This window comes from Pristiophorus japonicus, chromosome 20 (genome assembly GCF_044704955.1).
Source record: "Pristiophorus japonicus isolate sPriJap1 chromosome 20, sPriJap1.hap1, whole genome shotgun sequence".
In the NCBI taxonomy this organism is placed as follows: domain Eukaryota; kingdom Metazoa; phylum Chordata; class Chondrichthyes; family Pristiophoridae; genus Pristiophorus; species Pristiophorus japonicus.
The window spans coordinates 71,294,651-71,366,739 of NC_091996.1; positions in this window are offsets into that span (position 1 = coordinate 71,294,651).

The following is a 72,089-nucleotide window of genomic DNA, read 5'->3' on the forward strand; positions in this document are numbered from 1 at the left end:
CATTGTTTGCTGAAAAGAAGACAGCAGTCTGTTTGTGTTAATGTCTGGAGCAGACCGAGGTCTCTGGGCAACAATGGCCAGGAGAGAAAACTCATCCCAGGAGATTGGCAGGATTGTTCAGTAATGGGAAACCACTTAGCCCAAGATCGGGTGTGAAGCAGAAACCCATCAACGGCCATTTACACCATTACCTGGATGAGATAGCCCCGAAAGGCGGGAAACCAAGCAAAGAACTGCCAGGAAGTCCCAGATACATCAGGAGCCATCAACAGAGTACACAAACGCAAGATCTGGGATAATGGGCCATTCAGACAATCCACTTTCGACTGAAGAAAGATAGATCAGAGTATTTTCTAAATGTTTCCAAACATATTGAGACACCATGGATGAATAAAGCCATAAAGGAACAATTGAGTTACTCTTAGAAAGAGGCATACATGGACATTGGATGATGAAATTAATAATGAGATAAGTGCATTTAAAGTAAAAAGAGGGGATATAATAAATAAATAAACTAATCAAACTCAAAGAAGATAAAAATCCACGCATTTTAAAACACTCTTGGGAAGAGATAGCAGAGGCATTACTATACATATTTAATAATTTGTTAGAAAAAGGTGTAGTGCCAGAGGACTGGTGGATAGCTAATGTAATACCTATATTTAAGAAGAGGGATAGAACAGGGAATTATAGACCAGTCAGAGTAACAGCAGTTGTAGGAAAAATAAGGAATCCCTACTAAAGGAGAAAGTAAAAGAACATCTAGAAATCAAAAATATAGTCATGAATAGTCAGCATGGATTTCAAACAGGAAAGTCTTGCTTGATCAACCTTGTTGAATTTTTTGAAGAGGTAACAGAGAGAGTAGACAATGGTAATGCAGTCGCTATAATTTATCTAGATTTTCAAAAAGCCTCCGATAAGGTGCCCCATAATAGACCGATGAACAAGGTCAGAGAATGCGGAGTTAGGGGACAAGTAGCAGAATGGATAACTAGCTGGCTTCAAGACAGAACGCAGAGAGTAGGGGCAGAAGGTGGGTAGTGTTGTTCCACAAGGATCAGTGCTGGGACCACTGTTGTTCACAATTTATACCAACAATTTAGACTTTGGAATCAAGAACACAATTTCTAAATTTGCAGATGACACCAAATTGGGAGCGATAGTCAACACTGAGGAGGAATGCAACAAATTACAGGAGGACATTAATAAACCTGCAGAATGGGCATATAATTGGCAAATGAAGTTCAACACAGATAAATGTGAGGTATTACATTTTGGTAGGAGGAATAGGGAGGTCACTTATTACTTGGAGGATGCGAGTCTGGGTGGGATAGAGGAACAAAGGGATCTCAGAGTACAAATACACAAATCACTAAAAGTTGTGACACAGGTTAACAAGGCCATAAAAAAGCAAACCAAGCACTAGGGTTTATTTCTAGAGGTATAGAATTGAAGTGAAGTTATGCTGAACCTGCATCAAACCTTGGTTAGACCACACTTGGAGTACTGCATATAGTTCTGGTCGCCCTATTATAAAAAGGATATAGAGGCACTGGAGAAGGTGCCGAGCAGATTTGCAAGGATGATACCAGAAATGCGAGGGTCATCATCATCATAGGCAGTCCCTCGTAATCGAGGAAGACTAGTTTCCACTCCTGGAGTGAATTCTTTGGTGGCTGAACAGTGTAGAATTTACCAATATCTCGCAAAGATTCCAGGCACCTTTCCCCTGCAGAGGAGAAGAATCTCTTTCTGGGCTTTTAAAATGAGTTTAAAGGGGCAGACGAAACCTGCGGGGATAAAAGGGAATGCATTCATGGAGACCCCCCCCCCCCCCAGTGTTTGGACTCATAGGAAAGGGAATTCAAAATGGACCTAAATTACAGAAGCTTAAGATCCCCTAAACATCTATGGGAAGGAGCATATCAATTTTAAGATTCTACAACATTTTGGCTGCGAAAAAGAGTTACCAAATACAGGAGGTGGAGCCAACGTCTGAAGCAAATTCATGTATTAAAGACCCCAGGCTATTCACCCCCTAAGAGATAATCGAATTACCCAAACAAGCACAATGGAAATCATGGTCAAGAAACTGGACAATCCTAAAACAATACAAACCCAGTGATAGCACATTTTCACACCCTAATCGAGTTACTGCTGACAAAGGAGACATTTGAAAATCAATGGACAGAACAGTTTAAACAGATCCCAAGAGATTTGATGGGAGATAACAGAGCCTTTTTTTGGGGATACATCTATCCCCTAGTTTTACAAGGAAGGATTAGCAGAACACAGAAACTAGCAGAACACAGAACGAAGCAGAACACAGACTGGAACTCGCACAGACTGGAACACAGACACAGACAAGCAGCCTGCTTGCTCTACAGTGAAGAAATGGAATAGTGAAGGAAACTACCAGAACTCATCAGGAACTGACCGAGCACGAGGCCCACGAAACAGAAAGTTGTCAGCCACCAAATTGACAACCACTCTACAATCTACTTCTGAACGACCCAACGGGGGAGAAATTACCAAAAGGGACTAACCAAAACTATTCCTAACCAAAGAAAGTGGGTACTTACCCCATACTTAGCGCATCAACGGACGCACCCCAACTGTGGCGGATGGCGTAGTTGTATGCAGACAACATGAGCGCCTAACTCTAGATGCGGGCTGATGCGTCGGTATTTAGCCCTTTATTCTCAGAAAACAGGGATATAAGTGGCTTATGGTCAGTTTCCAATTCGAATTTTAGCCCAAACAGGTATTGATGCATTTTCTTTACCCCATAGACACACGCTAACGCTTCTTTCTCAATCATGCTGTAGGCGCTCTCAGCCTTAGACAGACTCCTGGATGCATAAGCAACCGGTTGCAGTTTCCCAAAATCATTCGCTTGTTGCAATAGACACCCGACGCCATATAACGACGCATCACATGCTAGTACCAAACGTTTACATGGATCATACAACACAAGCAATTTGTTTGAGCATAACAATTTTCTCGCTTTTACAAAGGCATTTTCTTGGCTTTTGCCCCAAACCCATTCGCCCCCTTTTCGTAGGAAGACATGCAGTGGTTCTAGCAGGGTGCTGAGACCTGGTAAGAAGTTACCAAAGTAGTTCAAGAGTCCCAGAAACGACCGCAGCTCCGTCACGTTCTGTGGCCTCGGTGCGTTCACGATTGCCTCCGTCTTCGCGTTGGTGGGCCTGATGTTGTCCGCCGCAATCCTCCTTCCCAAGAACTCCACTTCAGGCACCACGAAAATGCACTTTGAGCATTTTAACCTGAGCCCCACGTGGTTGAGTCGACTAAGAACCTCCTCCAGGTTCTGCAGATGCTCGACTGTGTTCCGACCTGTGACCAAGATGTCGTCCTGGAAGACCACGGTGTGCGGGACCGACTTCAGTAAACTTTCCATGTTTCTCTGGAATATCGCCGCTGCTGATCGGATTCCAAATGCGCATCTGTTATAAACAAAAAGACCTTTGTGCGTGTTAATGCAGTTGAGGGCCTTCGATGATTCCTCCAGTTCCTGCATTATGTAGGCTGAAGTTAGATCCAGCTTCGTGAACATCTTTCCTCTCGCCAGCGTTGCAAAGGGGTCATTGGCCTTTGGTAGTGGGTATTGGTCCTGCAGGGAGAAATGATTGATAGTTACTTTATAATCGCCACAGATTCTGACGGTGCCATCTCCCTTGAGGACTGGGACAATAGGACTGGCCCACTCACTGAACTCAATCGATGAAATGATGTCCTCTCTTTGCAGCCGGTCTAGCTCGATCTCTACTCTTTCTCTCATCATGTACGGTACTGCTCTCGCCTTGTGATGGATCGGTCGTGCCCCCGGAATTAGGTGGATCTGCACTTTTTCGCCTTGGAATTTCCCGATGCCTGGTTTGAACAGCGAAGGAAATTTGTTTAAGACCTGGGCACGCGAAGTGTCGTCAGTGGGCGATAGCGCTCGGACGTCGCCCCAGTTCCAGCGTATTTTTCCCAGCCAGCTCCTGCCGATCAGCGTGGGACCCATCGCCCGGTACCACCCAGAGTGGTAGCTTGTGCACTGCTCCATCGTAAGAGACCATTACGGTAGCACTGCCGATTACAGGAATCAGTTCTTTTGTGTAAGTTCTTTGTTTCGTGCGAACTGGAGTTAAGACTGGCCTTGAGGCTTTGTTGCACCACAACCTTTCAAAAGTCTTTTTGCCCATGATGGACTGGCTCGCGCCCGTGTCCAGCTCCATTGACACTGGGAGTTCATTTAGTTCAACATTCAGCATTATCGGGGGACAATTCATGGTGAATGTGTGCACCCCATGTACCTCTGCCTCCTCGATCCGAGGCTCTGATTCATTGTGATCCTCCGTGGCTCTGTCCTCCTCTGCAACATGGTGGTTTGCAGGTTTAACAGGCTTTCCAGCTCGCCTGCACACTCGTTGAGTCCCATTGTTCCACAGCCCTTGCAAACATACTCTTTGAATCGGCATGAATGGAAACGATGATCACCCCTGCAGCGCCAACAAGGTGTTAATGGCTTTGCATTCATCACCCTTGATGGTGGATTCTGAGTCATCTGCGGGCGTGCAGCTGCAGGTATGTGTGACCTGCCCTGTACGTTACGATTCGAAAACAACATCACTTTGTTCACAGTACTTGTAGCAGCACCTGTGTGCTGAGAGATTTGCTTCGTATTGTCACTGGTGGCAATGAGTGCCTGGGCTATCGGTATGGCCTTACTCAAGGTTGGGGTCTCTACAGTCAAAAGTTTGCGAAGTATGGTTTCATGGCCCATGCCAAGTACGAAAAAGTCTCTGAGCATGTGCTCCAAATGGCCTCCAAATTCGCAATGTCCTGCAAGGCATCTTAGCTCAGCGACATAACTCGCCACTTCCTGGCCTTCAGACCTTTTGTAGGTGTAGAACCGGTACCTCGCCATCAGAACGCTTTCCTTCGGGTTCAAATGCTCTCGTACCAGTGTGCACAAATCGTCATACGACTTCTCCTTGGGTTTCGCTGGAGTGAGCAGATTCTTCATGAGGCCATACGTTGGTGCCCCACAGACGGTGAGGAGGATCGCCCTTCATTTGGCAGCGGTCTCTTACCCATCTAGCTCATTGGCCACGAAGTATTGGTCGAGTCGCTCCACAAACGTTTCCCAATCATCTCCCTCCGAAAATTTATCCAGGATGCCCACTGTTCTCTGCATCTTTGGGTTCGCTATCTGTATCTCGTCGTCAGTTGTTGTGTATGGAGAAAGAGTCAGACTGAACACTGTGAGCTCAAAGTAAAGTGTGGCCGTAGTCTTTTATTGCAGGTCTCCAGAGTGCCTCGCCAACCTGTGAAGCCTCCTTAAATACCTGTGCTCCCAAGAGATTATGAGATCCCTTGGGACTCCAGGGGATGAGCCCTCTGGTGGCTGTACAGAGTAAATACAAGTCCACATATATAACAGAATTGAAGTGAAGTTATGCTGAACCTGTATCAAACCTTGGTTAGACCACACTTGGGGTACTGCGTACAGTTCTGATCGCCATATTATAAAAAGGATATAGAGGCACTGGAGAGGGCGCAGAGCAGATTTAGAAGAATGGTACCAGAAATGTGAGGGTATACATATCAGGAAAGGATGAGCAGGCTGGGTCTCTTTTCTCTCGAAAAAAGAGGGGTGACCTAATAAAGGTCTTTAAAATTATGAAAGATTTCAATAGAATGGATACAGAGAGAATGTTTCCACTTGTGGGGAAGAGCATAACTAGAGGCCATCAATATAAAATAGTCACCAAGAAATCCAATCGGGAATTCAGAAGAAAGTTCTTTACCCGAAGAGTGGTGAGAATGTGGAACTCGCTACCACAGGGGGCGGTTGAAGCGAATAGTATAGATACATTTAAGGGGAGGTTAGACAAGTATATGAGGGAGAAGGGAATAGAGGGTTATGCTGATAGATTTAGATGAGGAAAGACGGGAGGAGATTCGAGTGGAGCATAAACACTGACATGGACTGGTTGGGCCGAATGGCCTGTTTCTGTGCCGTATATCCGATGTAATCCGATGTAATCACCCCAGACAAAGGAACTACTCTATTTTTGCAGGAAAAAGCATGGACTGCAACGTATAAGAGAAGGCAGTTTGCTGCCATTTCTTTCACTTCTCTCTTCGTTTCAAGAACTGTGCACTCCATCCGGGCTGGAGAGGAAACCCATCAATGAGGGACCAAGATCCTCGCTACTCTACCTTCGGACGGACCCTCGAGACCAGGGCCTGAATGCTGCAATGGCGGCATGGAATCGGAAGAGAAAGATTTCCCCAAGGAAGAAGCAGCGAGTAAGCCAATAACTTGGGTGAGTATTATCCAAGCCCACGCACCATTAAGACAACCGAATCGAGTGTGAGGGGGTGTCGTGTGTCCCAAACCAAGCCTTAGGGGTTTAGTGGGGAGGTGCTGCGTATGTAAGGTGGGATTTGTTGGACAAATCCAGTTATACCCTGTATATTACCATCGTGTGTTGTTTTCTTAGTTGTCTCAATTTACGACAGAGGCCTGTTAGGATGGGCCAGTTTTTGTACTGTTGTACTGTTTCCTTTACGCCACCAGGTGTTACTTTTACTGGTGCGTGTGTGTGTGTGCATGTGTGTGTGCGTGTGTGTGTGTGTATGTGGAACCAAATAAAGTATTGTACAGTTGAGTTTGAAAGACCTGTCTCTGGTTCAGTTTTCTGTTCCCCCAAATAATTTTCATGTCTAGAACCGTAGGCTGGGCTGATTCGAAATCACCAAGGCAAACCACCTACAGAAGAGAGGGAATGAGGGAAAGAGGGAGGGAGGGAGGAAGGGAGGGAAGGGAGGGAGGGTGGATGGGAGAGAGGGAGGGAGGGCGGATGGGAGAGAGGGAGGGAGAGAGGGGAGGGAGGGGGGGAGGAAGGAAGGGAGGGAGGAAGGAAGGAAGGGAGGAAGGAAGGAAGGAAGAAAATGAGGGGGGAAGAATGAAGGGAGGGAGGAAGGAAGGAAGGAAGGAAGAAAAGGAGGGGGAGGAAGGGAGGGAGGAAGGGATAGAGGGAGGAAGGAAGGGAGAGAGGGAGGAAGGGAGGGAGGAAGGAAGTGAGGGAGAGAGGAAGGGAGGAAGGGAGGGAGGAAGGGAGGGAGGGAGGAAGGGAGGAAGGGAGGGAGGACGGGAGGGAGGAAGGGAGGGAGGAAGGAAGGGAGGAAGGAAGTGAGGGAGGGAGGGAGGAAGGGAGGGAGGAAGGAAGTGAGGGAGGGAGGGAGGAAGGGAGGGAGGGAGGAAGGGAGGAAGGGAGGGAGGAAGGGAGGGAGGGAGGAAGGAAGTGAGGGAGGGAGGGAGGAAGGGAGGCAGGGAGGAAGGGAAAAAGGAAGGGAGGGAGGAAGGGAGGGAGGAAGGGAGGGAGGAAGGAAGGGAGGGAGGGAGGAAGGCAGGGAGGGAGGAAGGAAGTGAGGGAGGGAGGAAGGGAGGAAGGGAGGGAGGAAGGGAGGCAGGAAGGGAAAAAGGAAGGGAGGGAGGGAGGGAGGGAGGGAGGGAGGAAGAAATATAGATTTGCATTTCTATAGCACCTTTCACAACCTCAGGATTTTCCAAAGCGCTTTATAGCCAATGAAGTACTTTTCTGAAGTGTAGTCATGGTTGTAATGTAGGAAATGGAACAACCAATTTTCACTCAACTAGATCCTACAAAGATAACTGACCAGATAATCTGTTTTAGTCATGTTGGTTGAGCAATAAATATTGTCCAGGACACCCAGGAGAACTCCCTGCTCTTATTCGAATTGTGCTGTGGGATATTTTGTGCCCACCTGGACTTTGTACACATTTTCCGCAAGGATCCTTTTCCCACTGGGTGTGATTATGTTGTCCATCATCTGTAGACGGAGTGACCAATTGCAGCAAAGCCCTTTGTTCCCAGGGTAAGGAGTGTGATATGTGCTGTCAGTGAGAGCCAGGCTCCATTTTCATACATCAGTCCCCTTCCACTTGGGACATCCCCAGACCTGTCAGTCCATGCTAGACTCTGATGGGCTTGTATCACACACTTACAGTGCTGAGGAAGGATAGCAGGGAATTAATATTTGATAGCACTTAGCAGAGAAAGTGCTGCCGAATGCCTTGTGCTCATAGTCCCAAGGAAGGAAGGGGAGAAATAAGAGTTAAGAGTTGGCACTGGCCAATGTACCCTAGTGTTTGGCTCACTCTGTAGGGCAGATGGTAGATTTAGTATACAATTATAGATGGCAGACTGTCAGAAAGCGTTGCAATTATATAGCACCTTTGACAACCTCAGGATGTCCCAAAGTGCTTTAAAGCCAATGAAGTGTAATCGTTGTTGTAAGTTAGCAGAGTTGGCTAAAGTGGACTGGCAAAATAGATTAAAGTATGGGACGGTTGATGAGCAGTGGCAGACATTTAAGAGATATTTAGAACTCGCAACAAAAATATATCCCAAGAGAAGGAAAGACTGTAAGAGAAGGGATATCCATCCGTGGCTAATTAAGGAAATAAGGGATGGTATCAAGTTGAAAATAAGGGCATACAATGTGGTCAAGACTAGTAGGAGGCCAGAAGGTTGGGAAACTTTTAAAAGCCAACAATGAATGACTAAAACAATGATAAAGAGAGGGAAGATAGATTATGAAAGTAAACTAGCGCGAAATATAAAAACAGATAGTAAGAGTTTCTACAGGTACATAAAAAGGAAAAGAGTGGCTAAAGTAAATGTTGGTCCCCTGGAGGATGAGACTGGGGAATTAATAATGGAGAACGGGGAAATGGCAGAGATGTTGAACAAATATTTTGTATCGGTCTTCACGGTAGAAGACACTAAAAACATTCCATTAGTGAATAAACAAGGGGCTGTAGGGAAGGAGGAACTTAATACAATCACTATCACTAATGAAGTAGTACTCGGTAAAATAATGGGACTAAAGGCGGACAAGTCCCCTGGACCTGATGGCTTACATGGAAACATAGAAACTTAGAAAATAGGTGCAGGAATAGGCCATTCGGCCCTTCGAGCCTGCACCACCATTCAATAAGATCATGGTTGATCATTCCCTCAGTACACCTTTCCTGATTTCTCTCCATACCACTTGATCCCTTTAGCCGTAAGGGCCATATCTAACTCCCTCTTGAATATATCCAATGAACTGGCATCAACAACTCACTGCAGCAGGGAATTCCACAGGTTAACAACTCTCTGAGTGAAGAAGTTTCTCCTCATCTCAGTCCTAAATGGCCTACCCCATATCCTAAGACTGTGTCCCCTGGTTCTGGACTTTCCCAACATCGGGAACATTCTTCCCGCATCTAACCTGTCCAGTCCCGTCCCGTCACAATCTTATACGTTTCTATGAGATCCCCTCTCATCCATCTAAACTCCATTGTATAAAGGCTCAGTTGATCCAGTCTCTCCTCATATGTCAGTCCAGCCATCCCTGGAATCAGTCTGGTGAACCTTCGCTGCACTCCCTCAATAGCAAGAACGTCCTTCCTCAGATTAGGAGACCAAAACTGAGCACAATATTCCAGGTGAGGCCTCACTAAGGCCCTGTACAACTGCAGTAAGACCTCCCTGCTCCTATACTCAAATCCCCTAGCGATGAAGACCAACATACCATTTGCCTTCTTCACTGCCTGCTGTGCCTGCATGCCAACTTTCAATGTCTGATGAACCATGACACCCTCGTCTTGTTGCACCATCCCTTTTCCTAATCTGCCGCCATTCAAATAATATTCTGCCTTCGTGGTTTTGCCTCCAAAGTGGATAACCCCACATTTATCCACATTATACTGCATCTGCCATGCATTTGCCCACTCACCTAACCTGTCCAAGTCACCCTGCCGCCTCTTAGCATCCTCCTCACAGCTCGCACTGCCACCCAGCTTAGTGTCATCTGCAAACTTGGAGATATTACACTCAATTCTTTCATCTCAATCATTAATGTATATTGTAAAGAACTGGAGTCCCAGTACTGAGCCCTACGGCACTCCACTAGTCACTGCCTGCCATTCTGAAAAGGACCCGTTTATCCCGACTGTCTGTTTCCTGTCTGCCAACCAGTTCTCTATCCACATCAGTACATTACCCCAATATCATGCGCTTTGATTTTGCACATCAATCTCTTGTGTGGGACCTTGTCAAAATCCTTTTGAAAGTCCAAATACACCACATCCACTGGTTCCCCCTTGTCCACTCTGCTAGTTATATCCTCAAAAAATTCCAGAAGATTCGTCAAGCATGATTTCCCTTTCATAAATCCATGCTGACTTGGTCCAATCCTGTCACTGCTTTCCAAATGCACTGCTATTTCATCCTTAATAATTGATTCCAACATTTTCCCCACTACTGATGTCAGGCTAACCGGTCTATAATTACTTGTTTTCCCTCTCCCTCCTCTTTTAAAAAGTGGTGTTACATTAGCTACCCTCCAGCCCATAGGAACTGATCCAGAGTTGATAGACTGTTGGAAAATGATCACCAATGCATCCACTATTTCTAGGGCCACTTCCTTAAGGACTCTGGGATGCAGACTATCAGGCCCCGGGGGATTTATTGGCCTTCAATCCCATCAATTTCCCCAACACAATTTTCCACCTAATAAGGATATCCTTCAGTTCCTCCTTCTCACTAGACCCTCGGTCCGCTAGTACATCCGGAAGGTTATTTGTGTCTTCCTTCGTGAAGATAGAACCAAAGCATTTGTTCAATTGGTCTGCCATTTCTTTGTTCCCCATTATAAATTCACCTGAATCCGACTGCAAGGGACCTACATTTGTCTTTACTAATCTTTTTCTCTTCACATATCTATAGAAGCTTTTGCAGTCAGTTTTTATGTGCCCGGCAAGCTTCCTCTCATACTCTATTTTCCCCCTCTTAATTAAACCCTTAGTCCTCCTCTGCTGAATTCTAAATTTCTTCCAGTCCTCAGGTTTGCTGTTTTTTCTGGCCAATTTATATGCCTCTTCCTTGGATTTAACACTATCCTTTATTTCCCTTGTTAGCCATGGTTGAACCACCTTCCATGTTTTATTTTTACTCCAGACAGGGATGTACAATTGTTGAAGTTCATCCATGTGATCTTTAAATGTTTGCCATTGCTTATCCACCGTCAACCCTTTAAGTATCATTTGCCAGTCTATTCTACCCAATTCACACCTCATACCATCGAAGTTACCTTTCCTTAAGTTCAGGACCCTAGTTTCTAAATTAACTGTGTCACTCTCCATCTTAATAAAGAATTCTACCATATTATGGTCACTCTTCCCCAAGGGGCCTCGCACAACAAGATTGCCAATTAGTCCCTTCTCATTACACATTACCCAGTCTAGGATGGCCAGCTCTCTAGTTGGTTCCTCGACATATTGGTCTAGAAAACCATCCCTAATACACTCCAGGAAATCCTCCTCCACCGCATTGCTACCAGTTTGGTTAGCCCAATCAATATGTAGATTAAAGTCGCCTATGATAACTGCTGCACCTTGATTGCACACATCCATTACTTCTTGTTTGATGCTGTCCCCAACCTAACTACTACTGTTTTGTGGTCTGTACACAACTCCCACTAGTGTTCCTAGGATCTTAAAAGAAATGGCTGCAGAGATAGTGGATGTATTGGTTATAATCTACCAATGTTCCCTGGATTCTGGGGAGGTCCCAGCAGATTGGAAAACTGCAAATGTAATGCCCCTATTTAAAAAAGGAGGCAGACAAAAAGCAGCAAACTATAGACCAGTTGACCTAATATTTGTCATTGGGAAAATGTTGCAGTCCATTATTAAGGCAGCAGTAGCGGGACATTTGGAAAAGCATAATTCAATCAAGCAGAGTCAGCATGGTTTTATGAAAGGGAAATCATGTTTGACAAATTTGCTGGATTTCTTTGAGGATGTAACGAACAGGGTGGATAAGGGGGAACTAGTGGATGTTGTGGAATTGGACGTCCAGAAGGCATTCGATAAGGTGCCACATAAAAGGTTACTGCACAAGATCAAAGTTCACAGGGTTGGGGGTAATATATTAGCATGGATAGAGGATTGGCTAACTAACAGAAAACAGAGAATGGAGATAAATGGGTCATTTTCCAGTTGGCAAACAGTAATTAGTGGGGTGCTGCAGGGATCAGTGCTGGGTCCTCAATTATTTACAATCTGTATTATTGACTTGGATGAAGGGACTGAGTGTAATGTAGCCAAGTTTGCTGATGATACAAATATGGGTGGGAAAGCAAATTGTGAGGAGGATACAAAAAATCTGCAAAGGGATATAGACAGGCTCAGTGAGTGGGCAAAAATTTGGCAGATGGGGTATAATGTGGGAAAATGTGAGGTTATCCATTTGACACAAAAAATAGAAAACCAAATTATAATTTAAATGGAGAAAAATTGCAAATTGCTGCAGTACCCAAGGACCTGGGGGTCCTTGTGTATGAAACACAAAAAGTTAGTATGCAGGTACAGCAAGTAATCAGGAAGGCAAATGGAATATTGGCCTTTATTGCAAGGGGGATAAAGTATAAAAGCAGAGAAGTCCTGCTGCAACAGTTCTTTTGTGTAAGTTCTTTGTTTCGTGCGAACTGGAGTTAAGACTGGCCTTGAGGCTTTGTTGCACCACAACCTTTCAAAAGTCTTTTTGCCCATGATGGACTGGCTCACGCCCATGTCCAGCTCCATTGACACTGGGAGTTCATTTAGTTCAACATTCAGCATTATCGGGGGACAATTCATGGTGAATGTGTGCACCCCATGTACCTCTGCCTCCTCGATCCGAGGCTCTGATTCATTGTGATCCTCCGTGGCTCTGTCCTCCTCTGCAACATGGTGGTTTGCAGGTTTAACAGGCTTTCCAGCTCGCCTGCACACTCGTTGAGTCCCATTGTTCCACAGCCCTTGCAAACATACTCTTTGAATCGGCATGAATGGAAACGATGATCACCCCCGCAGCGCCAACAAGGTATTAATGGCTTTGCATTCATCACCCTTGATGGTGGACTCTGAGTCATCTGTGGGCGTGCAGCTGCAGGTATGTGTGACCTGCCCTGTACGTTACGATTCGAAAACAACATCACTTTGTTCACAGTACTTGTAGCAGCACCTGTGTGCTGAGAGATTTGCTTCGTATTGTCATTGGTGGCAATGAATGCCTGGGCTATCGCTATGGCCTTACTCAAGGTTGGGGTCTCTACAGTCAAAAGTTTGCGAAGTATGGTTTCATGGCCCATGCCAAGTACGAAAAAGTCTCTGAGCATGTGCTCCAAATGGCCTTCAAATTCGCCATGTCCTGCAAGGCATCTTAGTTCGGCGACATAACTCGCCACTTCCTGGCCTTCAGACCTTTTGTAGGTGTAGAACCGGTGCCTTGCCATCAGAACGCTTTCCTTCGGGTTCAAATGCTCTTGGACCAATGTGCACAAATTGTCATACGATTTCTCCTTGGGTTTCGCTGGAGTGAGCAGATTCTTCATGAGGCCATACGTTGATGCCCCACAGACGGTGAGGAGGATCGCCCTTCGTTTGGCAGCGGTCTCTTACCCATCTAGCTCATTGGCCACGAATTATTGGTCGAGTCGCTCCACAAACGTTTCCCAATCATCTCCCTCCGAAAATTTATCCAGGATGTCCACTGTTCTCTGCATCTTTGGGTTCGCTATCTGTATCTCGTCACCAGTTGTTGTGTATGGAGAAAGAGTCAGACTGAACACTGTGAGCTCAAAGTAAAGTGTGACCGTAGTCTTTTATTGCAGGTCTCCAGAGTGCCTCGCCAACCTGTGAAGCCTCCTTAAATACCTGTGCTCCCAAGAGATTATGAGATCCCTTGGGACTCCAGGGGATGAGCCCTCTGGTGGCTGTACAGAGTAAATGCAAGTCCACATATATAACAGAATTGAAGTGAAGTTATGCTGAACCTGTATCAAACCTTGGTTAGACCACACTTGGGGTACTGCGTACAGTTCTGATCGCCATATTATAAAAAAGATATAGAGGCACTGGAGAGGGCGCAGAGCAGATTTAGAAGAATGGTACCAGAAATGTGAGGGTATACATATCAGGAAAGGATGAGCAGGCTGGGTCTCTTTTCTCTCGAAAAAAGAGGGGTGACCTAATAAAGGTCTTTAAAATTATGAAAGATTTCAATAGAATGGATACAGAGAGAATGTTTCCACTTGTGGGGAAGAGCATAACTAGAGGCCATCAATATAAAATAGTCACCAAGAAATCCAATCGGGAATTCAGAAGAAAGTTCTTTACCCGAAGAGTGGTGAGAATGTGGAACTCGCTACCACAGGGGGCGGTTGAAGCGAATAGTATAGATACATTTAAGGGGAGGTTAGACAAGTATATGAGGGAGAAGGGAATAGAGGGTTATGCTGATAGATTTAGATGAGGAAAGACGGGAGGAGATTCGAGTGGAGCATAAACACTGACATGGACTGGTTGGGCCGAATGGCCTGTTTCTGTGCCGTATATCCGATGTAATCCGATGTAATCACCCCAGACAAAGGAACTACTCTATTTTTGCAGGAAAAAGCATGGACTGCAACGTATAAGAGAAGGCAGTTTGCTGCCATTTCTTTCACTTCTCTCTTCGTTTCAAGAACTGTGCACTCCATCCGGGCTGGAGAGGAAACCCATCAATGAGGGACCAAGATCCTCGCTATTCTACCTTCGGACGGACCCTCGAGACCAGGGCCTGAATGCTGCAATGGCGGCACGGAATCGGAAGAGACAGATTTCCCCAAGGAAGAAGCAGCGAGTAAGCCAATAACTTGGGTGAGTATTATCCAAGCCCACGCACCATTAAGACGACTAAATCGAGAGTGAGGGGGTGTCGTGTGTCCCAAACCAAGCCTTAGGGGTTTAGTGGGGAGGTGCTGCGTAAGTAAGGTGGGATTTGTTGGACAAATCCAGTTATACCCTGTATATTACCATCGTGTGTTGTTTTCTTAGTTGTCTCAATTTACGACAGGGGCCTGTTAGGATGGGCCAGTTTTTGTACTGTTGTACTGTTTCCTTTACGCCACCAGGTGTTACTTTTACTGGTGCGTGTGTGTGTGTGTGTGCGTGTGTGTGTGCGTGTGTGTGTGTGTGTGTTTGTGTATGTGGAACCGAATAAAGTATTGTACAGTTGAGTTTGAAAGACCTGTCTCTGGTTCAGTTTTCTGTTCCCCCAAATAATTTTCATGTCTAGAACCGTAGGCTGGGCTGATTCGAAACCACCAAGGCAAACCACCTACAGAAGAGAGGGAAAGATGGAAAGAGGGAAAGAGGGAGGGAGGGAGGAAGGGAGGGAGGAAGGCAAGCAAAGGGAGGGAGGGAGGGCGGATGGGAGAGAGGGAGGGAGGGCGGATGGGAGAGAGGGAGGGAGAGAGGGAAGGAGGGAGGGAGGGGGGGAGGAAGGAAGGGAGGGAGGAAGGAAGGAAGGAAGAAAGGAAGGAAGAAAATGAGGGGGGAGGAAGGAAGGGAGGGAGGAAGGAAGGAAGGAAGAAAAGGAGGGGGAGGAAGGGAGGGAGGAAGGGAGAGAGGGAGGAAGGAAGGGAGAGAGGGAGGAAGGGAGGGAGGAAGGGAGGGAGGAAGGGAGGGAGGAAGGAAGTGAGGGAGGAAGGGAGTGAGGGAGTGAGGAAGGGAGGCAGGGAGGAAGGGAGGAAGGGAAAAAGGAAGGGAGGGAGGGAGGACGGGAGGGAGGAAGGGAGGGAGGGAGGAAGGAAGGGAGGGAGGAAGAAATATAGATTTGCATTTCTATAGCACCTTTCACAACCTCAGGATTTTCCAAAGCGCTTTATAGCCAATGAAGTACTTTTCTGAAGTGTAGTCATGGTTGTAATGTAGGAAATGGAACAACCAATTTTTACTCAACTAGATCCTACAAAGATAACTGACCAGATAATCTGTTTTAGTCATGTTGGTTGAGCAATAAATATTGTCCAGGACACCCAGGAGAACTCCCTGCTCTTATTCGAATTGTGCTGTGGGATATTTTGTGCCCACCTGGACTTTGTACACATTTTCCGCAAGGATCCTTTTCCCACTGGGTGTGATTATGTTGTCCATCATCTGTAGACGGAGTGACCAATTGCAGCAAAGCCCTTTGTTCCCAGGGTAAGGAGTGTGATATGTGCTGTCAGTGAGAGCCAGGCTCCATTTCCATACATCAGTCCCCTTCCACTTGGGACATCCCCAGACCTGTCAGTCCATGCTAGACTCTGATGGGCTTGTATCACACACTTACAGTGCTGAGGAAGGATAGCAGGGAATTAATATTTGATAGCACTTAGCAGAGAAAGTGCTGCCGAATGCCTTGTGCTCATAGTCCCAAGGAAGGAAGGGGAGAAATAAGAGTTAAGAGTTGGCACTGGCCAATGTACCCTAGTGTTTGGCTCACTCTGTAGGGCAGATGGTAGATTTAGTATACAATTATAGATGGCAGACTGTCAGAAAGCGTTGCAATTATATAGCACCTTTGACAACCTCAGGATGTCCCAAAGTGCTTTAAAGCCAATGAAGTGTAATCGTTGTTGTAAGTTAGCAGAGTTGGCTAAAGTGGACTGGCAAAATAGATTAAAGTATGGGACGGTTGATGAGCAGTGGCAGACATTTAAGAGATATTTAGAACTCGCAACAAAAATATATCCCAATGAGAAGGAAAGACTGTAAGAGAAGGGATATCCATCCGTGGCTAATTAAGGAAATAAGGGATGGTATCAAGTTGAAAATAAGGGCATACAATGTGGTCAAGACTAGTAGGAGGCCAGAAGGTTGGGAAACTTTTAAAATCCAACAATGAATGACTAAAACAATGATAAAGAGAGGGAAGATAGATTATGAAAGTAAACTAGCGCGAAATATAAAAACAGATAGTAAGAGTTTCTACAGGTACATAAAAAGGAAAAGAGTGGCTAAAGTAAATGTTGGTCCCCTGGAGGATGAGACTGGGGAATTAATAATGGAGAACGGGGAAATGGCAGAGATGTTGAACAAATATTTTGTATCGGTCTTCACGGTAGAAGACACTAAAAACATTCCATTAGTGAATAAACAAGGGGCTGTAGGGAAGGAGGAACTTAATACAATCACTATCACTAATGAAGTAGTACTCGGTAAAATAATGGGACTAAAGGCGGACAAGTCCCCTGGACCTGATGGCTTACATGGAAACATAGAAACTTAGAAAATAGGTGCAGGAATAGGCCATTCGGCCCTTCGAGCCTGCACCACCATTCAATAAGATCATGGTTGATCATTCCCTCAGTACACCTTTCCTGATTTCTCTCCATACCACTTGATCCCTTTAGCCGTAAGGGCCATATCTAACTCCCTCTTGAATATATCCAATGAACTGGCATCAACAACTCACTGCAGCAGGGAATTCCACAGGTTAACAACTCTCTGAGTGAAGAAGTTTCTCCTCATCTCAGTCCTAAATGGCCTACGTAATATCTTAAGACTGTGTCCCCTGGTTCTGGACTTTCTCAACATCGGGAACATTCTTCCCGCATCTAACCTGTCCAGTCCCATCCCGTCACAATCTTATACGTTTCTATGAGATCCCCTCTCATCCTTCTAAACTCCAATGTATAAAGGCCCAGTTGATCCAGTCTCTCCTCATATGTTAGTCCAGCCATCCCTGGAATCAGTCTGGTGAACCTTCGCTGCACTCCCTCAATAGCAAGAACTTCCTTCCTCAGATTAGGAGACCAAAACTGAGCACAATATTCCAGGTGAGACCTCACTAAGGCCCTGTACAACTGCAGTAAGACCCCCCTGCTCCTATACTCAAATCCCCTAGCGATGAAGACCAACATACCATTTGCCTTCTTCACTGCCTGCTGTACCTGCATGCCAACTTTCAATGTCTGATGAACCATGACACCCTCGTCTTGTTGCACCATCCCTTTTCCTAATCTGCCGCCATTCAAATAATATTCTGCCTTCGTGGTTTTGCCCCCAAAGTGGATAACCCCACATTTATCCACATTATACTGCATCTGCCATGCATTTGCCCACTCACCTAACCTGTCCAAGTCACCCTGCCGCCTCTTAGCATCCTCCTCACAGCTCGCACTGCCACCCAGCTTAGTGTCATCTGCAAACTTGGAGATATTACACTCAATTCCTTCATCTAAATCATTAATGAATGTTGTAAAGAGCTGGAGTCCCAGTACTGAGCCCTACGGCACTCCACTAGTCACTGCCTGCCATTCTGAAAAGGACCCGTTTATCCCGACTGTCTGCTTCCTGTCTGCCAACCAGTTCTCTATGCACATCAGTACATTACCCCAATATCATGCGTTTTGATTTTGCACATCAATCTCTTGTGTGGGACCTTGTCAAAATCCTTTTGAAAGTCCACATACACCACATCCACTGGTTCCCCCTTGTCCACTCTGCTAGTTACATCCTCAAAAAATTCCAGAAGATTCGTCAAGCATGATTTACCTTTCATAAATCAATGCTGACTTGGTCCAATCCTGTCACTACTTTCCAAATGCACTGCTATTTCATCCTTAATGATTCATTCCAACATTTTCCCACTACTGATGTCAGGCTAACTGTTCTATAATTACCTGTTTTCCCTCTCCCTCCTCTTTTAAAAAGTGGTGTTACATTAGCTACCCTCCAGTCCATAGGAACTGATCCAGAGTTGATAGACTGTTGGAAAATGATCACCAATGCATCCACTATTTCTAAGGCCACTTCCTTAAGGACTATGGGATGCAGACTATCAGGCCCCAGGGGATTTATTGGCCTTCAATCCCATCAATTTCCCCAACACAATTTCCCACCTAATAAGGATATCCTTCAGTTCCTCCTTCTCACTGGACCCTCGGTCCCCTAGTACATCTGGAAGGTTATTTGTGTCTTCCTTCGTGAAGATAGAACCAAAGCATTTGTTCAATTGGTCTTCCATTTCTTTATTCCCCATTATAAATTCACCTGACTCCGACTGCAAGGGACCTACATCTGTCTTCACTAATCTTTTTCTCTTCACATATCTATAGAAGCTTTTGCAGTCAGTTTTTATGTGCCCGGCAAGCTTCCTCTCATACTCTATTTTCCCCCTCTTAATTAAACCCTTAGTCCTCCTCTGCTGAATTCTAAATTTCTTCCAGTCCTCAGGTTTGCTGTTTTTTCTGGCCAATTTATATGCCTCTTCCTTGGATTTAACACTATCCTTTATTTCCCTTGTTAGCCATGGTTGAACCACCTTCCATGTTTTATTTTTACTCCAGACAGGGATGTACAATTGTTGAAGTTCATCCATGTGATCTTTAAATGTTTGCCATTGCTTATCCACCGTCAACCCTTTAAGTATCATTTGCCAGTCTATTCTACCCAATTCACACCTCATACCATCGAAGTTACCTTTCCTTAAGTTCAGGACCCTAGTTTCTAAATTAACTGTGTCACTCTCCATCTTAATAAAGAATTCTACCATATTATGGTCACTCTTCCCCAAGGGGCCTCGCACAACAACATTGCCAATTAGTCCCTTCTCATTACACATTACCCAGTCTAGGATGGCCAGCTCTCTAGTTGGTTCCTCGACATATTGGTCTAGAAAACCATCCCTAATACACTCCAGGAAATCCTCCTCCACCGCATTGCTACCAGTTTGGTTAGCCCAATCAATATGTAGATTAAAGTCGCCTATGATAACTGCTGCACCTTGATTGCACACATCCATTACTTCTTGTTTGATGCTGTCCCCAACCTAACTACTACTGTTTTGTGGTCTGTACACAACTCCCACTAGTGTTCCTAGGATCTTAAAAGAAATGGCTGCAGAGATAGTGGATGTATTGGTTATAATCTACCAATGTTCCCTGGATTCTGGGGAGGTCCCAGCAGATTGGAAAACTGCAAATGTAATGCCCCTATTTAAAAAAGGAGGCAGACAAAAAGCAGCAAACTATAGACCAGTTGACCTAATATCTGTCATTGGGAAAATGTTGCAGTCCATTATTAAGGCAGCAGTAGTGGGACATTTGGAAAAGCATAATTCAATCAAGCAGAGTCAGCATGGTTTTATGAAAGGGAAATCATGTTTGACAAATTTGCTGGATTTCTTTGAGGATGTAACGAACAGGGTGGATAAGGGGGAACCAGTGGATGTTGTGGAATTGGACGTCCAGAAGGCATTCGATAAGGTGCCACATAAAAGGTTACTGCACAAGATCAAAGTTCACAGGGTTGGGGGTAATATATTAGCATGGATAGAGGATTGGCTAACTAACAGAAAACAGAGAATGGGGATAAATGGGTCATTTTCCAGTTGGCAAACAGTAATTAGTGGGGTGCTGCAGGGATCAGTGCTGGGTCCTCAATTATTTACAATCTGTATTATTGACTTGGATGAAGGGACTGAGTGTAATGTAGCCAAGTTTGCTGATGATACAAATATGGGTGGGAAAGCAAATTGTGAGGAGGATACAAAAAATCTGCAAAGGGATATAGACAGGCTCAGTGAGTGGGCAAAAATTTGGCAGATGGAGTATAATGTGGGAAAATGTGAGGTTATCCATTTGACATAAAAAATAGAAAACCAAATTATAATTTAAATGGAGAAAAATTGCAAATTGCTGCAGTACCCAAGGACCTGGGGGTCCTTGTGTATGAAACACAAAAAGTTAGTATGCAGGTACAGCAAGTAATCAGGAAGGCAAATGGAATATTGGCCTTTATTGCAAGGGGGATAGAGTATAAAAGCAGAGAAGTCCTGCTGCAACTATACAGGGTATTGGTGAGGCCAAACCTAGAGTACTGCATGCAGTTTTGGTCTCCGTATTTACTTGCATTGGAGGCTGTTCAGAGAAGTTTCATTCGGTTGATTGCGAAAATGAGGGGATTGACTTATGAAGATAGGTTGAGTAGGTTGGGCGTATTCTCATTGGAGTTCAGAAGAATGAGAGGTGATCTTATCGAAACATATAAGATAATGAGGGGGTTCGATAAGTTGGATGCAGAGAGGATAGTTCCACTCATAGGGGAAACTAAAACTCAGGGACATAGTCTCAGAATAAGGGGCCGCCTATTTAAAACTGAGATGAGGAGGAATTTCTTCTCTCAGAGGGTTGTAAATCTATGGAATTCTCCGTCCCAGATAGCTGTGGAGGCTAGGTCACTGAATATATTTAAGGCGGAGATAGACAGATTTTTGATCGATAAGGGAATAAAGGGTTATGGGGAGCGGGCAGGGAAGTGGAGCTGAGCCCAAGATCAGATCAGCCAAGATCTTATTGAATGGTGGAGCAAGCTCGAGGGGCCAGGTGACCTACTCCTGCTCCTTTTCCTTATGTTCTGATGTAATGTAGGAAGCGTGATAGCCATTTTATGCACAGCAAGATCCCGCAAACAGCAATTAAATAAATGACCAGATTATCTCTTTTTAGGTGTTGTTTGAGGGATAAACACTGTTCTTCAAGTATTGCTGTGGGTTCTTCTGCATTCCGCTGAGAGAGCTGACGGGCTTCTCATCCGAAAGATGGCTCCTCCGACAATGCAGCACTACCTCAGTGCTGCATTAGAGTGTCAGCCTGGATTACATAGTCAAACCTCTGGAGTAGGACTTGGACCCACGACCTTCTGACCCCGAGGTGACGGTGTCAACCATTGAGCCACGGCTGGCACAGCTGATGTTAGCAATGCTCCTGTGGGCAGCTGAAAGGATCCTGATGTGTAGAAATTGGGGGCATTGGTGGCATCCAGTGGTGACATCCAGTGGTGACATTCTGTGTTCACATCCAGTATTGACATCCAGTGGTGCCATCCAGAGGAGACATCCAGTGATGACATCTAGTGGTGACATCCAGTGGTGACATCCAGTGTCGACAGCCAGCGATGACATCCAGTGGTGACATCCAGTGGTGACATCCAGAGGTGATATCCAGTGATGGCATCTAGTGGTGACATCCAGTGGTGACAGCAAGTGGTGACATCTAGTGGTAACATCCAGTGGTGCCATCCAGAGGAGACATCCAGTGATGACATCTAGTGGTGACATCCAGTGGTGACATCCAGTGTTGACAGCCAGTGATGACATCCAGTGGTGACATCCAGATGTGACATCCAGAGGTGATATCCAGTGATGACATCTAGTGGCGGCATCCAGTGCTGTCATCCAGTGGTGACAGCAAGTGGTGACATCTAGTGGTGACATCCAGTGGTGCCATCCAGTGGTGACATTCTCGGCCATTGGCAGTGCTCTACCTGAGTCAGGGTGGGCTGTCCATCTGCTTGAGGCCTGCGACATAACTTGCTCGCATACACTTTACTGAAGGGTTGCCTCCTGACCCTCGAACCACTCAAGGTGAATCTCCACTATCCACACACGGAGCCTGAGGGGTAGGTGTTGGTCCAGCCAACTGGCCAGTGGTGAAATCCTCGCTCCTTCACTCCTCCTCCTCAGCCTCCAGGTTAACTAGAATCATACAATTGGACAGCATAGGAGGAGAAGAGCTATCCAATTAGTCCCACTCCTCCTCTCTTTCCTCATAGCCCTGGATCCCCCTGGGACCCCGATGTTGACAATTTATGTAAAGGATTTATGATACAGATTCTGCAACTCAGCAAGGTTTTACTAAGCAAACTTGGAACATACCTTCTAGAGTAAAGCAGTTCCCCACTGCACAAGTCAGGGCTGGCAAAGAATCCCAGTCTAAGACAACATAGCACTTAAGTTAGGAAGTTATGATGAACTTTTATAAAACACTGGTTAAGCCCCAGCTGGAGTATTGTGTCCAATTCTGGGCATCACATTTTAGGAAGAATGTCAAAGCCTTGGAGAGGGTGCAGAGGAGATTTACCAGAATGCTACCAGGGATGAGGGACTTCAGTTATGTGGAGAGACTGGAGAAGCTGGGGTTGTTCTCCTTGGAGCAGAGATGGTTAAGAGGAGATTTGACAGAGGCGGTCAAGATTACGATGGATTTTGATAGAGTAAATAAGGGGAAATTGTTTCTACTGGCTGAAGGATCGGTGACCAGAGAACGCAGATTTAAGATGATTGACAAAACAACCAGAGGGGAGATGAGGAGAACTTTTTCACGTTGCGAGTTACTATGATCTAGAATGCACTGCCTGAAAGGGAGGATTGGTGGGGAACTGTGTCAAAGGCTGCAGACAAGTCGAGAAGGACGGGAAGGAATAACTTTCCTTTCCTGTCACATTCAATTAGGATGTCAATTGTGACCTTGGTAAGAGACGTTTTGGTACAGTGGCAGTGACGGAAAACTGATTGGAGGGATTCAAACAAGGAGTTCTGGAAAAGATGCGTATGGATTTGGGAGGCGACAACACATTCAAGGACTTTGGAGAGGAAAGGGAGGTTGGAGATGGGGCGGTAGTTTGCAAGGATGGAGGGGTCAAGGGTTGTTTTTTTGAGGGGCGATGATGGAAGATTTGAAATAGATGGGGACAGTACCTGAGAAGGGAGAACCGTTTACAATATCCATTAACATGGGAGCCAAAAAAGGAAGTTGTGTGGTCAGCAGTTTGGTAATAATAGGGTCGCAAGAGCAGGAGGTCGGTCTCATGGACAAGATGAGCTTAGAGAGGCCAAGAGTGGAGATAGGAGGGAAAGTAGCAAAATAAGCAAATTCAGGGCTAGGGCTAGGGCAGGGCGGGAAACTGAGAGGAAATTCGGCCCGGTGGGTTCGGGGGAGGGAGGGAACTGAAAGCAGAGGCAGCTGAACGGATGTTCTCGATCTCACTTGCTGTTGGAGGTGAGGGAGGAGGAGGCAGGGGAGGGTGGTTTGAGGAGACAGTTTGTGGTGGAGTATAGAAGCCTGGTGTTATCTTTGACAACCTGGATGATCTTAGAATAGTGGATGGTTTTAGTGATGGAGAGCAGGACCCGGTAATGCTTTATATGATCGAGCCAAATCTGGTGATGGATGATTAGACCAGTTGTCCACCAAAGACGTTCAAGTCTGCGTCCCTTGGACTTAAGGGAGTGGAAGTGAGGGGTACACCGGGGGGAATGACTAGGGTAAGATCGTGTAATGATTTTAGTGGTGACAAGGGCATCAAAGGTGGTGGGGAGGGTGTGATTTAGTAAGTCAGTAACTGCAGAGATGCCATGGAGAATTGTAAGCCAAAGGCTAGATAGTTAGGAATGAGAAAGTGCAGTTGTAAGGGACTTGCGGGAGAGTCTTTTTCCAAGGGCAGATACAGAAAGAAGTGGGGTTGGTAGGGGGAAGGGGAATATGGGTAGGGAGAAATATAAGGATATGGTCGGAGATTGCCTTATCAGTGATGGTTACGGAGGGGATCGCGAGGCTACGCGAGAGATGATAAGATCGATGGGGGGTTGGGAGGGGGGGGATGAAGAGATGTGTATATGGGTGGGGGAGTTAACAAGAAGGGAGAGATTAAAGGAGGAAAGGAGGGCAGGGAACTCAGGAGAGGGAGCAAGATGAGGCGAGGTGGAGGTTGAAATCACTGAGGATGAGAAGTTGCTCGGTGTAGAAAGGCAGAGGGAGGAAAGCAGAGAAGGTATCGCTTAGAAAATTGGAGTGGTATTTGGGTGGGTGATACAGAATAATTATTTTAAGAGAGAGATGTGAGGGGTGGAACAAGGCGAATGCTCAAAGGAGGAGATGTTGCTGGAGGAGTAGGGAGACAGACCAAGGTGAGCCAGAGCAAGAGCTTCTCCACCACCACGGTGGTTTGGGCGGGGCAAATGGTGGAAAGGATAGCCGGCGGGGAAACTTCATTTAGGGGAACGGTGTCATCACCTCTCTCAACCATGGCTCCGTCAAAGCCACGATGTCAATGTGATCATCCACAATAAGTTCATGGATGACAAAGGGAATTTGAAGGGAAATGCGGAGAGGGGCGATGATATCCAATTTACTGGCATAGTCCAGAGGGGCAGAGCAAGGAGGGACAGGGAGGAGGTCAGCGAGATTAGCTCACAGCAGGCACTTGAGGCAGGGAGGGCAGAGAGAGAGTAAGGTCATGCAATTTGGGTTGTTGCTAGCTAGGAGGCAGCAATGAGTGCCTTGAGGGCCTTTCAGAGGATGCCAAGAGAGGCACCGAGGGAAACTGGAATTATTTAAGAGGGAATCAAGTCCGGGACTGGCACAAGTAGAAGACTCGGAAAGACGATGAGTACTGAAGAAATGTGATTTGTGAGGGTAGAGTACGCAAGGGTAGAGAAAAGAAAGGAGGCATGATGTCGAGAGGGATAAAGAAAAAAAGACAAAAGAAAGGGAGAGAAAAGAGGAAATGGAAATGAGGGGCTTGGTTCCACAACGGCACACAAATGGACACTGGGAAACACAGTTACACAGACCTGCCGGCATGCTAATTCGTCAGCACAGGGAGTAGAGAGGAGACAACCAACACGTTAGAAAAACTAGATTTAAAGTCAGAGGTCTGATAAAGCTGATGGTGGGATGAACCAGCGATGAATTTCTGTCTAGATGCCGAGACAGGCGAGTGAGATATTGGACGAGCAGAGCATCGAGGTTTGAGTTTCCAGTAGTTTAAAAGTTTCTTGTGGTAATATTAAAACCATTTAGAACCGCACTTTTCCCCAGGGAGATCAGTCAGTCTCTGGTGCCTGTGCTTGGATTTCCCAGCAATCGCCGATTGGTGAATCTAAACATCACAGCAATGAAACAACTGACCAACTGAGAATCAGGATCGATTCAATTGAAACAAAATTGATAGACTTTTAAATAATTTTAGATAAATGATAAATTGATTTAAAGCTCAGAGGTTGAATGAAGGAAATCAATATCTCCAGCTGTCAATGCCGGCCGATCGCAAGGTGCAATGAGAAGCCCCCATTCCAAAGACTGTTGATCCAAACACTTGTAAAAAAAATAAGCAAATTTAATAATAACTTTCAAAAGAGAATTTGGAGAAAGAACGGAGAAGTGGATCTAATTGGACAAAATCTTTCAAAGAGCTAGCACAGGCACGATGGGCCAAGTGGCCTCCTTCTGTGCCATATCAATGTCTGATCTCCACTGTACACGTTCTCACAGGGATTGGGGTACAGGCCTAGTTCTGGAGTAAAGTTTGTTTTAGAAACCACACTTAAACAACTCGTTCCAGCCCAACCCATCCCATCTCATTCTAGCCCAACCCATCCCATCCCACTCCATCCCACCCGACACCACCCCACCCCACCCCATCCCATCTCATTCCATCCCATCTCATTCCATCCCACTCCATCCCACCACACACCAACCACCCATCTCATCCCAGCCCACCTCACACCACCCCATCCCACCCCATCCCATCTCATTCCATCCCATCTCATTCCATTCCACGCCATCCCACCACACACCAACCACCCATCTCATCCCAGCCCACCTCACACCACCCCATCCCACCCCATCCCATCTCATTCCATCCCAGCCCACTCCACACCACCCCATCCCATTCCATCCCACCCCACCCCACCCCATCCCAGCCCACCTCACATCACCCCACCCCACCCCATCCCATCTCATTACAGCCCATGCCAACTCATCGCATCCCATCTCATCCCACCCTATCTCACCCCATCCCACCCCATCCCACCCCACCCCACCCAGCCCACCCCATTCTTCAATCCTCAATCCTGCTCCTAACCAGCTCTCCCGCCCAATCCATTTGACGAGCTCAATCGCCACAGTTTATGCTCTGTGGCAGGGGGCTTGTTCCACACACGTGACTGATTGACACGAAGTTGCGGAGATATCTACAGATTGAGGAAAAGTACCAGATCAGAGGATGTGATGGGTTAATGTGTGGGACTGAGAGTTGGAGATAGATTCAATTAACCAGAAACACCAGAAGCAGCCTGTTCCTCTGATGTGTGGGCACGTGTACACGAATGATTCCGGAACAATCTATATCAGTTACTGGATTATTCAGATACATTGCATTGAAGTGATTCTCTGCTATAATCAGCAGACTCAGGGTTGCCTTGGAAACAAGCTATTAATAAATTAGTAGCAATGCACAGTAAGTGCCTGGTGTGTACTGGAATTTGGCAGAAAAAATACATTTAGAATCATTATCAGTGATTCGGTGCAGTATTAGCGATTGCTACACTGTCGGAGGGGCAGTACTGAGGGAGTGCCGCACTGTGGGAGGGGCAGTACTGAGGGAGTGCCGCACTGTGGGAGGGTCAGTACTGAGGGAGTGCTGCACTGTCGGAGGGGCAGTACTGATGGAGTGCTGCACTGTCGGAGGGGCAGTACTGAGGGTGTGCTGCACTGTCGGAGGGGCAGTACTGAGGGAGTGCTGCACTGTCGGAGGGGCAGTACTGAGGGAGCGCTGCACTGTCAGAGGGGCAGTACTGAGGGAGTGACGCACTGTCGGAGGGGCAGTACTGAGAGAGTGCTGCACTGTGGGAGGGGCTGTACTGAGGGAGTGCTGCACTGTCGGGGGGGCAGTACTGAGGGAGTGCAGCATTGTGGGAGGGGCAGTACTGAGGGAGTGCTGCACTGTCGGAGGGGCAGTACTGAGGGAGTGCAGCACTGTGGGAGGGGCAGTACTGAGGGTGTGCTACACTGTCGGAGCGGCAGTACTGAGGGTGTGCTGCACTGTGGGAGGGGCAGTACTGAGGGAGTGCCGCACTGTCAGAGGGGCAGTACTGAGGGAGTGCTGCACTGTCGGTGGGGCAGTACTGAGGGAGTGCTGTACTGTTGGAGCGGCAGTATTGAGGGAGTGCTGCACTATCAGAGGGGCAATACTGAAAGAGCACTGCACTGTCGGAGGGGCAGTACTGAAGGAGTGCCTTACTCTCAGAGGGGCATTACTGAGGTAGCACTGCACTGTCAGAAGGGTAGTACTGAGGAAGCGCTGCACTGTTGGAGGGGCAGTACTGCGGGAACGCTGCACTGTCGGAGGGGCAGTACTGAAGGATTACTGCACTGTCGGAGGGGCAGTACTGTGGGAGTGCTGCACTGTCGGAGGGGCAGTACTGAGGGAGTGCGCACTGTCGGAGGGAGCAGTACTGAGGGAGTGCCGTACTGTCGGAGGAGCAGTACTGAAGGAGTGCCGCACTGTTGGAGTGGCAGTACTGAGGGAGTGCCGCATTGTCAGAGGGGCAGTACTGAGGGAGTGCTGCACTGTCGGAGGGCAGTACTGAGGGGGTGCTGTAATGTTGGAGGGGCAGTACTGAGGGAGTGCCGTACTGTCGGAGGGGCAGTACGGAAGGAGTGCCGCACTGTTGGAGTGGCAGTACTGAGGGAGTGCCGCACTGTCAGAGGGGCAGTATTGAGGGAGTGCTGTAACGTTGGAGGGGCAGTACTGAGGGAGTGCTGCACTATCAGAGGGGCAGTACTGAGAGAGTGCTGCTCTGTCAGAGGGGCAGTACTGAGGGCGTCTTTTTCTTAGGTGGTCCCCCACATCGAGGATGACCTACTTCCACACCAAAAAGGAATGATTCGCAGGTGTTTCAATGAAGGACCTAATATTCCAGATCCCAAACTACATGTGGAAGATGCCTGTGCATGGATTATTTTAATGTGTGGTGGCCGTTGCACACCAGCCACCACACAGGCGTGACAGAGCTAGGTCTTGGTCCAGTGGCAAGGGTTAACCAGGACGACTGGAGACCAGCTCTACTGTACGGACCTAGTGCGCACACATATCGCAGTGTGAGCTGGCCTGTGCTGCCCCTGGGCCCTCGCCTCTTCTGGGCGCTGAACTCACGTCTCTCCTGGGCCCCGATCACATCACCATAAGCTCACTTCCAAGTCACACACCATCCTGACTTTAAAATATATCGTCGTTCCTTCATCATTGCTTGGTCAAAATCCTGGAACTCCCACCCGAACAGCACTGTGGGAGTATCTTCACCACATGGACTGCAGCAGTTCAAGAAGGCAGCTCACCACCGCAAGGGCAATACTGAGGTAGTGCTGCATTGTCAGAGGGGCAGTACTGAAAGAGCGCTGCACTGTCGGAGGGGCAGTACTGAAGGAGTGCCTTACTCTCAGAGGGGCATTACTGAGGTAGCACTGCACTGTCAGAAGGGTAGTACTGAGGGAGCGCTGCACTGTTGGAGGGGCAGTACTGCGGGAATGCTGCACTGTCAGAGGAGCAGTACCGAGGGAGCGCTGCACTGTCGGAGGGGTAGTACTGAAGGATTACTGCACTGTCGGAGGGGCAGTACTGAAGGATTACTGCACTGTCGGGTGGGCAGTACTGAGGAAGCGCTGCACTGTCGGAGGGGCAGTACTGAGGAAGCGCTGCACTGTCGGAGGGGCAGTACTGTGGGAGCGCTGCTCTGTCGGAGGGGCAGTACTGAGGGAGTGCTGACTGTCGGAGGGGCAGTACTGAGGGAGTGCTGCACTGTCGGAGGGGCAGTACTGAGGGAGTGCTGCACTTTCGGAGGGGCAGTACTGAGGGAGCGCTGCACTGTCGGAGGTGGCATCTTTCTTGTTATGTCTGTAATGTACTTATGAATGACTTCACGAGGCAATGTGTTGTACTCAAACTGTAATGACCTTGATCCTTTATTCGTGACTCCAGAGTGAAGCAGCTGCATGGTGGCTACCCTTTTATAGAGCCCCTGCCACTAGGGCAGGAAACCCCAGTCTCCACCAGTTGCACCCTCTAGTGGTGCCAGCATAGTGTATACACAGTGTAAACCTTATTGACAGTACATCATTAAGCCAGTCTCCATCTTACTCAACTATACAGTGACTACACAGAGAGTATATCTATAGTATGCATATACATGTTACAGGACAGAGAGTGGTGAGCACCAGTTCTAACTGTCACAGGACGGGAGAGAGTGGAGAGCACCAGTTCCAACTGTCACAGGAGAGAGAATGGAGAGCACCAATTCCAACTGTCACAGGATGGGAGAGTGGAGAGCACCAATTCCAACTGTCACAGGATGGGAGAGTGGAGAGCACCAGTTCCAACTGTCACAGGATGGGAGAGTGGAGAGCACCAGTTCAAACTGTCACAGGACGGGAGAGTGGAGAGCACCAGTTCTAACTGTCACAGGATGTGAGAGTGGAGAGCACCAGTTCTAACTGTCACAGGACGGGAGAGTGGAGAGCACCAGTTCTAACTGTCACAGGATGTGAGAGTGGAGAGCACCAGTTCAAACTGTCACAGGACGGGAGAGTGGAGAGCACCAGTTCTAACTGTCACAGGATGTGAGAGTGGAGAGCACCAGTTCCAACTGTCACAGGATGTGAGAGTGGAGAGCACCAGCTCTAACTGTCACAGGACGGGAGAGTGGAGAGCACCAGTTCCAACTGTCACAGGACGGGAGAGTGGAGAGCACCAGTTTCAACTGTCACAGGAGAGAGAGTGGAGAGCACCAGTTCCAACTGTCACAGGAGAGAGAGTGGAGAGCACCAGTTCCAACTGTCACAGGACAGAGAGTGGAGAGCACCAGTTCCAACTGTCACAGGAGAGAGAGTGGAGAGCACCAGTTCTAACTGTCACAGGACGGGAGAGTGGAGAGCACCAGTTCCAACTGTCACAGGACAGAGTGGAGAGCACCAGTTTCAACTGTCACAGGAGAGAGAGTGGAGAGCACCAGTTTCAACTGTCACAGGAGAGAGAGTGGAGAGCACCAGTTCCAACTGTCACAGGACGGGAGAGTGGAGAGCACCAGTTCCAACTGTCACAGGATAGAGAGTGGAGAGCACCAGTTTCAACTGTCACAGGAGAGAGAGTGGAGAGCACCAGTTCCAACTGTCACAGGACAGAGAGTGGAGAGCACCAGTTCAAACTGTCACAGGAGAGAGAGTGGAGAGCACCAGTTTCAACTGTCACAGGAGAGAGAGTGGAGAGCACCAGTTCCAACTGTCACAGGATGGGAGAGTGGAGAGCACCAGTTCCAACTGTCACAGGAGAGAGAGTGGAGAGCACCAGTTCCAACTGTCACAGGATGGGAGAGTGGAGAGCACCAGTTCAAACTGTCACAGGAGCATCCAGTCGTGCCCCGGTAACTGCCCCCAAAGGAAGTGGAGTGTGGGAAATTGCACTCTGCTTCCATTGAGGAGCAGGACTTCCTCGCTGGGGGCTAAAATTCCCTGCCCCAGAAGGTTACCGCCCCCAAGATGGGAGCCTGTGCGGGGAGGCAGAGGGAAGTTGAGGGGAGACGGGGGTGGGGGATGGAGGGGAGACTGGTGGAGGTGGGGGGGAGCGGAGAAACCCAGGGCGGGGGACAGGAGGGGCCACATTGCAGCGGAGGTCTGGGGGGGAGAAGTGTGTTGGAGGGGCGGGCCTGGGGGCTCTGTGCCTCGGTGCGGGGAGTGTTCAGAGTGTTCAGAGTGGGGTGGACGGGTTGACTGTGCAGATGGCGGTTGGTGGATGTGGTGTGGTTGGTGTCGCAGGGGGTGTGGCTCCGGGGTGGCAGGGGCTGGGGGCTCGACATCTGGGGGTGTTCGGCATTTGGGAAGGATTCTGATGGGACGGGGTGGGTTGGGTGTGGGGGGAGTGTTCCTGGTGTTGGGTGGGTCCGGAGCCGGGGAGAGGTTGCATGAACCTGACTTGTATTCCCTTGAGTATAGGGGATCGAGGATAATCTAATCGGGGTGTTTAAAATATTCCAATGATTCAATAGAGTACACACTGAGAGACTATTTCCTCTGGTGGGGGAATTAAGAATGAGGAGACTTTGTCTTATAATTAGAGCTAAACTATTCAGGAGTGAAATCAGGAAGCACTTGTCACACAAAGGGTGGTGGAAATGTGGAACTTGCTCGATCGAAAGGCTGGGGGTGCTGAGGGATGCTGACAATTGCAGCTTTCAAGACTAAGATTGATATATTTTTGTTGGGTACGGGTATAAAAGGTGGGTAGATAGAGTTGAGATACAGATCAAGCATGTTCTCATTGAATGGCGGAGCAGGCTGAAGGGGCTGAATGGCCTCCTCCTGTTCCTATAATCCTGTGATATGGTGAGAAAGTGGGTATGTGGGGTTCAGGGATATGATTATCAGGAACACAAAATAAAAGAACACATTAATAACCTTGCAGAATGGGCATGCAAATGGCAAATGAATTTCAATACAGGTAATTGTGAGGTGGTGCATTTTAGTAGGAGGAATAAAGAGACAACCTACTCCTTCAAAGAAACGTCTAATTGGGTAGAGGTGCAAAGGGATCTCGGAGTTCAGATTCACAAGTCATTAAAAGTAGCGACACAGGGCATAAAAAAAGCAAACCAAGCTCTGGGTGTCCCACATTACAACAGTGACGACATTTCAAAAGTACTTCATTGGCTGTAAAGCGCTTTGGGATGCCCGGTGGTCGTGAAAGGCGCTATATAAATGCAAGGCTTTCCTTTTTTCTTCTTTCATAAGAACATAAGAAGAAGGAGCAGGAATAGGCCATTTGGCCCCTCGAGCCTGCTCCGCCATTTAATATCATAGCTGATCTGATCTTGACCTCAACTCCACTTCCCTGCCCGCTCCCCATAATCCTTGACTCCCTAATCACTCAAAAATCTGTCTATCTCCACCTTAAATACATTCAATGATCCAGTCTCCACAGCTCTCCGGGGTAGAGAATTCCAAAGATTCACAACCCTCTGAGAGAAGAAATTCCTCCTCGTTTCCATTTTAAATGGGCGACCCCTTATTCTGAAACAATGACCCCTAGTTTTAGAATCCCCCAGGAGGGGAAACTTCCTCGCTGCATCTACCCTGTCAAGCCCCTCAGAATCTTGTACGTTTCAATAAGATCACCTCTCATTCTTCTGAACTTCAATGTGTACAAGCCCAACCTGCTCAACCTTTCTTCATAAGACAACCCCTTCATCTCAGGAAACAACCTCGTGAACCTTCTCTGAACTGCATCTAATGCAAGTATATCCTTCCTTAAATAAGGAGACCAAAACTGCACGCAGTAATCCAGACGTGGTCTCACCAACACCCTGTACAGTTGTAGTAGGACTTCCCTACTTTTATACTCTATCCCCCTTACACTAAAGGCCAACATTCCATTTGCCTTCCTGATTACTTCTTGTACCTGCATGCTAACATTTTGTATTTCATGTACAAGGCCCCACCCCCAGATCCCTCTGTACCGCAGCATTTTGTAGTCTCTCCCCATTTAAATAATAATTTGCTTTTTTAGTTTTTCTACCAAAGTGGATAACCTCACATTTTCCCACATTATATTCCATTTGCCAAATTTTTGCCCACTCACTGAGCCTATCTATATCCCTTTGCAGATTCTTTGCGTCCTCCTCACAACTTGCTTTCCCACCTATCTTTGTATCATTAGCAAATTTGTCTACATTACACTCGGTTCCTTCTTCCAAGTCATTAATATAAATTGAAAGTAGTTGAGGCCCCAGCACTGATCCCTGTGGCACCCCACTACTTATAGTTTGCCAAACTGAAAATGACCCATTTATCCCGACTCTCTGTTCTCTGTCAGTTAGCCAATCCTCTATCCATGCTAATATATTACCCTCAACCCTGTGAACTCTTATCTTGTGCAGTAAACTTTTATGTGGCATCTTATGAAATGCCTTCTGGAAATGCAAATACACAACATCTACTGATAGTGGATGCATTGGTTGTAATCTACCAAAATTCCCTGGATTCTGGAGAGGTCCCAGCAGATTGGAAAATGCAAATATGACGCCCTATTTAAGAAAGGAGGGAGACAGAAAGCAGGAAACTATAGACCAGTTAGCTTAACATCTGTCATTGGGAAAATGCTGGAGTCCATTATTAAGGAAGTAGTAACGAGACATTTAGAAAATCATAATACAGTCAAGCCTTTGTGAAAGGGAAATCATGTTTGACAAATTTGTAGGAGTTCTTTGAGGATGTAATGACCAGGGTGGATAAAGGGGAACCAGTAGATATATTTTAAGACCCTAGGATGCAGGCCATCAGAGCCAGGGTTCTTGTCCACCTTTAGTCCCATTAGTTTGCCTAGTACTTTTTCTCTAGTGATAGTGATTGTTTTAAGTTCCTCCTCCCAATAGCCCCTCAATTATCAATTATTGGGATGCTTTTAGTATCTTCTACCATGAAGACCGATACAAAATATTTGTTCAAAGTCTCTGCCATTTCCCTGTTTCCCATTATTAATTCCGTAGTCTCATCCTCTAAGGGACCAACGTTTACTTTAACCATTCTTTTTCTTTCTATAGAAGCTCTTACTGTCTGTTTTTATATTTCTTGCGAGTTTTCTCTCATAATCTATCTTCTCTATCTTTATTTTTTTTAGTCGTCCTTTGCTGGTTTCTAAACATTTCCCAATTATCTGGCCTTCCACTATTCTTTGCAACATTGTATGTCTTTGTTTTCAATTTGATACCATCTTTTACTTCCTTACTTAGCCATGGATGGTTCATCCTTCTCTTGGAGTCTTTCTTTTTCACTGGAATATATCTTTGCTGAGAGCGATGAAATATCTCCTTCAATGTTTGCCACTGCTCATCTACCGTCTTACCCTTTAATATACTTTCCCTGTCCACTTTAGCCAGCTTTAGCCAAGACAATCACCCTCCCCCAAGGTCTTATTGTCTTTATAGGTTCAGTCTCTCAGGTGGTCTACGCTCTCGCGTGGAGCGTCTGAGTTGTGGTTCAGTTGTTTGCCTTGGTGTCTGTTTTTCTTTGGGTGTGGTTGCTGGTATCTCGCCTGGGCTGTCTGTTTCGAGTGGTGTGATTGTTGTTGACTCGCCTGGGCTGTCTGTTGGGATTGCCCTTTCCTCAGGTTGTTCCCTCTGTCAGTCCACTAGGTGTGGTGCGAGTTCCACATTGTAGTCTGCCTCTGGTTCCGCAGTGTTGTTGGTAAATCTGCTTTTAACTTGGTCTACATTCCTTTGGCAGGTTTTGCCATTGTCCATTTGTACTCCAGTAGCCTGTTTCCTTCCTTGCCCGTTACTGTCCCTACAAGCCATTTGGGACCCCTACCATAGTTTAGTACAAACACTTTGTCCCCTATCTCATTCCATCTCCCCCTCGAATTTCTGTCATGGTACTCAGTCAGCTTACGGCGCTTTGCCTCAACGATTTTGTGCATGTCTGAGAGGATTAATGAGAACCTTGTTTTAAAGTCCTTTTCATCAACAGTTGCGCGCGGGGGGGGGGTCCCAGTCAGTGAGTGCAGACGAGATCTGTATGCCAGCAGCAGTCGCGACAGGCGACCCTACAGCGTGGGACCTTGGATTTTAAGCATGCCTTGTTTAATGATTTGCACTGCTCTCTCCACCTGGCCGTTGGAAGTGGCTTGAACGGTGCCGTCTTGACGTGATTTATGCCATGGTCAATTATAAAGTCTTGGAATTCTGCGCTGGTGAAGCACGGACCATTGTCACTGACCAATATGTCAGGGATTCCGTGCGTTGCAAACATGGTTGTGAGGCTCTCCACAGTGGTGGAGGTTGTGCTCGAGTTTAAAATGGTGCATTCGATCCACTTTGAAAATGCATCTACAGCTACGAGGAACATTTTGCCCATGAATGGGCCAGCATAGTCTACATGCACCCGCGACCACGGTTTGGTAGGCCAGGGCCAGGGGCTCAGTGGAGCCTCCCTGGGGGCATTGCTGAGTTGGGCACAAATGGTGCACCTTCGGACACAGAGCTCCAAGTCCGCCTCAATACCAGGCCACCAGATGTGGGATCTGGCTATGGCCTTCATGAGAACGATCCCCGCGGTGGAGCTCCAGGACAAATGCCTCTCTGCCTCGCAGAGGCATGACTACTCGGCTGCCCCACATCAGGCAGTCTGCTTGTAGTGATAGCTCATGCATGCGCCTGTGAAAGGGTTTTAATTCCTCAGGGCAGGCATCGCGAGCCTCTGCCCATTCACCGGTTAGGACACATCTTTTTACTAAGGATAACGTGGGGTCGCTGGCCATCCAGGCTCTGATTTGGTGAGCCATCATGGGTGAACCTGTGGACTCAAAGGCATTGATTACCATGACTAACTCACAGTTCTGTTCGTTCGACCCTTCCGTGGTCGCCAGGGGTAGCCTGCTGAGCGCGTCGGCACAGTTGTCTGTGCCTGGTCTGTGCCTTATGGTATAGTCGTAGGACGCCAGCATGAGTGCCCACCATTAAATTTGCGCCGAGGCGTTGGTGTTTATTGCCTTGCTCTCGGATAGGAGGGATGTGAGGAGCTTGTGGTCGGTTTCTAATGCGAACTTGGCCCCAAAAAGGTATTGGTGCATTTTTCTGACACCGTACACGCAATCGAGCGCCTCCTTCTCTACCATTCCGTACCCGTGCTCCGCCCGCGAAAGTGACCTGGAGGCATAAGCTATGGGTTGTAATTTGCCCGCACTATTGACATGTTGCAAATCGCACCCGACCTCATACGCTGACGCATCGCATGTGAGAACTAGCTTTTTACCTGGGTCAAAGAAAGTCAAAACACTGTTGGAACACAGAAGGTTGCGTGCCTTATTGAAGGCGCGTTCCTGGGCGTCCCCCAAAACCAATCGCACCCCTTCCTGAGTAGCAGATGAAGAGGCTCCAGCAGCGTGCTTAAGTTCTGCATAAAGTTCCCAAAGTAATTGAGTAGCCCGAGAAAGGCGCGCAGTTCTGAGACATTCTGGGGCCTGAGTGCCAGGCGAATTGCTTCTGTTTTGAACTCTGTTGGGCGGATTCCATCAGCGGCAATCCTTCTGCCCAAAAATTCAACCTCGGGTGCGAGAAACAGGCACTTGGATTTCTTGACTCGTAGGCCTACCCGATCCAACCGCTTTAGTACTTACTCCAAATTACGGAGATGGGAGTCGGTGTCCCTGCCCGTGATAAGTATGTCGTCTTGAAATACAACCGTCCCCGGGATGGACTTGAGCAGACTCTCCATGTTGCACTGGAATATGGCAGCTGCCAACCTGATGCCGAATGGGCATCGATTGTACATGAAAAGGCCTCGATGTGTGTTGATGGTGGTGAGTAGCTTGGATTGCTCGGTCAATTATTGCGTCATATACGCAGATGTGAGGTCTAATTTTGAGAAAAATTTACCTCCAGCCAATGTGGCAAATAAGTCCTCCGCTCTGGGCAGCGGGTACTGGTCCTGTAGGGAGACTCTGAATATGCTAGATTTGTAGTCCCCACAGACTCATACGGATCCATCAGGCTTCATGACTGGGACGATGGGACTTGCCCAGTCGCTAAATTCCACAGGTGATATAATGCCTTTCCACAGAAGCCTGTCTAGTTCGTGTTCAATCTTTTCCCTCATCACGTAGGATACAGCTCTGGCCTTGTGATGGACCGGTCTAGCATCCTGTGTGATGTGGATTTTGACTTTGGCCCCTTTGAAAGTGCCCACACCTGGCTGAAAGAGATGTTCAAATGGCTTTATAACTGTTGAGCAGGAGGTCCGTTCCTCTCATGACATGGCATGGACATCATCCCATTTCCAGCTTAGTTTTGCCAGCCAGCTTCTCCCCAGCAGTGCTGGGGGGTCTCCGGGGACAATCCACAGGGGAAATCGGTTCACTGTCCCTTTGTGTGTGACAGAGAGCATGGCGTTGCCGAGGACTGGTATGATTTCTTTGGTGTAGGTCCTTATTTTGGTGTCAACCCTTGTGAGTTTTGGTCTGTCTCTTTTATGCGGCCACAGTTGTTCAAATTATTGAGCGCCCATGAGAGATTGACTCGCTCCCGTATCCAGCTCCATGTTGACAGATATCCTGTTGAGTAGGACCCTCATCATTATAGGAGGCATCCTGCTGTAGGAGCAGTGGCCATTGATCGTGTTGACCCGCTGTACATCGGTGTTCCGGGTACTGTCCCCACCATCTTCTGGTCCGCTTTCCGACCCATCCGATTCGTAGACCAGCCGAGCTGCCGTTTTTTTGCACATGCGGGCCAAATGCCCTGAATATTCACAATTTCTGCAAACAGCCTGCTGAAATCAACATCCCCTTGACGAGTGCCCACCCCTACACCTCCAGCTCAGACCTGTTCCATTGTTCAAAGTGTTCCCAAAGAATGAGCTGCGTCTGGCTGATCTCTCTTGAGCTTCTCTCAATTTGTAGTTGATTGCTCGCATTGTGGGTTGATGAGGTGTGAACGGGCGTTCCTGTGGCCCTTAATGGCTTCTGCCTGCTGTCGAGAGCCTGTTCTCCCAGTTTTGTCTGTCTGTGGGGGTAGCAGCTTATTTAATGCTGTGAACTTCTTGTTCCGATATTTCGTTAGTTGTCGTACCTGCAACGTAAATCAACCTCATTTCTTCTTCCCCTACCAAGAATGTCTGTGCAACCAGTGCTGCTGCCTCTAAGGTCAGGTTCTTGGTCTCTATGAGCTTTCGGAATATGCCTGTGTGGCCAATTCCTTCAATGAAAAAGTCTCTCAGCATTTCTCTCCTCAGTTCATCGGAGAACTCACATAAACTAGCCAACCTCCGAAGTTCCGCCCAGAAGTCGGGTATGCTCTGGCCCACACAGCGTCTGTAGTTGTAGAACCTGTGTCTGGCCATGTGTAGGCTGCTCGCTGGCTTCAGGTGGTCTCTTACCAGTGTGCTCAATTCTTCAAACGACTTGCTTGCTGGTTTCTCGGATCCTTCATTAAAGCGTATGTTTTCGAGCCACAGCTGGTCAAGAGATGGGCTCTTCTCTTGTCTGCCTTATCGTTGCCTAATCAAAGACAAGCTTTGCTGGAGCCTTTCTATAAAGTCCTCCCAATTGTCTCCCGCATTGTACTTTTCATCTGATCTGTTGTTCGCCATTCTGTGGATTCTGTAATCCCGTAACTCGTCGCCACTGTAAAATCCTGTCCCCCTCAGTACAGATTCACACGAGGCATGTAGTGAAGTCAAGGTCACTCTGGACCTGCACCTTTATTTCACAGCTCTGGAATGCTGCACTTGCCTGAGACCTGTCCTTATATACCTGTCTCTTGCAAGTTCACCCCTGGTGGTAAGGTATGCTGGTGGTTACAGGTCATATCTTATTACAGTCATGTATAGCATGTTAGGATACAGTTATATATAATAATGTAAGTTATATGACAGTACCTTTCTTACAAGCCTCTATTATTTCTTGATTTATACTCTGCTACAGTGTAGCCACTGTTAGGGGGGGCCTATAGATTACTCCCACCAGTGACTTCTTTCCATTATTATTTCTTATCTCCACCCAAACTGATTCTACATTTTGATCTTGTGAGCCAATATCATTTCTCGCTACTGCACTGATCTCATTATTTATTAACAGAGCTACTCCACCTCCTTTTCCTTTCTGCCTATCCTTCCGAAATGGCCAATGCCCCTGAATATTCAGTTCTCAGCCTTGGTCATCTTGCAACCACGTTTCTGTAGTGGTTATCAGATCATACCCATTTATTTCTATTTGTGCCGTCAACTCATCTATCTTGTTACACATGCTGCATGCATTCAGATAAAAAGCTTTTAATTTTGTCTTTTTACCATTTTTCCCTACTCTGACCCCACTTTCTGATGCACTCTTATGTTTATATGCTCTGTCCCTTTCTGTCACACTCTGGTCATCATATCCCCCATCGCTACCCTTCTCTATTACCTACTCCTTTCTCTTTGACTTTTTAAATTTCCGCTCACCTGATCCATCACCCACCCCCGCCCCCCCCGCCCCTGCCCCCCCCCCCCCCCCCCGCCCCACTATTTTGTTTAAAGCCCTATCTACAGCCCTAGTTATTCGTTTCGCCAGGGCACTAGTCCCAGCACGGTTCAAGTGAAGCTGTCCCAACCGAACAGCTCCCTCTTACCCCAATACTGGTGCCAGTGCCCCATGACTCAAAACCCATTTCTCCCACACCAATTTTTGAGCCATGCGTTCATCTCCCTGATCTTATTTACCCTATGCAAATTTGCTCGTGGCTCAGGTAGTAATCCAGAGATTATTACCTTTGTGGTTCTGCTTTTTAATTTAGCCCCGAGCTGCTCCCTCAGCAGAAACTCTTTCTTCATTCTATCTATGTCATTGGTACCTACGTAGACCACAACAACTGGATCTTTGCCCTCCCACTCCAAGTTCCTCTCCAGCCCAGAGGAGATGTCCTTAACCCTGGCACCGGGCAGGCAACACAGCCTTATGGACTCTCGCCTGCAGAAAACAGAATCTATCCCCCTAACTATACTGCCCTCTACTACTACAACATTTCTTTTTACTCACCCCTCTTGAATGGCCTCCTGTACCACGTGCTGTGGTCAGTTTGCTCATCCTCCCTGCAGTCCCCGCTCCCGTCCACACAGGGAGTAAGAACCTCGCATCTGTTGGTCAAGAGCACGGGTTGAGGCCCTTCCATCACTACCTCCTGGGTCCCCATACCTGCCTCGCTCGTAGTCACAACCTCCAGTCCCTGACCACGGACCAAATTTGAATTATTTAACCTAAGGGGTGCGACTGCCTCCCGGAACAAAGTGTTTAGGTAATTCTCCCCCCTCCCTGATGTGTCGCAGTGTTTGAAGCTCGGACTCCAGCTCATCAACGCGGAGCCGAAGTTCCTCAAGCTGCAGACACTTACTGCAGGTGTGGTCGCCGTGGGTCACACTGGTGCCCACCAGCTCCCACATGCAGCAGCTATAACACATCGCCTGCCCTGGCATCTCGAATGTATTTGATTCAATTAATTTACTTTTCAAGTTTTAAATGTTTCGTTTTTAATCCCGGCTCTTAATTTAAACCAATGCCCAAGTTTAGAAAAAAAAGAAAGAAATACTGACCAACCAATCACTTTCATTTTTAGAGGGATAGAATTGAAAAGCAGAGAAGTCAAACATTGTCTAGAGCTTTGGTTAGACCTCAGTTGGTGTACTGTGCACTGTTTCTATATTATTACAAAATATATAGAGGCACTGAAGAAGGTACAAAAACCAGAAGTGAGAGGTTAGAACTATCAGGAGAGATTGAACAGGCTGGAGCTCTTTTCTCCAGAAGAGAGAAGGCTGAGGGGTTATCTGAGAGGCCCTTCTGTCTGAAGGGTTTTGATCGGGTAGATGTAGAGAGGAGGTTTCCACTTGTGGGGAGCCCAAAACTAGAGGTCATAAAAATAAGATAATTACTAATAAATGCAATAGGGAATTCACGAGAAACTTCTTTACCCAGAGAGTGGTGAGAATGTGGAACTCGCTGCCACAGGGAGTCGTTAAGGCAAATAGCAGAGACGCATTTAAGTGGAAGCTCGAGGAATGAGGGAGAAAGGAATAGAAGGTTATGTTGATAGGGCGAGATGAAGTAGGGTGGGAGGAGGCTCGGAGGTGGGGTTGAGGGATATTGGGAGAGGGTGGGGTCAGGGATATGGGGAGGGGGTGGGTAGGTGGGGTTGAGGGATATGCGTAGAGGATGGGTAGTTGGGGTTGGGGATATGGGGAGAAAGTGAATTGCCCGCGGGATCCTCTGTCAATTTGACACTGTCCCTGAATCGGATTGTTCATTTTGCACTTCACTGCAATTGATCAATATTTCACCGTGCGGAGCGACAGTGTGAGGCCTGAATGTTATTCAACATAATTCTGCTTTTCAGCTGCAGCATGTGAAGTCACTCGGTAACCGTAGTAACCAAGGCCTGTTGCTAGTGTGTGGGTGTCGATGCTGACTTTCAGATCGGGGCTGGTGCTCAGGAACCTGATCCAGTACATTGCTCACTCGTTACATTAAACCGCAGCGCGGGGGCCAGTCACACCCTCCCACCCTGCCCACACACTGCCCACCCCACCCTGCCCCCCACACCCTGCCCCCCCAACCTGCCCACAGACTGCCCACACACCCTGCCCCCCCACCCTGCCCACACACTGCCCACCCCACCCTGCCCCCCCCCACCCTGCCCCCACATCCTGCCCCCACACCTTGCCCCCCACCCTGCCCCCCCACCCTGCCCACACCCTGCCCCCCACCCTGCCCACACCCTGCCCCACACCCTGCCCCCACACCCTGCCCATACACCCTGCTCCCACACACCTTGCCCCACACCCTGCCCCCCCCCCCACTCTGCCCACACCCCCCCCACTCTGCCCACACACCCTGCTCCCGCACACCTTGCCCCACACCCTGCCCCAACACCCTGCCCCCCCACTCTGCCCACACACCCTGCCCCCCCACTCTGCCCACACACCCTGCCCCCACACCCTGCCCACACACCCTGCCCTCACACTCTGCCCCTCCACCCTGCCCCCACACCCTGCCCCCCCACTCTGCCCCCACACCCTGCCCCCCCACACCCTGCCTACACACCTTGCCCCCACACCCTGTCCCCACACCTTGCCCCCACACCCTGCCCACACACCTTGCCCCACACCCTGCCCCCACACCCTACCCCCACACCCTGCCCCCACACACCTTGCCCCACACCCTGCCCACACACCCTGCCCCCTCACCCTGCCCCCACACCCTGCCCCCACACCTTGCCCCACACCCTGCCCCCACACCCTGCCCACACACCTTGCCCCACACCCTGCCCACACACCCTGCCCCCACACCCTGCCCACGCACCCTGCCCCCACACCCTGCCCACTGTGCCCAGGCCTCCCGTGCTGTGGTTTAATGTAATGATTGAGCGATGTACTGGATCAGGATCCTGAGCACCAGCCCTGATCTGAAAGTCAGCATCGACACCCACACACTAGCAGTAGGCTTTGGTTACTATGGTTACTGACTGACTTCACATGCTGCCGCTAAAAAGCAGAATTATATATAATATAAGTTCTAATAACATTCAGGCCTCACACTGTCGCTCCGTGCTGTGAAATATTGATCAATTGCAGTGAAGTGCAAAATGAACAATCCGATTCAGGGACAGTGTCAGATTGACAGAGGATCCCGCGGGCAATTCTCCCTCTCCCCATGTCCCAGCTGTTATGTATGATTGAAGAGTCTGACTGGATACTGTGAGCTCAAAGTAAAGTGTGACCTTAGTCTTTTATTGCAGGTCTCCAGAGTGCCTCTCCAACCTGTGAGGCCTCCTTACCTGTGCTCCCAAGGGATTGTGGGATCCCTTGGGACTCCAGGGGGTGAGCCCTCTTGCGAGAGAGAGAGAGAGAGAGAGAAGGCGAGAGAGAGAGAGAGAGAGAGAAGGCGAGAGAGAGAGAGAAAGAAAGAGAGAGAAGTCAACAGTGTAACTATTTGCAAGGTGAGTCAATCTGGGGCCTTTCTTTCCCTGGTTGATCGTCTCGGTGCAAATGCTGGTTTTGGTGAATCATTTGTTGAACCCTCGTTGGGCTGCTGTGCAGCTGGCCTTGCTGGGCTGCCTGGTGTGGTGAGTCCTGCTGGGGTATTGCGGGTGATGGGTTCTGCTTCGTGGCCAACTGCTGTGTCGGTTGCCACTGGTGTGTGTGTTGGGGGATCAAAAAAGGTAGGGTCCAAAGTGGGTTGCTCAGGATAGTCCGTGAATCTGAGTTTGATTTGGTCCAAGTGTTTCCGGTGAATGAGTCCATTTGAAAGTTTGACCCGAAACACCCTGCTCCCCTCTTTGGCCACGACAGTGCTGGGAAGCCACTTGGGACCTTGTCCATAGTTTAACACAAATACAGGATCATTGATTTCAATTTTGCGTGACACATTTGCGCTATCATGCTATGTACTTTGTTGAAGCCGCCTGCTCTCTACCTGTTCATGTAGATCAGGGTGAACTAACGAGAGCCTTGTCTTAAGTGCCCTTTTCATGAGCAGTTCAGCAGGTGGAATCCCAGTGAGTGAGTGGGGTCTTGTGCGGTAACGAAGCACGATTTGGGATAGGCGAGTCTGCAGTGAGCCTTCCGTTACCCTCTTCAAGCCCTGCTTGATAGTTTGCACTGCTCTCTCTGCCTGACCATTGGATGTTGGTTTGAACAGGGCAGATGTAACATATTTGATCCCATTATGGATCATAAACTCTTTGAACTCGGTACTGGTGAAACATGGCCCATTGTCGCTCACAAGGTCATCAGGCAGCCCGTGCGTGGCAAACATGGCCCACAGGCTTTCTGTGGTGGCAGCGGACGTGCTTGCTGACATTATCTCACATTCAATCCATTCGGAGTACGCATCTACAACCACAAGGAACATTTTACCCAAGAACGGGCCTGCATAGTGGACATGGACCTCGGACCATGGTTTGGAGGGCAACGACCATAAACTTAGCGGCGCCTCCCTGGGTACAGTGCTTAACTGCGAGCATGTGTTACATTTGTGCACACAGTAATCTAAGTCCGCATCGATACCGGGCCACTACATGTGGGATCTGGCTATCGCTTTCATCATTACGATGCCTGGGTGGGTACTGTGGAGGTCATTGATGAAAGTATCTCTACCCTTCTTGGGGACCATAACTCGATTGCCCCACAGAAGGCAGTCTGCCTGTACAGACATTTCATCTTTGTGCCGCTGGTATGGCTTTATCTCTTCCTGCATTTCCACTGGGACACTGGACCAGCTCCCGTGAAGCACACAGCTTTTTACTAAGGACAGTAAGGGGTCCTGGCTCATCCAAGTTCTAACCTGTCAGGCAGTGACGGGTGATTGCTCACGCTCGAATGCTTCCATAACCATGACTAAATCTGCGGGCTGTGCCATTTCCACCCCCGTGGTGTGCAATGGCAGCCGACTGAGAGCATCATTGCAGTTTTCTGTGGCTGGCCTGTTTTTTGATGGCATAGTTGTATGCGGACAACGTGAATGCCTGTCTCTGGATGCGGGCCGATGCATTCGTAGTTATCCCTTTACTTTCGGAAAAAAGGGCTATCAGTGGCTTATGGTCAGTTTCCAATTCAAATTTTAGCCCAAACAGATATTGATGCATTTTCTTTACCCCATAGACACATACTAACACTTCTTTTTCAATCATGCTGTAGGCTCTCTCAGCCTTAGACAAACTTCTGGATGCATAAGCAATCGGTTGCAATTTCCTCGATTCATTAGCTTGTTGCAATACACACCCAACGTCGTACGACGACACATCACATGCTAATACCACACATGGATCATACAACACAAGCAATTTGTTTGAGCATAACAATTTTCTAGCTTTTACAAAGGCATTTTCTTGGCTTTTGCCCCATACCCATTCGTCCCCTTTACGCAGTGTGCTGAGACCCAGTAAGAAGTTACCAAAGTAGTTCAAAAGTCCAAGAAACGACTGCAGCATTTTAACCTGAGCTCCATGCGGTTGAGTTGACTAAGAACCTCCTCCAGGTTCTGCAGATGCTCGACTATGTCCCGATCTGTAACCAAGATGTCCTGGAAGACCACCGTGCACGGGACCGACTTCAGTAAGCTTTCCATGTTCCTCGGGAATATCGCCGCGGCTGATCGAATCCCAAACGGGCATCAGTTGTAAATGAAGAGACCTTTGTGCGTGTTGATGCAGGTGAGGCCCTTCGATGATTCCTCCAACTCCTGCGTCATGTAGGCCAAGGTCAAGTCCAGCTTCGTGAATGTCTTTCCTCCCGCCAGCGTTGCAAAAAGGTCGTCAGCCTTTGATAGTGGGTATTGATCCTGCAGGGAGAAACGATTGATAGTTACTTTGTAATAACCACAGATGGGGCCCCAGCTGTTTTGATTTAGATGAGGGGATTAAATGAAGTATCTCCAAATTTGCGGATGACACTAAGTTGGGTGGCAGTGTGAGCTGCGAGGAGGATGCTATGAGGCTTGGATAGGTTAGGTGAGTGGGCAAATGCATGGCAGATGAAGTATAATGTGGATAAATGTGAGGTTATCCACTTTGGTGGTTAAAAAAAGAGAGACAGACTATTATCTGAATGGTGACAGATTAGGAAAAGGGAAGGTGCAACGAGACCTGGGTGTCATGGTACATCAGTCATTGAAGGTTGGCATGCAGGTACAGCAGGCAGTTAAGAAAGCAAATGGCATGTTGGCCTTCATAGCGAGGAGATTTGAGTACAGGGGCAGGGAGGTGTTGCTACAGTTGTACAGTGCCTTGGTGAGGCCACACCTGGAGTATTGTGTACAGTTTTGGTCTCCTAACCTGAGGAAGGACATTCTTGCTATTGAGGGAGTGCAGCGAAGGTTCACCAGACTGATTCCCGGGATGGCAGGATGACCTATCAAGAAACACTGGATCAACTGGGCTTGTATTCACTGGAGTTCAGAAGAATGAGAGGGGACCTCATAGAAATGTTTAAAATTCTGATGGGTTTAGACAGGTTAGATGCAGGAAGAATGTTCCCAATGTTGGGGAAGTCCAGAACCAGGGGTCACAGTCTAAGGATAAGGGGTAAGCCATTTAGGACCGAGATGAGGAGAAACATCTTCACCCAGAGAGTGGTGAACCTGTGGAATTCTCTACCACAGAAAGTTGTTGAGGCCAATTCACTAAATATATTCAAAAAGGAGTTAGATGTAGTCCTTACTACTAGGGGGATCAAGGGGTATGGTGAGAAAGCAGGAAGGGGGTACTGAAGTTGCATGTTCAGCCATGAACTCATTGAATGGCGGTGCAGACTAGAAGGGCCGAATGGCCTACTCCTGCACCTATTTTCTATGTTTCTATGGGCCCAAGTTTCCACAGGATAAAAAACGGGCGCCCCTCCGAGCTGGGCGCCCGTTTTTCGCGCCTAAAATGGCGCCTAAAAAAAAACTCGCGATTCTGGAGAGCCCTGCAGCTCCTTCTCTGCCTGGCACGGCGCCCAGGGGGGCGGAGCCTACACTCGCGCCGATTTTGTAAGTGGGAGGGGGCGGGTACTATTTAAATTAGTTTTTTTCCTGCCGGCAACGCTGCGCGTGTGCGTTGGAGCGTTCGCGCACGCGCAGTGTGAAAAAAACATTGGCACTCGGCCATTTTTGTAGTTCATTGTAGCTGTTTAATTTTTGAACATTTTTTTAATAAAAGCACATTGCCATCAGCACATCAGCACTTGCAGCCTGCTCACTGTCTCCTTCCCCTCCCCACCCGGGAAAGAACGGGCGCCACCTCACCCCCCCCGTGGGAAAGAATGGGCGCCTCCCCCCCCCCCGTGGGAAGAACGGGCGCCTCCTCCTCCCCCCCCCTCCGCGGGAAGAACGGGCGCCTCTTCCCCCCGCGGGAAGAACGGGCGCCTCACCCCCCCCCCCCCCGCGGGAAGAATGGGCGCCTCCTCCCCCCCCCCCTGCGGGAAGAACGGGCGCCTCAGGCTGACTGCAGCATTCTCCGTGCCTGAAGCACTTTCACACAGGTAGGAAGATGGTTTATTTAATCTTTTCTTTGCTTATAAATGTTTATTCAGGTTGGATTTATTTGTATAATATTTGTAGAAGTATAAATAAAGATTTATTGTAGAATTTAATGACTTCCCTTCCCCCCCTCCCCCCCCCCACCTCGTTCTGGACGCCTAATTTGTAACCTGCGCCTGATTTTTTAATGTGTAGAACAGGTTTTTTCAGTTCTACAAAAATCTTCACTTGCTCCATTCTAACTTAGTTTGGAGTACGTTTTCACTGTGGAAACTTTGAACTCAGGCGTCAGTGGCCGGACACGCCCCCTTTTGAAGAAAAAATTCTGTTCCAAAGTGGAACTGTTCTTCCTGACTAGAACTGCAGAAAAAAAAATGTGGAGAATTGCGATTTCTAAGATAGTCCGTTCTCCACCAGTTGCTCCTAAAAATCAGGCGCAAATCATGTGGAAACTTGGGCCCTATGTTTCTGTGTTTCTATTCTGACAGTGCCGTTTCCCTTGAGGAGTGGAACAATCGGACTGGCCCACTCGTTGAATTCGATCGACGAAATGATGCCCTCACGTTGCAGCCGATCCAGCTTGATCTCTACTCTTTCTCTCATCATATACGGTACTGCTCTCGCCTTGTGATGGATGGGTCACGCCCCCGGAATTCGATGGATCTGCACTTTTGCTCCTTGGAACTTCCCGATGCCTGGTTCTAACAGCGAAAGGAACTTGTTTAAGACCTGGGCACACGAAGTGTCGTCCGCCGACGAGATCACTTGGACGTCGTCCCAGTTCCAGCGTAACTTTCCCAGCCAGCTCCTACTGAGCAGCATGGGACCATCACCCAGAGTAGTAGCTTGTGCAACGCTCCATCATAGGAGACCTTTAGAGTAGCATTGCCGATTACGGAAATCAGTTCCTTTGTGTAAGTTCTCAGTTTTGTGCGAATGGGAGTCAAGACTGGCCTTGAGACCTTGCTGTACCACAGTTTATCAAAAGTCTTTTTGCTCATAATGGATTGGCTCATACCCATGTCCACTCCATTGACACCGGGAATCCATTTAATTCAACCTTCAGCTTTATTGGGGGACACTTTGTGGTAAATGTGTGCACCCCATATACCTCTGCCTCCTCGGTCTGAGGCTCTGGTTCGTCGTGATCCGCCGTGGATCTGTCCTTCTCTGCAACTTGGTGGTTTGCAGGATTTACAGGGTTTGCAGCTCGCCTGCACATACATTCTAGGTGTCCCATTGTTCCACAGCCTGTGTAAACGTATCCTTTGAAGCAGCCTGAATGGAAACGATGATCACCCCCGCAGCGCCAACAAGGTGTTAATGGCCTTGCATTCATCACCCTTGATGGTGGACTCTGAGACATCTGCGGGCGTGCAGCTGCATGTGGGGCCTGCCCTGTATGTTGCGATTTGAAAACAACATCACTTTGTTCACAGTACTTGTAGCAGCACTCATGTGCTGAGAGATTTACTTAGTATTGTCATTGGTGGCAATGAATGCCTGGGCTATCGCTATGGCTTTACTCAAGGTTGGAGTCTCTACAGTCAAAAGTTTGCGAAGTATTGTTTCATGGCCAATGCCAAGTACGAAGAAGTCTCTGAGCATGTGCTCCAAATGTTTTTCAAATTCGCAATGTCCTGCAAGACGTCTTAGCTCAGCGACAGAACTTGCCACTTCCTGGCCTTCAGACCTTTTGTAGGTGTAGAACCGGTACCTCGCCATCAGAACGCTTTCCTTCGGGTTCAGATGCTCCCGGACCAGTGTGCACAAATCGTCGTATGATTTCTCTGTGGGTTTCACTGGAGCAAGCAGATTTTTCATGAGGCCATACATTGGTGCCCCGCAGACAGTGAGGAGAATCGCCCTTCATTTGGCAGCATTCGCTTCTCCTTCCAGCTCGTTGGCCTCGAAGTATTGGTCGAGTCGCTCCACGAAGGTTTCCCAATCATCTCCCTCCGAGAATTTCTCCAGGATATCCACTATTCACTGCATTGTTGGGTTCATCATCTGTATCTCGTCGCCAATTGTTATGTATGAATGAAGAGTCTGACTGGATACTGTGAGTTCAAAGTAAAGTGTGACCTTAGTCTTTTATTGAAGATCTCCAGAGTGCCTCTCCAGCCTGTGAGGCCTCCTTAAGTACCTGTGCTCCCAAGGGATTGTGGGATCCCTTGGGACTCCAGGGGATGAGCCCTCTGGTGGCTATACAAGGTATATACAGGTTTACATATATAACATCAACCCCATCTACCCACCCTCTCCCCATATCCCTGAACCCCACCTACCCATCCTCTCCCCATGTCCCAACCCCACCTACCCATCCTCTCCCCATGTCCCAACCTCATCTACCCACCCTCTCCCCATACCCCCAACCCCACCGACCCACCTCTCACCCCATCCCTCAATCCCACTGACCCAGCTCGTCAGGTCTCAATGTTGGCCTGTTGGGCAGCACTCTCACCTCTGAGCAAAAAGCTGTGGATTCAAGTCACACTCCACGGACTTTAACCCATAATCCAAGCTGAGATTCGAGTCGAGTACTGAGGGAGTGCTGCACTGTCGGAGGTGCCATCTTTCAGATGAGACATTAATGTGCGGCCCTGTCTGCCCTCTCAGGTGGACGTAAAGGACCTCACGGCACTACTTGAAGAAAGCAGGGCAGTTCTCCCCGGTGTCCTGGCCAACACTCATCGCTCAACTCACATCAGTAAAACATTGCTCATTTATCTCAATGCTGTTTGTCGGAGCTTGCTGTGCGCAAATTGGCTGCCGCATTTCCTACAACAGTGACCACACTTCAAAATTACTTCATTGGCTGTGAAGCGCTTTGGGGTGTCCTAAGGATGGGAACGGCTCTATAGAAATGCAAGTTCTTGGTTTGTCACCATATCCCTCAACTCCCAGTCAATCATAACCATTTCACTAACTTTCACAAGGTGTAGGATTGTTGTAGCTAGCTGCTATTCAAACACGACCCTGAACCCTTGCCTTACACAGTGAGCGGATGTGAGGAGTCGTTGACTTACACAGAGAGTCACCATCGGTAGTGAATGGGTTAAATTCCACTTGCCTTTTTGCTCTGTATGCCCATCTGTTCCCTCTGTTAACAGGTTACTGCATTGACGTAGTCGGCAGCCTCCCCGACAGCCAGTCCCTTCAGGAGCTGGCGCAGTGCTGAATGTCATCATCCCTGCTATCGTCTGTGCACTGTAATATCCCCGATACCCCTGGGGTGATACTTTGCTCAAACCCTGGCCCCACCATCCCACGGTGACAGTCCACACCACCCCTGGGTACGGGGCTCAATCCGATCATTGCCCTCACTCAGGAACCTCACTCCCACAGCCCATCTTATCAGACTCTTTCCTCGGAAATTTATTCTCCAACACTGAGCCCTGAGACGCACACATCACAGCACAACATTGCCCCCACCCAGCACTAGATCGTCACCATACCAGACGCTGGGTAAGAATCACTGTCCTAAACTCCTGTAAATCCCCAATAACAGGTACTCTCTTCCCCAGTAACAGGTACTCTCTCCCAGTAACAGGTACTCTCCCCCAGGCCCCCTTCCCCCCCCCCCCCCGGGAATTGGCAGCTTCAAGGGAGCCAAGATGCAGAGTCACCTAGGCCCAGCGCAAGGCCCATCCATCACAAAGCCAGGGCGGTCCTGCACATGATGAGAGAAAAGGTCGAGCTCGAATTGGACAGGCTACAAAGCGAGGGGGTCATCTCACCAGTCGAATTTAATGAATGGGCCAGTCCCATTGTTCCGGTGTTAAATGGCGATGTCACAGTCAGGATTTGTGGAGACTACAAGGTCACAATCAACTGAGTTTCGAAACAAGATCAGTACCCGCTACCGAAAGCTGATGACTGGTTTGCAACGCTAGCCAGAGGAAAATCGTTCACTAAATTGGATCTAACATCGGCCTATATGACACAGGAATTGGATGAATCATCAAAGAAACTTACGCGCAATAAAACGCACTAAGGACTGTTTATTTACAATAGGTGCCTTTTTGGCATTTGTTCGGCGGTAGCCATATTTCAAAGAAACATGGAGAGCCTATTGAAATCCATTCCCAGGACAGTGGTATTCAAAGACAACATCATTGTCACAGGTCGTGACACTGCCAAGCACCTGCACAATCTGGAAGAGGTTCTGCGTCATCTGGACAAAGTGGGACTCAGGCTGAAACGTTTGAAGTGCGTTTTCATGGCACCAGAGATCGAATTTCTTGGATGAAAGATTGCTGCAGATGGAATCAGGCCTACAGACGTGAAAACAGAGGCCATCAAAAATGCGCCCAGGCACAAGAATGTGATGGAGCTGCATTCGTTCCTGGGTCTTCTCAACTACTTCGGTAACTTCTTACCCAAATTGAGCACAGTATTAGAGCCTTTGCACAAGCTGCTCAGGAAAAGAGATGACTGGGTGTGGGGTGAACTTCAAGACAGAGCCTTTGAGAAGACTATAAACCTGTTGTGTTCCCACAAGCTACTGGTACTGTATGACCCATGCAAGCATCTAGTTTTGATGCGTCATCCTATGGGGTCGGCTGCGTACTCCAGCAAGCCAATGAGTCAGGCAAACTACAACAAGTTGCATACGCGTCTCGAAGCCTGTCCAAGGCGGAAAGAGCCTACGGTATGGTCGAGAAAGAGGCATTAGCATGTGTTTATGGGGTAAAAAAAATGCACCAGTACCTGTTTGGGCTTCGCTTCGAGCTGGAAAACGATCACAAGCCGCTTATATTGTTGTTCTCATCCCGCATCCAGAGGTGGGCGCTGACATTATCTGCCTATGATTATGTCATTCGCCATGGACCAGGCACCGACAACTGTGCTGATGCATTGAGCCAGTTACCATTGCCCATACCGGAGGTGGAAATGCCAATGCCCGCAGAGCTACTCATGGTCATGGATGCCTTTGAAGGGTCACCTGTCACAGCTCAACAAATTAAGACCGGGACCAGCCAGGATCCGACCCTATCAGTTGTAAAGCGTTGTGTTCTTAATGGGGACTGGTCGACCATCCCCAAGGAAATGGGTGATGAAACCAAACCGTACAGCCATTGGAAAGATGAGTTTTCCATCCAATCTGACTGTTTACTGTGGGGTAATCGTGTTGTGATGCCCAAGAAAGGCAGGGTGAGATTTCTACGGGAGTTACATAGTACACATCCCGGTATTGTTGTGATGAAGGCCATCCATCGCCAGGTCCCATGTTTGGTGGCCTGGCATTGACTCAGACTTAGAATCATGCATGCATCAGTGCAGCACTTGCATGCAGTTAAGCAATGCCCCAAAGGAAGCTCCGCTCAATCTGTGGTCATCCAAACCGTGGTCTAGAATCCACATCGACTTTGTGGGCCCCTTCCTCGGTAAAATCTTTTTTGTGGTGGTGGATGCATATTCCAAATGGATAGAATGTGTGATCATTTCATTCAGCGCTTCCACTGCTACCATTGAGAACCTGAGAGCCATGTTTGCCACACATGGTCTGTCAGACATTGTTGTCAGCGACAACGGACCGTGTTTCACGAGCCTGGAGTTTCAAGAGTTCATGAAACGCAATGGCATAAAACACGTGAGGTCAGCGCCGTTCAAACCCACGTCAAATGGTCAAGTGGAGCGAGCAGTTCAAACCATCAAGCAGAGCCTGAAACGCGTAACTCACGGTTCCTTGCAGACATGCCTGTTACGCACACTGCTCAGTTACAGGACAAAGCCACACACGCTCACCGGGGTCCCGTCTGCGGAACTATTGATGAAGAGAGGCCTCAAAACCAGGCTCTCTCTAGTCCATCCTGACCTTAACGATCATGTCGAAACCCGACGTCAACGCCAGCAGTGGTATCATGACCGCGCCGCAGAGTCATGCGACATATCTGTAAATGACCCAGTGTATGTACTTAACCATGGTCAATGGCCCAAATGGCTCCCGGGCAATGTTACGGATAAGGAGGGTAACCGGGTGTATATGGTTAAGCTCAAGAATGAGCAGATGTGCAGGAAACACATTGATCAAATCAAGCTAAGACACAGTGACGAACCGGAACAGTTGGAAGAAGACACCGCGAGCTTAGACGACCAACCAACTCACTTCCAGCCATCAGAAGAACCCACTGTGGTTAACGGCCAGCCCCAAGTCGTGAGAGACTCAGAAAGCACTGGGATTGTACTGAGACAGTCAACCAGGGAGCGAAGGGCTCCGGAATGCCTGAACTTGTAATATGGACTTGTGCCAAGAACTGGGAGGGGAAATAATGTAATGAATGTACATAAGGTTTGCCCACCACCAGGGGGCACTACTGTCAGAGGTCCTAGGGTCATAGGTACACTCGTGCTGGGTCCGATATATAACCTGAACTTCACCTTTGTATCTTCACTTCTGGAAGTCATTGAAGATTGACCAGGTTACACCTAATCACTGGCTTACAGTACGAAGTTCATTGTATCATTTCATACACCACACTTATTGCTTGCTGTATCTACGTGCTAGCTTTGTGTGTTTCTTGCACAAGGACACCCAAATCTCTCTGAACACTAACATTTAAAAGTTTCTCACCACTTAAAGAATATTCTGTTTTTCTATTCTTCCTACCAAAGTGAATAACCTCACATTTCCCTGCATTATACTCCATCTGCCACCTTACTGCCCATTCACAGTCTATCTATATCCTTTTGCAAATGCTTTAAGAACATAAGAACATAAGAAATAGGAGCAGGAGTAAGCCATACTGCCTCTCGAGCCTGCTCCCCCATTTAATATCATGGCTGATCTGATCATGGACTCAGGTCCACTTCCCTGCCTGCTCCCCATAACCCTTTATTCCCTTATCGGTTAAGAAACTGTCTATTTCTGTCTTAAATTTATTCAATGACCCAGCTTCCACAGCTCTCTGAGGCAGCGAATTCCACAGATTTACAATCCTCAGAGAGAAGAAATTCCTCCTCATCTCAGTTTTAACTGGGCGGCCCCTTATTCTAAGATTATGCCCCTAGTTCTAGTCTCCCCTATCAGTGGAAACATCCTCTCTGCATCCACCATGCCAAGCCCCCTCATAATCTTATACATTTCAATAAAATTCCATTGGTCTTCCTGATCACTTGCTGTACCTGCATACTAACCTTTTGTGTTTCGTGCACCAGGAGCCCCAGGTCCCGCTGTATTGCAGCACTTTGCAATTTTTCTCCATTTAAATAATAACTTGCTCTTCGAATTTTTTCTGCCGAAGTGCATAACCTCATACTTTCCAACATTATGCTCCATCTGCCAAATTTTTGTCCACTCACTTAGCCTGTCTATGTCCTTTTGCAGATTGTTTGTGTCCTCCTCACACATTGCTTTTCCTCCCATCTTTGTATCATCAGCAAACTTGGCTACATTTCACTCAGTCCCTTCATCCAAGTCGTTAATATAAATTGTAAATAGTTGGGGTCCCAACACTGATCCCTGCTGAACCCCACTAATTACTGATTGCCAACCTGAGAATGAACCATTTATCCCAACTCCCTGTTTTCTGTTAGTTAGCCAATCCTTTATCCATGCTAATATATTACCCCCAATCCCGTGAACTTTTATCTTGTGTGTTGTGTATGCAATAACTGTTAGACTGAGTACTGTTTAACTCCAAGAGGTATGACCTTGGCTCTGCTTTATTAAGGCCAAAAGTGACTAATACACAAAATTTCTGGCCTTTTATACTTGGGCTGCACACACGTGCAACAGTGATGCCATCTTGTGGCTAGTAATCACAAAAGTACATACATGACATTCTGCAGTAACCTTTTATGTGGCACCTTGTCATATACCTTCTGGAAGTCCAAATAAACCACATCCACTGGTTCCCCATTATCCACCCTGTTCATTACATCCTCAAAGAATTCCAGCAAATTTCTCAAACATGACTTCCCCTTCATAAATCCATGCTGACTCTGCCTGACTGAATCATGCTTTTCCAAATGTCCTGCTACTGCTTCTTTAATAATGGACTCCAACATTTTCCCAACCACAGATGTTCGGCTAACTGGTCTATAGTTTCCTGCTTTTTGTCTGCCTCCTTTTTTAAATAGAGGAATTACATTTGCAGTTTTCCAATTTGCTGGAATCGCCCCAGAATCCAGGGTATTTTGGTAAATTACAACCAATGCATCCACTATCCCTGCCGCTACTCCTCTTAAGACCCTAGGATGCAAGCCATCAGGTCTCCTCACCGCTTACTGTCCCACCTAGCGTTGCTTCATCAGCAAACTTGGATACATTACATTTGGTCCCTTCATCTAGGTCATTAATATAGATTGCAAATAGCTGAGGCCCCAGCACTGATCCTTGCAGCACCCACTAGTTACAGCCTGCCAACCTGTTTTCTGTCCGTTTACTAATCCTCTATGCTAAAACATTACCTCCAATCCTGTGAGCCCTTATCTTGTGTAATAACCTTTTATGTGGCACCTTATCGAATGCCTTTTGGAACATAGAAACATAGAAACATAGAAAATAGGTGCAGGAGTAGGCCATTCGGCCCTTCGAGCCTGCACCACCATTCAATAAGATCATGGCTGATCATTCCCTCAGTACCCCTTTCCTGCTTTCTCACCATACCCCTTGATCCCTTTAGCCGTAAGGATATATTCCCTCTTGAATATATCCAATGAACTGGCATCAACAACTCTCTGAGGTAGGGAATTCCACAGGTTAACAACTCTCTCATCTCAGTCCTAAATGGCCTACCCCTTATCCTAAGACTGTGTCCCCTGGTTCTGGACTGCGCCATCATCAGGAACATTCTTCCCCCATCTAACCTGTGCAGATCCGTCAGAATCTTGTAAGTTTCTATGAGATCCCCTCTTACCCTTCTAAACTCCAGTGTATAAAGGCCCAGTTGATCCAGTATCTCCTCATATGTCAGTCCCGCCATCCCGGGAATCAGTCTGGTGAACCTTCGCTGCACTCCTTCAATAGCAAGAACGTCCTTCCTCAGATTAGGAGACCAAAACTGAACACAATATTCCAGGTGAGGCCTCACCAAGGCGCTATACAACTCCCTGCTCCTATACTCAAATCCCCTAGCTATGAAGGCCAACATACCATTTGCCTTCTTCACTGCCTGCTGCCAACTTTCAATGACTGATGAATCATGACACCCAGGTCTCGTTGCACCTCCCCTTTTCCTAATCTACCACCATTCAGATAATATTCTGCCTTTGTGTTTTTGCCCCCAAAGTGGATAACCTCACATTTATCCACATTATACTGCATCTGCCATGCATTTGTCCACTCACCCAACCTGTCCAAGTCACCCTGCAGCCTTTTAGAAGCCTCCCCACAGCTCACACTGCCACCCAGTTTAGTGTCATCTGCAAACTTGGAAATATTACACTCAATTCCTTCATCTAAATCATTAATGTAAATTGTAAAGAGCTGTGGGCCCAGCACTGAGCCCTGCGGCACTCCACTAGTCAGTGCCTGCCATTCTGAAAAGGACCCGTTTATCCCGACTCTCTGCTTCCTGTCTGCCAACCAGTTCTCTATCCACGTCAGTACATTACCCCCAATACCATGTGCTTTGATTTTGCACACCAATCTCTTGTACGGGACCTTGTCAAAAGCCTTTTGAAAATCCAAATACACCACATCCACTGGTTCTCCCTTGTCCATTCTACTAGTTACATCCTCAAAAAATTCCAGAAGATTTGTCAAGCATGATTTTCCTTTCATAAATCCATGCTGACTTGGACCGATCCTGCCACTGCTTTCCAAATGTGCTGGTATTTCATCTTTAATAATTGATTCCAACATTTTTCCCACTACTAATGTTAGGCTAATTGGTCTATAATTACCCGTTTTCTCTCTCCCTCCTTTTTTAAAAAGTGGTGTTACATTAGCTACCCTCCAGTCCATAGGAACTGATCCAGAATCGATAGACTGTTGGAAAATGATCACCAATGCATACACTATTTCTATGGCCACTTCCTTAAGTACTCTGGGATGCAGACTATCAGGCCCCGGGGATTTATCGGCCTTCAATCCCATCAATTTCCCGAACACAATTTCCCCCTTTATAAGGATATCCTTCAGTTCCTCCTTCTCATTAGACCCTCGGTCCCCTGGTATTTCCGAAAGGTTATTTGTGTCTTCCTTCGTGAAAACGGAGTCAAAGTATTTGTTTAACTGGTCCACCATTTCTTTATTCCCCATTATAAATTCACCTGAATCTGACTGCAAGGGACCGTCGTTTCCAAATATACTTCATCCACTGGTTCCTCTTTATCTACCCTGCTAGTTACATCCTCAAAAAACTCTTAATAAATTTGTCAAACACGATTTCGCTTTCATAAAATCATGTTGACTCTGCCTAATCATGTTATGATTATCTAAATGCCTTGTTGCCACTTCCTTAACAATGGATTCCAGCATCTTCCCAACGACTGATGTCAGGCTAACTGGCCTGTAGTTCTCTGTTTTCTCTCTCCCTCCTTTCTTAAATAGTGGTGTTACATTTGCTACCTTCCTATTCGCTGGGACCATTCTAGAATCTAGGGAATTTTGGAAAATCACAACCAATGCATCCACTATCTCTGCAGCCAGCTCTTTTAGAACCCTAGTATGTAGGCTGTCAGATCCAGGGGATTTGTCGTCTTTTAGTCCCATTAGTTTCTCAAGTCTTTTTTCTCTACTTACATGAATTACATTAAGTTCCTCACCCTCATTAGACCCTGGTTCCCCACCATTTTAAATATGTTTTTTGCATCTTCTACTGTGAAGACAAGATACAAAATGTTTGTTTAACATTTCTCATTTCCTTATTCCCCAAAATAATTTCTCCTGTCTCAGTCTCTAATGGACCAACATTTCTTTTTGGTAATCTCTTCCTTTTTACATACTTGTAGAAGCTCTTACAATCGTTTTTTATGGTGCTAGAATTTCAAAACAATCCACCAGCGCCGGATTGCCACCCAAAATAACACTAAGATTCTCAAATTATCGCTGGTGAAAAATTCCATTCAAAGAAGAAAAAATGCCGCTCGGCGAAAAATGGAAGCTTGGGCCGATTGGGCAGTTATGAAAAAAAATGGGCGACAATTACTAAAATTTACACCAAGGCTGTGGGTTGGGCCTAGGAGGAGAAAAACACAAAAAATATTTTTTTTTAAAAACGTAAAATAAAAAAATCATAAAAACATTCTTCGGACCCTTTTCACTTAAATCACAGCAAGAGACTTTTAAAATAATTAGTAAAAACCCATTAACTTACCTTTTTTGCAGGGCTACTTACCTACTGCCCAGCACCAGCCAGTTCCCACTGCTTCACGTGGGGTTATTTTTTCAACTTACCAACAGGTCACCACTGAGCTAACAATCGGGCGATGGTGGTCTATGGACCGTGCACGATGGTGGTCTATGGACCGTGCATGATGGTGGTCTATGGACGGTGCACGATGGTGGTCTATGGACCGTGCACGATGGTGGTCTATGGACGGTGCACGATGGTGGTCTATGGATAGTGCACGATGGTGATCTATGGACCGTGTACGATGATGGTCTATGGACCGTGCACGATGGTGGTCTATTGACGGTGCACGATGGTGGTCTGTGGACCGTGCACGATGGTGGTCTATGGACGGTGCACGATGGTGGTCTATGGACGGTACACGATGGTGGTCTATGGACAGTGCACGATGGTGGTCTATGGACGGTGCACGATGGTGGTCTATGGACCGTGCACGATGGTGGTCTATGGACCGTGCACGATGGTGGTCTATGGATGGTGCACGATGGTGGTCTATGGACCGTGCACGATGGTGGTCTATGGATGGTGCACGATGGTGGTCTATGGACCGTGCACGATGGTGGTCTATGGACCGTGCATGATGGTGGTCTATGGACGGTGCACGATGGTGGTCTATGGACGGTGCACGATGGTGGTCTATGGACCGTGCACGATGGTGGTCTATGGACCGTGCACGATGGTGGTCTATGGATGGTGCACGATGGTGGTCTATAGACCGTGCACGATGGTGGTCTATGGATCGTGCACGACGGTGGTCTGCTCCTCAGCGGCATTTCGAAACCACTGGCGGAACTCAGTTGTGCAAATTTTCACCCAAAACAACCACTAGCGCCGAGAAACCGGGCGGCAATGCAGAGCAAATTCTAGCCCTATACTTCTTGCTTGTTTTCTCTCAGTCTATTTTTTCCCTTTTGATCAATTTTTTGGTCATCCCTTGCTGGTTTCTGAAACCCTCCCAATCCCCAGGCTTACCATTATTCTTTGCAACCTTATAAGCTTCTTTTTTCAATCTAATGCTATCCTTAACATCTTTAGTTAGCCACGGATAGATCGCTTTTCCTGTGGAGTTTTTGTTTCTCAATGGAATGTATTTTTGTTGAGAATTGTGAAATATTTCTTTAAATACTAGTCACTACCATAGGCAGTCCCTCAAACGAGGATGACTTGCTTCCAGGTGGCTTAACAGATGTTTCAATGAAGGACCTGATGTTCCAGTCCTGAACTCCAGGGGTGGAAGATGCCTGCGCGTGGATTTTTTTAACGTGTGGTGACCGTTGCACATCAGCCACTACACAGGCTTGACAGAGCTTGGCCTTTATCCAGTGGCAAGGGTTAACCAGAATGACTGGAGACCTGCTCTGTTGCATGGACCTAGTGTGCACACATATCGCAGTGTGGGCTGGCCCGTGCTGCCCCTGGGACGTCGGCTCTTCTGGGCCCCGTACCCTCATTTTTCGCACCTCTACCACAATCTTTGGCACTCCTCCACCACAAACATTCGCCGCACCTCATATTCCTCATCTACTGACCTATTGTCCACTCGCCAATCACAGCAGCCAACCCCACATCCGCTCACAAGGGCAAAGAGTGATGCCCATTAAAATGCTAGCCACTGCTTATCTATTGACATACCTTTTAATCTATTTTTCCAATCTACCTTAGCCAACTTGTCCTTCATACCTGTGTAATTGCCTTTATTTAAGTTTAAGACTCTAGTTCTAGCTTTAGGTAAATCACTCTCAAACATAATGTGAAATTCCATCACATTATGATCACTCTGCCCCAGAGAACCCTTTACTATGAGATTACTAATTAACCATGTCTCGTTACACAATATAAGATCTAAAATAGCCTGTTCCCTGGTTGGTTCCCTGGTTTGTTCTAAGAAACTGTCCCGAAAGCATTCCATGAACTTGTCCTCCAGAATACCTATACCAATTTGATTTGTCCAGTCTATATGAAGATTAAAGACCCACGATTATTGCATTACCTTTGTTACAAGCTCCTACAATTTCTTGATTAATACTCTGTCCAACAGTATAGCTACTGTTAGGGGGGCCTGCATATTACTCCCACCAGGGTTTTCTGCCTGTTATTATTCCTTATCTCCACCCATACTGATTCTACTTCCTGATCTTCCGAGCCAAGATCCTTTCTCTCTACTCTCCTTATGTCATCCTTTATTAACAGGGCTAAACGCCCCCCCCCCTTTACCATTCAGCCTGTCGTTTCGAAACGTCAAGTACCCTGGAACATTTAGTTCCCAACCTTGGTCACCTTGCAACCATGTCTCTGTAATGGATATTAGATCAAACCCATTGATGTCTATTAAAAGGTCACACTTCATGTGCCAAATCTAACCAAGTGTTGTTATAGGAACAGATTCCCCAAGCAGCACTGTCTAGAACAGTCCAACTGAGGAGCCACAGGACACGGGAGGAAGGGCATTAACAGAAGGGACGGACTGGATGGAGAGGCCGGTTTGAGCTGAGGATCCCAGCGCATCACTGCACTTAGTGAGGATGTCGGTGTGGCAGGTTCCAGACTCGGTTCAGGGTCCATCGCCAAGCGATCGGGGCCCCTTTGGGTCTGTGTGAAGCCACATCACACAGCTCGGGGGGGCCAACATTCCAGAATTGCCCTGGAGTCTTCGGAAATTGAAGATTAATCTCCAGGAGAAGCTGTGATGAAATCTGGGAGAAAACACATTAGGAGATTAAAAGGGATGGTATATTTTTCATTTTCTTTAAACATTTTCATTTATTAATTTATTAATATTGGAGATGCGGAAAAGGCTGTTTCACCAACAGTCGATAATCATCCAATTGGGGACCCCCACACGCCTGTACCCCACACTCCCAGACCCCACACTCCTGGACCCCCATACACCCGGACCACCAAACACCCGGACCCCCCACACACCCAGACCACCACACACCCGGACCCCCACACACCCAGACCCTACACACCCGGACCCCCACACACCCAGACCCCACACACCCAGACCCCTACATACCCAGACCCCCACATCCCCACACCCCCAGACCCCCACACACCCAGACCCCACACACCCAGACCCCACACCCCCCGACCTCACACACCTAGACCCCCACACACCCAGATCCCCACACACCCAGACGCCACAAACACAGACCCCCACCCCCACACACCTGGACCCCCATACATCCAGACCCCCACACACCCGGACCCCCACACACCTGGACCCCCACACACCCAGACCCTCACATACCCGGACCCCACACATCCGGACCCCCACACACCCAGACACCCACGCAACCAGACCCCACACACACAGACCCCCACAAAGCCAGACCCCCACACACCTGGACCCCCACACACCCAGACCTCACACACACCCAGACCCCCACACACTCAGACCCCCACACACCCGGACCCCCACACACCTGGATCCCCACACACCCAGACCCCCACACACCCAGACCCCACACACACCCAGAACCCCACACACTCAGACCTCCACACACCTGGACCCCCACACACCCAGACCCCACACACCCAGACCCCACACACCCAGACCCCACACACACAGACCCCCACACACCCGGACCCCCACACACCAGGACCCCCAACACCCAGACCCCCACACACACAGACCCCCACACACACGGACCACACACACACAGATCCCACACACACAGGCCCTCACACACACAGACCCCTATACACGCAGACCCTCACACACCCAGACCCCACACACACAGACACCACACACCCAGACCCCCACACACACAGACCCCCACACACACAGACCTCCACACACCTGGACCCACACACACCCAGACCCCCACACACCCAGACCCCACACACACCCAGACCCCCACACACTCAGACCCCCACACACCCGGACCCCCACACACCTGGACCCCCACACACCCAGACCCCCACACACCCAGACCCCACACACACCCAGACCCCCACACACTCAGACCCCCACACACCTGGACCCCCACACACCCAGACCCCACACACCCAGACCTCACACACCCAGACCCCACACACACAGACCCCCACACACCCGGACCCCCACACACCCAGACCCCCTCACACTCGGACCTCCACACACCCGGACCCCACACATACAGACCCCGACACACCCGGACCCCCACACACACAGACCCCCACATACACAGACCCCCACACACACGGACCCCACACACACAGATCCCACACACACAGACCCCCACACACACAGACCCCCACACACGCAGACCCTCACACACCCAGATCCCACACACACAGACACCACACACCCAGACCCCCAAACACACAGACCCCCACACACATAGACCCCCACACATGCAGACCCCCTCACACTTGGACCCCCACATATCCAGACCCCACACATACAGACCCCCACACCCCCGGCCCCCCACACACCTGGACTCCACACACCCAGACCCCCTCACACTCGGACCCCCACACACCCAGACCCCACACACACCGACCCCCACATACCTGGACCCCCACACACCCAGACCCCCACACACCCAGAACCCCACCACACAGACCCTCACACACACAGACCCCCACACACCCAGACTCCACACACACAGACCCCACACACACAGACCCTCACACACACAGACCCCCACACACCCAGACTCCCACACACCCAGACCCCCACACACCCAGACCCCCTCACACTCGGACCCCCACATACCCAGACCCCACACACACAGACCCCCACACCCCCGGCCCCCCACAACACCTGGACTCCACACACCCAGACCCCCTCACACTCGGACCCCCACACACCCAGACCCCACACACACCGACCCCCACACACCTGGACCCCCACACACCCAGACCCCCACACACCCAGACCCCCACCACACAGACCCTCACACACACAGAGCCCCACACACACAGACCCTCACACACACAGACCCCCACAAACCTGGATTCCACACACCCGGACTCCCCCACACACCCGGACCCCCACACACCCGGACCCCCACACACCCGGACCCCCCCACACACCCAGACCCCCACACACCCGGACCCCCACACACGGGGGACTCCCACATACCCCAAGCTCCACAGCTGAGAGACTCGTGCCTTCTAACTAAGGGGATCTAGAACTAGGGGACATAGTCTCAGAATCAGGGCCCGCCCATTTAGAACTGAGATGAGGAGGAATTTCTTCTCTCACAGGGTTGTGAATCTGTGGAATTCTCTGCCCCAGAGAGCTGTGAAGGCTGGGTCATTGAATATATTAAAGGTGGTGATAGACAGATTTTTGAGCGATAAGGGAATAAAGAGTTATGGGGAGCAGGCAGGGAAATAGAGCTGAGTCCATGATCAGATCAGCCATGATCTTATTGAATGGTGGAGCAGGCTCAAGGGGCTAAGTGGCCGACTCCTGCCACGACTTCTTATATTCTTATATTCTTTGGCTGGTCTTTGCTGAGGCTCCGTTGAATTATGTGGTGCTGACTATTATTGCTGAATCTGTTACCAGTTTCTCTGTGCTGCAGTATAACCAGATGCAGAAATACCTTATAAAGCAATGAGGAGTCACAACCCATCCAATTAGCTCCAAAGATTTACAGTCAATTGCACTAAAAGCAAGGTCACTTTCTCGTGGAATAGTATATCAACCTGACCAGTGCAGTCTGCTCATAGTGGGATTAAATAGAGTGACTTAAACAGAGAGTTTTATTTGGGAATTCGGTGAAGAGTGGGAAGGAGTTGTTGCTTTTTACCTAAACTACTTCTAGTGCTTTGTGTTACAGGTAGATATTTAATTTCATTACACATTACTTAATCTAGATCAAGTAAGTAGTCAAGGAGCTAAACTATAAACTACATTACTTAAATACAAATGTAATTAAATGTAATTAAATAGAACAAGGTGATATAGGGATGGCAGGGCAGGTGGTGTGCCATGACTGCAGCATGTGGGAGTTTGTGGAGAGCATTGTGATCCCAGACAACCACGTTTGCAGTAAGTGCCTGCATCTTGAGGAACTTAAGCTCAGAGTTGTTGAGCTGGAGTCTGAGGTGCAGACATTACGGGGCATCAGGGAGGGGAGAGTTACCTGGAAACTTTGATCCAGGAGGCAGTCACACCCCCCCCCCTTTAGGTTAGGTACTGGTACAGGTCTGGTTAGTGGCCACAGACAGGAGGGTGTGACTGCAACTCAGGCAGGTAAGGGGACCCCAGGTGTAGTGCTGCACGAGCCTCAGAATTTGTCCTTATCCAACAGGAATGAGGTTCTTGCTGCCTGTGTGGATGAGGGAAAAACCTGCAGGATGGATGAGCAGGCTGATCATGGCACCATGGTGCAGGAGGCCATTCAAGTGGGGGGGAGTGAAAAGGAATGTAGTTGTGGTAGGGGCCAGTATAGTCACGGGGGTAGATATTGTTCTCTGCAGCTGTGACTGGGAGTTCTGGTGGTTGTGTTGCCAGCCCAGTGCCAAGGTTAAAGGCACTTCCTCGCGGCCAGTGAGGAACTCGGAGTGGGAGGGGGAGGATCCAATTGTTGTGGTCCATGTAGGAACCAACGACATAGGTAGAACTAGGAATGAGGTTATGCTGAGAGAGTTTGAGGAGATGGGATCCAAATTAAAAAGCAGAACCTCAAAGGTAATAAACTCTGGATTGTTACCTGAGCCACGCGCCAGTTGGCATAGGGATAAGCAGATTAGAAGGTTAAATGTGTGGCTCAAAGAGTGGTGTGGGAGGCAGGGGTTTTGCTTCATGGGGCATTGTCACCAGTACTGGGGAAAGAGGGAGCTGTTCCACTGGGACAGGCTCCACTTAAACCGGTTTGGAACCGAATAACTCAGGCAATAGACAGGGCTTTAAACTAATGAAGCGGGGGTGGGAGGACTCAGGAAAGAGTAAGTTTAAAAGCAGCAAGAGAAATGTCAAGGCTCTAGAGCGGAGCAGAGTTTTGAGGAGAAACAGAGTGGGTCAGGAAAGGACAGAGAGAGTAACAAACGTAATAGGGCATCAGTGACTAAAGTGACATCAGGGAAAAATAGAAAAAAGCCAAAGCTAAAGGCAGTATATCTGAATGTGTGAAGCATTCGCAACAAAATAGATGACTTAATAGCGCAGATAGAAATGAATACGTTTCATCTAATAGCCATAGCAGAGAAGTGGGTGCAAAGTGACAAAGGTTGGGAACGAAATATTCCAGGATATTTAACTTTTAGAAGAGATAGACAAAATGGAAAAGGAGGAGGGGTAGCCCTGATAATAAAGGAGGGGATAAAGACCACAGAGAGAAAGGATCTTAGCTCTGAAAACCAAGACGTAGAATCAGTTTGGGTGGAGCTAAGAAACAGCAAGGGGCAGAAAACATTGGTGGGAGTTGTTTATAGGCCCCCAAAAAAGAAGTTGTAATGTAAGGCACAGTATCAATCAGGAAAGTAGAGGTGCATGTAACAAAGGTAATACAATAATCATGGGGCACTTTAATCTACATATAGACTGAGCAAACCTAGAATATAAAACAAGATGGTTTTCTAGATCAGTATGTTGAGGAACCAACTAGGGAACAGACTATTCTACATCTGGTATTGTGCACTACAAAAGGGTTAATTAATAACCTTGTAGTAAAGGGGCCCTTAGGGAAGAGTGATTATAATATGATAGAATGTCATATTCAGTTTGAAAGTGATTTAGTTCAATCCGAAACTAGAGTCTAAATTTAAACAAAGCAAACTAGGCAGGTGTTGAGTACGTAAATAACAGACTAACTGAAACAGGTGCAAAGTAACTTAACTGTGTCCTTTATAGCAACTCCCAAAATGGTGTCCCAAAACCAGCATGATCCAGCATGTTTACAGCATCTGTGAATAGCTCCCACAGGGTCCTAATATCCGTCCAGTGCGAGTTTGTGCAACAAACAGAGTATGAACACAACAGCAAGTAAGAGGGGTGAGTTGGCTAAGGTAGATTGGGAAACTCCATTAAAAGGTATGATGGTAGACATTTAAATAGTTAATACATAATTTACAACAAATATACATTCCTTTAAGGCACAAAGCCTCACAGGATAAATGGTCCAATCATGGCTAACAAGAGATATTAAAGATAGTATTAGATCAAAGGAAGAACCTTATTATGTTGCCAAAAAGAGCAGCAAGCCTGAGGATTGGGAGGATTTTAGAATTCAGCAAAGGAGGACCAAGAAATTGATAAAGAAAGGGAAAATAGAATATGAGAATAAACTAGTGAGAGACATAAAACAGACTGTAAAAGCTTCTACAGGTATGTAAAAAGGCAAAGACTAGCGAAAGTAAATGTGGGTCCCTTACAGGCTGAGACAGGAGAAATTATAATGGGGAATAAGGAAATGACAGAGAAATTAACCAAAATGTTGTGTCTGTCTTCATGAAAGAAGACGCAAAAAACCTCCTAGAAATGGTGGAGAACCAAGGGTCTACTGAGAATGAGGAACTGAAAGCAATTAGAATTAGTGAAAAAATAGTACTGGAGAAATTAATGGGACTGAAAGCCGATAAATACCCTGAACTCGATGGCCTACATCCTAGGGATTTGAAAGAGGTGGTGATAGAGATAGTGGATGCATTGGTTGTCAGCTTTCAAAATTTCATAGATTCTGGAACGGTTCCCATGGATTGGAAGGTAGCAAATATAACCACACTATTTAATAAAGGAGGGAGAGAGAAAAGGGGGAACAACAGACCAGTTAGCCTGACATCAGTAATAGGGGAAATACTAAAATCTATTATTCAGGATGTGGTAACAGGGCACTTAGAAAATAACAATAGGATTGGGCAGAGTCAACACGTATTTATGAAAGGGAAATCATGTTTGACAAGCTTTTTGAGGTTGTAACTAGCAGAATAGATGAGGGGGAACCAGTGGATGTGGTGTATTTGGATTTTAAGAAGTCATTTGATAAGGTGCCACACAAAAGATTATTAAACAAAATGAGGGTTCATGGGATTGGGGGTAACATACTAGCATGGATTGAGATAGTAACTAGCAGAATAGATCGGGGAACCAGTGGATGTGGTGTATTTGGATTTTCAGAAGGCAGTCGATAAGGTGAGTGGGCAAAAACATGGCAAATGGAATATAATGTGGAGAAATGTGAAGTTATCCACTTTGGTAGGAAAAATAGAAAAGCAGAGTATTTTTTAAATAGTGTGAGATTGGGAAATGTTGCTGTTCAGAGGGACCTGGGTGTCCTTGTATATGAATCACTGAAAGTTAACATGAAGGTACAGCAAGCAATTAAGAAAGCAAATGGTACGTTGGCCTTTATTACAAGAGAATTTGCGTATAAGATTAAAAATGTCTTACTGCAATTCTATAGGGCCCTGGTGAGACTGCACCTGGAGTATTGTGGACAGTTTTGGTCTCCTTACCTAAGGAAGGATATACTTGCCATAGAGGGAAAGAAAAAAAGAAAGATTTTCATTTAAATAGCGCCTTTCACGACCACCAGACGTCTCAAAGTGCTTTACAGCCAACGAAGTAGTTTTTGGAGTGCAGTCACTGTTGTAATGTAGGAAACATGGCAGCTAATTTGTGCAAAGTAAGCGCCCACAAACAGCAATAATCTGTTTTTGTTATGTTGATTGAGGGATAAATATTGGCCAGGACACAGGGAATAACTCCCCTGCTCTTCGAAATAGTGGCATGGAATTTTTTTATGTCCACCTGAGAGGATAGACGGCCTCGGTTTAACCTCTCATCCAAAAGACAGCACCAAATGGTGGAAAAGAGCGGGTAAGTATGATCAGGATTATTTTTTGTGTGGAAGGTAAACACACAACAACTTGCATTTATATAGCACCATTGATGTAGTAAAACGTCCCAATACCCGACATAGGAACGATTATCAAACACAAAGTTTGGTACGGACTGGGTGGGTTGAATGGACTGTTTCGTGTTGTAAATTCTCCGTATTACTGCGGTTTAATCCAGAATATCCTTTCTTCTCACATCGGGAATGACTCCTGATGATGGAGCAGAGGGAATAGTCAGATGCTGGGGATTGACAGAGGATCGGCCACAGGGTGACAGAAACTTCAAATGGACACAGGATTCTGTAAACAGGTCTGTACTGCCACCTGGTGAGTCCTTAACCTCACAACAACTGAAAGCGACAATTAAGCCCATCACTGGGGTGTATCCAATCCCCGCTCACTGGGGTGTATCCAGACCCCGATCAATGGGGTGTATCTAGATACACCGATCACTGGGGTTTATCCAGACTCCCCAATCACTGGGGTGCATCCAGAGTCCCCGATCACTGGGGTGTATCCAGAGTCCCCGATCACTGGGGTTTATCCAGTCCCCGCTCACTGGGGTGTATCCAGACCTCGATCAATGGGGTGTATCGAGAGACACCGATCACTGTGGTTTATCCAGAGTCCCCGATCACTGGGGTTAATCCAGTCCCCGATCACTGGGGTGTATCCAGAGTCCCCGATAACTGAGGTGTATCCAGGGTCTCCGAGCACTGGGGTTTATCCAGAGTCCCCGATCACTGGAGTGTATCCAGGGTCCCCGATCACAGGGGTTAATCCAGTCCCCGATCACTGGGGTTAATCCAGTCCCCGATCACTGGGGTTTATCGAGAGTCCCCGATCACTGGGGTGTATCGAAAGTCCCCGATCACTGGGGTTTATCCAGTCCCCGATCACTGGAGTTTATTCAGTCCCCGTTCACTGGAGTTTATCCAGAGTCCCCAATCACTGGGAGTTTGTCCCCGATCACTGGGAGTTTATCCAGGGTGCCCAATCACTGGAGTTTGTCCAGTCCCCGATCATTGGAGTTTATCCAGAGTCCCAGATCTCTGGGAGTTTATCCATCACTGGGGTTTATCCAGAGTCCCCGATCACTGGGGTTTATCCAGTCCCCGATCACTGGAGTTTAACCAGAGTTCCAGATCTCTGGGAGTTTATCCATCACTGGGGTTTATTCAGAGTCCCCGATCACTGGAGTATATCCAGAGTCCCCGATCACTGGGGTTTATCCAGTCCCCGATCACTGGGGTTTATCCAGAGTCCCCGATCACTGGAGTTGATCCAGTCCCCGATCACTGGCGTTTATCCAGAGTCCCAGATCACTGGAGTTTATCGAGTCCGCGATCACTGGGGTTTATCCAGAGTCCCCGATCACTGGGGTTTATCCAGTCCCCGATCACTGGGGTTTATCCAGTGTCCCCGATCGCTGGAGTTTATCCAGAGTCCCCGATCACTGGGAGTTTATCCAGACCCCGATCACTGGAGTTTATCCAGACCCCGATCACTGTTGTTTATCCAGAGCCCCCGATCACTGGAGTTTATCCAGAGTCCGCGATCACTGGGGTGTATCCAGACCCCGATCGCTGGAATTTATCCAGACCCCGATCCCTGGAGTTTATCCAGACCCCGATCACTGGGGTCTATCCAGACCCCGATCACTGGAGTTTATCCAGAGTCCCCGATTATTGGGGTTTATCCAGAGTCCCCGATCACTGGGCTTAATCCAGAGCCCGATCACTGGAGTTTATCCAGTCCCCGATCACTGGGGGTTTATCCAGAGACCCCGATCAGTGGAGTTTATCCAGTCCCCGATCACTGGGGTTTATCCAGAGTCCACGATCACTGGAGTTTATCCAGAGTCCCCGATCACTGTGAGTTTATCCAGTCCCCGATCACTGGGAGTTTATCCAGAGACCCGATCACTCGGAGTTTATCCAGTCCCCGATCACTGGAGTTTATCCAGAGTCTCCGATCACTGGGGTTTATCCAGTCCCCGATCACTGGGGTTTATCCAGTCCCAGAACACCGGAGTTTATCCAGAGTCCCCGATCATTGGGGTTTATCCAGACTCCCCGATCATCGGGGTTTATCCAGAGTCCCCGATCACTGGTGTTTATCCAGTCCCCGATCACTGGAGTTTATCCAGACCCCGATCACTGGTGTGTATCCCGTCCCCGGTCACTGGAGTTTATCCAGTCCTCGATCACTGGAGTTTATCCAGAGTCCCCGATCACTGGAGGTTATCCAGTCCCCGATCAGTGGCGTGTATCCAGTCCCCGATCACTGGGTGTATCCAGACCCCGATCACTGGAGTTTATCCAGTCCCCGATCACTGGAGTTTATCCAGACCCCGATCACTGGGAGTTTATCCAGTCCCCGATCTCTGGAGTTTATCCAGACCCCGATCACTGGTGTTTATCCAGAGTCCCCGATCACTGGATTTTATCCAGACCCCGATCACTGGGTTGTATCCAGACCCCGATCGCTGGAGTTTATCCAGTCCCCGATCACTGGAGTTTACCTAGGCCCCGATCACTGGAATTTATCCAGTTCCCGATCACAGGGAGTTTATCCAGTCCCCTATCACTGGAGTTTATCCAGACCCCGATCCCTGGAGTTTATCCAGACCCCGATCACTGGGGTGTATCCACACCCCGATCACTGGAGTTTATCCAGAGTCCCCGATCACTGGAGTTTATCCATAGTCCCCTATCATTGTGGTTTATCCAGAGTCCCCGATCACTGGAGTTTATCCAGAGTCCCCGATCACTGGAGTTTATCCAGAGTCCCATATCACTGGAAGTTTATCCAGTCCCCAATCACTGGGGTGTATCCACACCCCGATCACTGGAGTTTATGCAGTGCCCGATCACTGGAGTTTATCCAGACCCCGATCACTGGGAGTTTATCCGGTCCCCGATCACTGGAGTTTATCCAGACCCCGATCACTGGAGTTTATCCAGACCCAGATCACTGGGTGTATCCAGACCCCGATCACTGGAGTTTATCCAGTCCCCTATCACTGGAGTTTATCCAGGCCCCGATCAATGGAGTTTATCCAGTCCCCGATCACTGGGAGTTTATCCAGTCCCCGATCACTGGACGTTATCCAGACCCCGATCACTGGAGTTTATCGAGACCCCGATCACTGGGGTGTATCCAGACCCGATCACTGGGAGTTTATCCGGTCCGCGATCACTGGAGTTTATCCAGAGTCCCCGATCTCTTAGGTTTATCCAGAGTCCTCGATCACTGGGAGTTTATCCAGAGTCCCCAATCACTGAGGTTTACCCAGAGTCCCCGATCACTGGAGTTTATCCAGTCCCCGATCACTAGTGTTTATCCAGAGACCCCGATCACTGGAGTTTATCCAGAGTCCCTGATCACTCGGGTTTATCCAGAGTCGCCGATCACTGGAGTTTATCCAGTCCCCGATCACTGGAGTTTATCCAGAATCCCACATCACTGGGAGTTTATCCAGTCCCCGATCACTGGAGTTTATCCAGACCCCGATCACTGTACGGTATCCACACCCCGATCACTGGAGTTTATGCAGTCCCCGATCACTGGAGTTTATCCAGACCCCGATCACTGGAGTTTATCCAGTCCCCGATCACTGGGGTTTATCCATAGTCCCCTATCATTGTGGTTTATCCAGAGTCCCCAATCACTGGAGTTTATCCAGAGTCCCCGATCACTGGAGTTTATCCAGAGTCCCATATCACTGGGAGTTTATCCAGAGTCCCCGATCACTGGAGTTTATCCAGAGTCCCCGATCACTGGGAGTTTATCCAGTCCCCGATCACTGGAGTTTATCCAGACCCCGATCACTGGTGTTTATCCAGAGCCCCCGATCACTGGAGTTTATCCAGTGTCCCCGATCACTGGGGTGTATCCAGACCCCGATCGCTGGAGTTTATCCAGACCCCGATCACTGGAGTTTATCCAGATCCCGATCAATGGGGTCTATCCAG